Here is a 72,089-nt window from a genome sequence, read left to right as displayed (position 1 = left end):
AATTTCTTAATGAAATTTTTTATATGGTATTTCTATCATGCATTAGACCATAAAATAATAATAAAATAATTTTTTGACTTAATATTTATGATCCCGAAACTACTGTTCTGATTTCACTGAAAACGGGATGTTACAATACAAAATTTTGCTCCAAAACCCAATTTTTTTCAGTTTAAAAATAAGCAATAGTTGAGTTTTTTTTTGTTACCATAAGAGGAGAAGAAAAGACCAGAACGACAGAGAAGAAGAAGTAGAAGAAGAGGAGGAGAATGTACCAACCTCTATGCCTGCTTACTATTGTGGTTGCCCACAATATACAAATAAACAAAGATGAAGCATGTCTTTTTTTTCTGTTACATATACAAAAAAAACATAAAAAGATGGACTACCTTTTTGCAAAAAAAAAAACCATAATATCTGAACCCAAAACTCAAGTAAAGAACAAAAAACCCACTACTTAGTGTAATTTATGCTTGGACCCTCCATTAAATCAATCTTTTGTTCTTCTATTTTGAAAAAAATCCAATCGATTAATGGAGCACTCAATTTGATTTTTATTGTTTCGATTCAACAAAGATGACTATAACAATGAATGGTTTTTTAGTCAAAATGGAAACAAAAACTAAAAGAAAAAGGAGACTAAGGGTCCTTTTTTTCCAATTCAAGGATTAATCTAATGCATTGATTTTGACTATTTCGAGAAACCAAATTAGCATTTTCCTTTAATTAATTTAGAAAATTCAACTAATTAAATTTATTTAATTAAAAAATCAATTAATTTACTTGGTTGGGCATCCACATTGACATTTAAAACTCATTTTAATTGTCGCATCGGACTACTGCTTGGGAGGTAACAGATCTTAACGAAAGAGTACCATTTCGTAACAAAACAATAACGTAAGTGACTAAAACATAACATTTCAAACATAAGTGACTAAAATGTAACCTGAGACAAACAAAAGTGACTATTTTAATATATTTTACATCACTTTGTATGTTAAAAGCAAATGATTATATAATAACGTAACTCATTTCCTCTAAACCCTAAACCCTAAATTCAACAAAGTTTACTTTAAAAAAATCATCAGAGTTGATTATATTTATTTTTTATTTTTTTGAAAGAAAAGTTTCACTTGCATTTCTGCGGAGTAGTTTTTATTAGTTCCTTGCTTCAATAAATCCTCCATGCGTACTTCCATATGTTTCTTGGTCTTGGCAACAAACAAAAAGCATCAACACAATTTTTGTTGCATTAAGATAGTTCATGCCACCAATATATTTCCTTACCTCAAATTGAGTAGCTTTTGTTGATCTTCGTAAGAAATAAAAGCATAGACAATATTTCTCATATTGTAAACAAACTCTAATTCATTTCCCTAAACCAATCAAACCCATAAAAAATCTTGCATGTATCATTGAGATATCCTAATCAATCTCCCTAAGCCCTAAATCTCATATTTCATGCGATAAGTAAGTCGCAGACCATTGGATGATTCTTCTTGAACTGTGCAACTCTTTCAAGGTACCAAAAAACTTAGTTGATTTGTAAAAATACCCTAAATCATTCCCCTAACCCTTATAGACCAACCTTAAATCCTAAATGAATTATTTGTTAAATGATTGTCAAAATATTTTCCTCAATCATATTCAAGCTTCAATTCATTTTCGGGTTAAAGGTTTTGACCAAACTCTACCTTCAACTGAAGGTAACCTAAAATCCTCTAATTCAAATTTCTTTCGTGAGAATGGACTTCCTTAAGTGTTGAAGCATCAATTGGGTACAAAGACATCTTCTAAACTAATCTTAAATAGGACTAAAGGTTTACGATAGACTCTACTTATGGTTAGTCTAAAAAATTTCTTCATAGCTAAAAAATGTTTCAGCACATTCGGAAGATCATAGACACAAAAATCATTTGAATCATGAGAGTCAAAGTTTCCTTCAATTGAAGTTAGAGTACAAATGATTGTAGCGAGAAAAGGTTGGAGGAAAATAATTTGATGAAAGCTTATCAAATGTTTTGATTTAGGTTTAGGTTTCAAGGAAATGAGTTAAGACTTGCAATTTGAAAAGTTTCAACTTAGTTAGAACTAAATGATTGAGGTTCAAATCAAGTTAAAGTTCAACCTAGGTCGATGTTTTACCAACCATGTGCACTTCACCTGGAATACTTTGAAATGAAACTTTTTCTCCAGAATGCATCCAAGGATTGGTAAAGTAATCAAAACAAGTCAATTACATTGTTTCTAGGGCCAAAGGCTCATTGGAATAGTCTCATTTAAAATTAGTGAACCTAGTTTTTCAAAAAGATTACATCTTTTTTTCCTAAAGGCCTACATCTGATCTTCAAAGAGGTTGGCCTGTTTTGAGGGTTTTGCTTTTGTGGTTAATATGAGAGGTTGACTGTTGGGCCTCTCTACTTGTGAAGAGACAACTAATTTATTTCTTCATGTTAGTCGTCTTGTTAGGGCGCCTAAGATTAGGGATTTTAGTTATCTCATAACTATTCAATAATTTTGTTGCGAGTATTAACTTCTTGCTACTGTTGATAAAGTCATTGCTACATGGATAGTTGCTCTTCTAAGATTTCATTTTTTTTCTTGCATTTACGTAAACTATTGTGAACTTGCATTAAAATTTTGAGAGGTTTGCTCTCTTGGGGTAGAGTAGAGGTAATTTGGGGAAGATGGTGGGTACTAAGTTTAGTATCTCATTGGTGCATGTTGGGTGTAACTCGCATAATGCAAGTAGTGTGGATCATAAGGATTATATGGGATATAATGATAACTTGGTTGCAGCTATTCTTGGGGTTGAGGTTGCTAAGGGAAAAGTTGTTGGGCACCAGCTTGCGGTTTATCCTAAGTTGCTAAAGGTTATAGTCAGGTTTTTGGATTTTGTTCTTGTTCATCTTTATTAGCGAGAATACTTAAGTTGGAATGAGCCATGTCTAACCATGCTAACCTTACCAATTATTAAGGGGTGAATGTGGATGGAGATGATGTTGATGATTCACTTAGTAGGTGAAAAGCCGTGTATGAAGTAGAGGCAAACGAGGCATAGAGAGTGAATGAGTTGAGAGAGAGGTTGGAAAGTGCGAAAAATGATCCCTCCCACCATAGGGTTTGGAGAAATATATAAAGTTGACTTACATAAGCCATATGCCCTTTAATTAGTGGGCTTTTCATTCAATAGTGCCCTTGTTAAGTCAGTTACATAACTTGACGTGATTGGGTTGCAGGATATGTTGATGACTTGACAGCCATATTATCATAATGATTAAGTTATGTATCCTTGGACCCAAGCGAGGCGTGTGCTAAGCAAGGTAGTTTCCTTAATAAGGTGACCCTTTAGTTGGGTGAGGTATGTGTAGCATTATCTATATATTATTGTACACATTATATACAACACCTAAGGTCCATTAAAGTGGAACCAATGTAGGATTTAAGATCCAAAAAAAAAATCTTTTAATTATTTCAAGAATAATGCAATGTTTGATTCTTGTCATAGAGAACAAGGAAAATATTTTTTTTACAAGCTAAAAAAAAAATTCTCTATTAAACTCTAACATTCATGTTGGTTTATTACTTAAAAATTTTGCCTAATATTTTCATTATTGGTCATTCACAAACCAAGTAAAAGATGTAAATAATTTTCATTTCTATCACATGACCAAGAGTACATTGTAAATATATGCTCAAAAGCATACAAGATGATTATACAAGAAGTTCTACAAAGAAAAGAAAAAAAAGACTAAGATATGGAAGATCACCTTTCTAAGTTTAGATAAGTTTTCAAGATTCAAATGAATGAAATTTTGTATTATTTGACTAATTGTTTTGGTAAAATAGAAAATTTATCAATATAAGATAAGCATTTATAGTTTAGTTCTAGAGTGATATGGGGTCTTTTATGTTCTCCAATTATTCTCTATTAGAAATTGGATTTAAAACATGTCTAATAATATTGCTTAAGCCTCAAAAAATAGATGTTAATTTTATGCTTAAGCCGTTACCGATTTTGTATTTCAATAAGAGTGTTAATGTATCAACATGCTTAAAAAAACCAATTATAGGTGAATGAGGTATTGTTTTTAAAGAATATTGTATCGTGACTTGAGCCTCGGCATACTTCAACTAGGTCTTTTGGTTTCCTTCCAAATGGTATGTTATAAGTTTAAAACAGAAATCTGTAACTCAAGTTATGGTTAAAATACTAAAATAATGTTGTGTTAAAAATTTAATTCACAAAAACTTTACCAAAAATGATATTTTCACCTAAATACATGATAAGTCTAAATCATATAATTAATGACTCAGATAACATAATTCAAGAGGAGTATGGTGACCAAAAGAATTAAATATTTGAGAAAAAGCTGAAATCAGAACATGTTTTTTTATCGCAATGTTTAAAATGAAAGTTTTTACTTTTTTGGTACTCAGAATGAAAACTTATGAAAGTATGGTGACTAATTGTGTAGTTTCCCCATACCAAATGATTCCTTAACCAGTCGAAACGGCAAAACTCGTCCTCCCATTCTCCTCTCTGGCTCTCCTGTACTGTTAATGGTGGTTTCATTTGAAGCTTAGCCCTTATTCTTTCATTTTGCTGGTTTTCTAGATATGGGTAAGTTCAATTCTTCATTATTTCTTCGTTCATTTGTTACTGATGGAAGGAATCTTTCTAGTTTACACTCTTCTTTTTCTTGCTCTTTTAACACCATTGGTACCCACATCGAAGCTTTAAGTAAGAATTCAATGTCTGTAAGGGGAAACCCGAAAAAGTATGACCGCTTCAATAATGTTGATGACGCTTGGACTTTGTTTAATAAGATGATTGAGAAGTACCCAAAGCCTTCAATTTTGGAGTTCACTAAACTATTAGCAGCCATTGTTAGAATGAAACATTATGCCATTGTTGTTTCTATGTTTAGCCGAATGGAATTATTAGGAGTTTCCCATAACGTCTATTCTTTGAACATCTTGATTAATACCTTTTGTCAGTTAAATCAAATTGATTTAGGGTTTTCTGTTTTGGGGAAGATGTTGAAGTTAGGGATTGAACCTGATGTTGTAACTTTGTCTACTTTGATTAATGGATTTTGTAAGCAAAGTAAGATTTCTCAAGCTGTGTGTTTGTTTGATGAAATGGTTGAAAAAGGGTATCAACCTAATTTAATTGTTTACAATACAATACTTAATGGATTGTGTAAGACTGGAAATACTTATAGAGCTATTACGTTTCTAAGGATGATGGAAGAAAGAGGTTTTGGACCGAATATTGTAGCATATAGTAGTGTCGTTGACTGTCTCTGTAAAAACGGGTTGTTAAACGAGGCTCTCGAGCTCTTTTCTAAAGTGAAGGCTAAGGGCATTAGACCGGATATTGTTATTTACAATTGCTTAATTCATGGTATGTGTAATTCAGGTCAGCATAAGGAGGCAACAAGGCTTTTGAATGAAATGGTGGATAACAATATTTCACTTAGTATTTTCACCTATACTATATTGGTTGATGCATATTGCAAAGAAGGAACGATTTCTGAAGCTGAAGCTATTGTTGACACGATGAGAAAGCAAGGCATTGAACCTAAAGTTGTTACCTATAATGCATTGATAAACGGCTATTGCTTGCAAAACAAAATGGATAAAACTAGAAGAGTGTTTCAGTTGATGATCAAGAAGGGTTGTGCACCTAATATACTTAGTTACAACATCATGATCAATGGACATTGTAAAGCTAAAAGGTTAGACAAAGCAATGGAACTCTTTCATGAAATATCTCAAACAGGACTAATCCCGGATACTGTCACATACAGCACTCTTATGCAAGGTATGTGTCAATTAGGGAGAGTTTCTACGGCATGTGAACTTTTGAAAAAGATGGTTGCTTCTGGACAAGTTCCAGACCTGGTGACCTGTTCGATTTTGCTAGATGGTTTTTGCAAAAGTGGTAAACTCGAAGAGGCATTGAAATTTTTTCAAGCAATGCGGAACAGTGGGGTGGAACTCAATATTGTTTCTTACAGTATCCTAATTGATGGCTTGTGCAAAACTGGGCATATCAAAGTTGCAAAGGAATTATTTTGTGAACTCTCAATCAATGGTTTAAAACCAAATGTTTACGCGTATGCTATAATGATTAATGGGTTCTGTAAAGAGGGATTGCCAGATGAAGCATACCAGTTGTTTAGGAGCATGGAAGATAATGATTGTTTGCCTAATAGCTGCTGTTATAATGTAATGATCCAAGGGTTTTTTCGAAACGGCTATACCTCAGAGGCAACACAACTTCTTACAGAAATGGTCAGTAAGGGCTTTTCTGCAAATTTATGGACTGCCACCTTATTTGTGGATCTCATCATACGATCTAATAAATCAATTTTGATCTGAAATGTTGTACAACATGTTTCACTTTTCACCCGTGATCTTTTTGAGAAGATTTTCTTCTCAGACATTTGAAGTGAGAATCTTGTTGACGGTACTGTTTAAAACCCAAAAACTTGGGGAGGGGGGGAGGGAAATTGTGGAAACTATATCCCCTTTGCAGCTGTAATCGGAGCCTCCGCCTTTATTCATTAAGATGGCTGTTTCCTGCCAAGCAGAGCTTGTATTTGCACTGATGAACATACAGGGGTGAATCCTCAACAGTTCACTGGCAAAAGGCTCGAAGAAAACTCAACACTTCACTGCAAAGTGCTGAGGCAAGTGGCTGGTCCCAATCGGCACCTCCAGCTGGTACTACTTTGAGTCTCTTTCCTTAACATGATGACTTGGCACAGTATTGCTTAGGGAGGTAAACATTACTTCTAATGTTTAGTGGGTTTTTGAGACAATAGTTAGCATTAACTTGTTTGGTGCTACATCTATGCAAGTTTTGCTTTCCGGATTAAGCTCGTTTGGTTGCCAATGTTGTGCTCTTCTGCCAAGCCTCTGTCTGCTGCTAACAGCATAAAATAAGGTAATTCCTATTTAAAGCTAAGTGAATTGGATTCATATTTGTGATATCTAGATCTTTGATTTGACAAAAGGAAATGTTTTGCGTCGATTCTATTGCCTGCCTTCATGTACAACATTGAGCTCTAAATTATGGTAAAGAAGGAATGTGTCTCTGTTTCTCCTAGTTGTGTAATGTACCCAGTTCGTGGTTAAAAAAAAAGGCTGGTGCATCAGATTTCGGTTCCTTATTAGCAATTCACGAATTTGGTTCAGTTCCCAACTATTAATATGTTTCCAAGTCCTTTGTATTACTATTTTCTTTTGCTTCGATAATCGGCAGTGAGGGAGGGAATCGGAGTTATGCTTCTAATATTCTTCCTTGAATCATGCAGCTGGCTATGAACCCAATTCTCGCCGTCCTCCTATCGCCCTTCACCGGATTTGGTATTGCAATTAGTACAAGTTCTCTTCTTGTGGAATACCTCAGATAGAGAATAAGAAGACAAACACAACCACAACCACGATGACGGAACCGTGCTTGCAGAACTGACCAGCAAAGGCAACCACAAGACCGACGGCCAAGGCAGTAAGAAACCATTACAATTCATTTTTGTCTTAATTTTCAGTTTGCATAGTATTTCTTTTAGGCTCCGTTTGTTTCACTGAAAATGGCTTCCGAAAAATGATTTCAGAAAAATGACTTACTTTTCTGTAAAAGCTAATATTTTCTGGTGTTTGGATGAATCTGTGTAAAATATTTTCTTTTGTTTGGCAGGTTCTTTAAAAATATTTCATAAAAATCGTTTTCAATTAAACAAACATACATTTGAGATTTTTTATTATTTTTCATTGTTTAATTGAGTTTATTTTATATCTATAATTTTATATTTTACATTGTTTTTACATATATTAAAAATATTTTGTTAAATTTAAGTTCATTGCAACGATTATTTTTAGTTATATGATTACCAACTGAGTATTTTTTTATTTAAAATATGACATTAACAAAATTGACAAAAAAATCAACAATGTCAACAATTGGACTTGATTTTCAAATTTGGAAAGTAGAGGACTAAATTCTTGAAAATAAAAGTATAGAAACTAAATTGCAAATTTGTGAATAGTATATAGACTTATGACATATTTTAACATTTATACTACAAAATATTTATTATTAATATATTTATAATTGTAATAAATATTTAGTATTAAAATATTAATATTGATATTTTCAATAATATGTGAATAATATTATTTAAAATTATTATTTTAAAATTTACTATTAAAATAAAATTTAAATGTTAAATAATTTATTAAAATAATAAATTATATTAATATTTTAAATATTTTAAAAATAAAAATAAAATTTATTATCAATATAATAATATTAAACTTAATTTAAGTTAATTTTTATATAAAAATAAAATTATTTATTGATGAGCTCTTTTCTGGAAAATGACTTATGTTTTTCAAAAGGGTAAGTCATTTTACAAAGAAAAAGGCTTATTTTCCGTTGATCTGTAAATTATTTTCCGTTGATCAAGCTGTTTTCTGTGAAACAAACACAGGAAAATGCATAAAACATTTTTCGTAAAACTTTTTACATGAAAACAAACGGACCCTTAATTTCTAAAACAAATCAAACTCAAATATTTCAAGATAAAGCTAAAATCGAATCCCAAAAATCATATGCAAGTTTTAGCTCAAATTTTATTCTAATAAACTATTTAAAATTGAATTATTTTTAAATTACTTTCCAATTCCATGCAAATAAATTGCAAATTGTAATATTCATCTCATATTTATTCTAATTTAATTATCCAATTCCATGCTTGTATTAATAATTTGTGATAAGCTCTACTTTTGCACCCTAATAACATAAAACTACAATGTTATGAATTTGGGAGCTTAATTTTTGAAAAGTTGGACCAATAGATAACTTTTTTTTTTGGTTGTAATTAAGGTAGCAAATAGTTGATCATGAAATATACAACCCCATGCCATAAGCACTACATCTCATAATTACCAATTGATAATTGAGTTTTACCTCTTAAAACCATGAAGGTATAAGCATTCTATTATGTACTTACCATATGCCCGCTCATGATGCTTTTCAAAGAAGTAAATGATTAATTATGAAATGTGTTTCATCACCATGGATGGGGATCAAATCCTTAACCACATGGTTGAGGAATGAAATGAACAACCACTACACGTAAGCCACAATAATCAACCAAAAGTGTAGAAATGAAATAACAAGACCGGCCCAACTGGTTGGCCAATAGTCATATGGTCACAAAAGGAGAAGGCCACATGTGATGAAACAAAACAAAGAACCACCAACTTATTATTCAACCTAGGTTACCGTAAACAAGCAAAAGTGTACGTTGCAATGCTCACCTCCATGACATGCAAAATAAATGAAGGCAAGGGCAATAAAGGGTGAAGTCATGACAACAATGTCCTCGATAAAAAAGTGAAGCAAAAACGCGATGCTCAAAGGGCTGCAACGATCACCTTTTCAATATGCAAAGACAAAGCAACAACACCTGCCACACTAGCCATCGAGCCAAACTCAATTGGCATTTGGACATGCTTATCCCAACCTAATGGCTGGAATAAGAGCCGAAACCTATGCCAAATGTTGTAAGCAAGGAAACCATTATGTGGCAAGATTACAAGTCCCAACGCATCAAAAGAATTTGGAGACACAAAACAAGGATCACTTCTGCACCCAACATTCAAACATCAATCGACTCATGGATTATCCCTTTCTGGTGAAACTCTAATGTTACCTTAGCAACAATCCTCTACTAGGTAAATCTAAAAAAAAAGCAATGAAAATTGCACACTTTGATGATTCGATTTTTATCCATTAACGAAACCCTAATACGCAAGGCCCTTGTCACAATAAAACAAAACAAAACAATGATGAAATGACCCTGCCATCTCAAGCTATAGGTACAAGCTCCAATTGTTCAATCAGAATAGGGCTGAAATGTCATCAAGTATATGTTACAAGCTCTTCCATACTAATCTGATCCACTAAAACTTTCAAGGCATTACCAGAGAAAACAAAAACTGAAGGAAGAGATGGTTAGCATTAGGAATATATATAGAAAATTAGTTGGCACAGGGCAATCTTGTCAAAATGTTTGTAATTCACAACTTATGCTACCAAGTTCATTTCAAGTTGAAAGCAAAAAGTGCTATAGTTAGAGAGGACAACAGAGAGGTAGAGTTCCTAGCTGTGTTTACTTACATCATGCTTACCTTAAAGAATTTGTAAGGGTCTTTGTCTAGTGAATCGATCATCATCAACATTAGAGCCCATCGAGCTGCCAAAAGACTAGATTGAGAATCACCATGGCTCCTACTAATTCAATTTGAACAATTGTCACCAAAACGACCAGAAAAGCTCCCAAAGCCACTGTCAGTCTGACCAGAACGACTCTCACCGAACCTACCTAGATTGCCTGAACCAAAGTCTCCAAAACTACGTCTTGCACCAAAGCTCCCAGAATGATCTGATTTACCCAGCTCCCCAAATCCACCAAAGTTTCCAGACTGATGATTAGAACCAAAGCAACTAGAGGTAGATCCTGCATAGCCACCCATCTCATCAGAAAACCAGTCACCACTACGACTAGACCCAGGACCCCTGTTGCCTCCAGGACGGCCAAATCCATATTCTCCCTGCCTGCCAGAAAGGAAAAAGCCCATATATACTATCTCGTGTACCTCCATTTGACCCAAATCGACCACCAGCTCCCATCTCATTGAACATGCCAGAGCTTCAGCCTTCAACCTCGACCCTAGGAAGCTACAACAAATTAACAAGTGATCAGCTTAAAAGTTCAATCCATAAGAACATGCAGTAACATAGCAATCAATGTCTAATTCACTATATATTTCAGGTACAATTCTCGTACAGTCTTGGGAGTTTGTTATTGTGTATATCCCATCAATGAGCCATAAGAAACAGATTATCCTTGGCAGGGTACGACAACTAAGATACCAACAAACCAGACATGTGTCTGGCATCATGAGCCAAAAACATTGAGTTATCATCTATAATCAACAGAGATAACTACAGTTTCTAACAGAACACTTAAAAAATGGGTAAGAACTTTGAAAGAGAATAACCAGGTGAACACTAGGTATATCAAGCCCTCGAGCAGCAACATCAGTAGCAACCAAAATATTAAAACGCCCATCTCGGAAGCCTGAGAGAGTTGTCTCCCTCTGGGTTTGTGAAATATCACCATGCAAAGCTTCACATTTAAAGTTTCTTGCCATAGCATAAGCTAGTCGATCAGCATCACGCTTTGTTTGAGTGAAAACAATACACTTTCCTCCTTTTGCATGCTCCTGGGGAGAAAGGACTTGATGATGACAGAAACCTCGACACTTATTGAGCATGAACCATAATGTGTATTGATCCAAAACTAAAATAAAACCAACAAAAAAACCATAATGTCATGACCCTTAAGTTATTAGAGGACCACTAATTGATGCTTTTCCTCGCATATCAGCTACAATAGAACACACGGAAATTCCTTCTGCCAACTTTTGATCAGAATCTCCAACCTGCAGGTGCACGTAAGTCATTAAAAATAAGTAGCGCTATGTATACGTGTCTTTCCCTCTACAACAACCTTGATTAGATATTCTAATATTCCAGCTGCAGCACAAGGATTCAAATTTCATAACTTCCAATAGGGCATGCATTGGTTTTTAGATCCCTAAATTTCCATAATACAATCACCACCAATACCTAGAAGCAAGAATCTAAAGATGGGTGAAAAGTATATATCACACAAGCCAGATCAAATGCTTTTGGGTAAGGCTTTTGATCCAATTAGGCATTGTTGCAGAAAACATCATGCTTTGACGTTTTGCAGGCAGCTTCTCCAGTATGGTTTCAACATCCTCAGCAAATCCTACTTGAAGCATCTGATCAGCTTCATCAAGAACAAGAAACGGAACCCCTCTGTTAAGTTCAGAGCACCTCTCTTGATAATGCGACCATAGTCAAGTTGCTTCATTTGTCTGGAAATTGGTGTATCCAAGTTGGGGGGCAGACTCATGAAATTCCTTTTTGTATTTTAGTGAAGTATATGTAGCATTTTTTTGGAGAGTTGTTTATAGTTGTTGCTACCTCATCATGACATCGAACTAAGTCGTTGAAGAAAAATCTGGGGCCTTTGCTATGTTTAACCTCATCATCGTATCCTGACAACAAAGTGGTGTTACTAGAGAATAGATGAAAAAGAGGTTGAAGTGATTGACTTTTACAAGTATTGAAGAAGAAGAAGATTTGTAGAGCTTACTTACTACTTTTTCTTCAATCACTTAAAAATAATATTAAAATTGAGTTTTGGTTACACAAGTGGGCTTACACCCAAAACCAAGACTTTAAAGTTTAATTATCCAATGAGTGGACTATGCTCAAAATGGATGACATTGATTCCATATACAAAATTATGATTTTTAATTATATTAAAAAAATTCTATCTTTAAAATTAACATACAATAAATAGTTTTATAGATATATAATTGACGAAAAATTAAAATAAAGTTTTGGTTGAATGGTAAACTTTAAATTTTATTAATGTAATAGTTATGGGTTCAAATCTCATTTTATATATATATATATATATATCTGAAAATAGGTCGTTTTTTTTAAGAAAGTGTGTGAAAGTGAGTCCAGTTGAGCGTGCTTTTTGCACAGCTGGTAGGAAAGCACGCCCAACTGGACGTACTTTCCCTTTAAGTTGCAATTTTTGACTTTTTTAATACAATTAGTTCTTTTAGTCAAATGGTTAAATACTAGTAATTTTTTCCTTAAGTCCCAAGTTTAATTCTCTCCCACTCAAATTAGTATTTTTTTATTTCATGTTGTTTTAAACTTTTATTATTATTTTTAATTAATATTTTAGAATTCAACTTCAATAGTTAAGCGGTCAAATATAATAATTTCATCCTTTTCATTTCCCTTTTCTAAATATATTTGTAATTTTTATTTTATATTGTTTCAAGTTTTTATTTTTAATTAATAAATATATTATTTTCAAAAAATATTTTAATTTATATTTTTAATTAATAACTCATTATTCATAAAATCAAATAATAAATATGTAATTATATAATAAAAATATATTTTACATATCATTATGTTAAAAATATTTGAAATTAATAACTCCTTTATATATAATATAAACATCAACTAATTTGAAAATAATATATTTATTAATTAATAATAATAAATGCTTGAAATAACATGAAATAAAAATTACAAATGCGTTTAGAAAAGGGAATTGAACTCAGGTCTCAAGGATAAAATTATTATTTATCCATTTAACTAAGGAAGCTGATATATTAAAAAATATTAATTAAAAAAAAACTTAAAACAACATAAAATAAAAAAAATACAAATGTGAGTAGAAGAGAAATTGAAACTGGGACTCATCCAATGAGCGAAATAATTGGAATTCTTGTATCCAATGTCTTCGTAGCATTATCTATTAGAAATGAATTTTTGACTCCATACCACTGAAGGATTTAATCGCACACTTAAAAAATAGCCTAGAAAGTTGAGAGAATATTTAGAAAATTGATTTATACGGACCCTTTCTGATTGAGGCCACAGGTAAAAATAATATTTCCATAAATCGACAAAGTAATATTTCCACTTATTGATCAGAAGAGGCGTATCCTTTGAGGCCAGAATTAACTTTCCTTGGTACCTAATAAAATATATGAAAGGGTCTTTGAACAACTATAGGTTGTTTTGAAAATCATTATAAAAGACTTCGACAAGATACTTTATTTTTCCATAGAAAAAAATTCGTTCAAGAAAGACTTCGGAAGATGTTGATCGTAAATGAGAAGTTGATTACAGAGAAAAACGTAAAAGGACAAAACTATTAGCATTTAACCATCTAACTACAGAAACTAATTATATTAAAAAAGTAAAAAATTACAAGTTAAAAAGAAAGCGCGGCCAACTAGGTGCACTTTCCTGCCAACTATGTAGAAAGCGAGTCCAACTGCGTGCTTTCACACTCTCTTCCCAAAAACAACATATTTCTTTAAGTTTTCAAAAAATCGACCTATTTAGACAATAAACTATTTTTTAGGCTGTTGACACCATTTTTTGGATGAAAACGGGGTCAACTTGGGTTTTGAAAAATGAAAACGAAAGTGGGAGTCGCCACCAATCTTTTTTGATAAGCTGTGATCAGGTCACCTTTAAAAGCGGTTATTTTTAATAAACAATTTAATTTTATTAAAACAACGAGTTTGGTCTACGAAATTCAGAAAACGGGTTCGGGAGTCGATTACGTACGAGGAAGGATTAGCACCCTCGTAACGCCCAAAATTGGTACCTAGTTGATTAGTTAATGTCTTAATGTCGAAAATTGAAAACTTTGAAGAATTTTAAAAATACGATCCTTGTATTAAAACGTTGAAAATTTTGGAAAAAGGGGCATATTTCATGTGAGAAAGAGAATCATATCCAGTAAGTTAGGATACAATGTCTCGAATTCCCGATACGCGAACGAATGTCAAAAATTTACTTATTTAAAAGATATTTTAGCTATCTCGGATTTAAAAAGGATATCACGACCAGTAAGTTAGGACACGATTTTTAAATCTCGAGATTACTAAGAACTTGAGTTTGAAAAGAATCGTGCATTTAGATGTGTTGTGAAAATCGAAACCCAGTAAATTAGGGTACGATTTTCTCGAATCTAAACACGAGATATTATTTATTCAAAACAAATTTGTTATATCAAATAAAATGAAATACGAAAATCGTAGGAAAAAAACGAAAGCCAATAAAATCATAATGCACGCAGAAGTGTAAAAATAATACAAACAATAGGGACAATATAATAAAAATCATACTTATAATCATATAAAATAACAATATATAAACAAATAAATTAAAACATTCATTCAAAATAATAAAGAAAATGAAATAAACAAACAAACAAATCAGATAAATAAAATTAGAAAAAAAATGTAAAAAGTTGTACATATGTATGCGGAAAATATGAATCATATATAAATGAGTATATAAATATATATATATGTATATTAAGATTATAAAATGAATAATAATAAAATATATATATATATATATACAGTATATATGTATATAAACTAAAATATATAAAGTAATATATATGTATATGAATTTAAAAGTATATAAAAGGTATATTTTAAATTAAAGATTGTATGTAAGTATGTATATATATTTATAAAATGAAAATATGTATATAGATATATGGATATGAATATAAGTTGTAAAATATATATAAAGAAAAATATGTAAGCGTATATATAAGTCATAAAAATATGTATATCATAAAATATATGCACATATATATATGTATATATCGAAATTTGAATTAAAAAGATAAGTATAGATAAGTAGATAATAATAATAATGATAATAATAACAATAATAATAATAATAACTAAATAATAAAATTGCCAAGATATGGACTAAATCGAAATAAAAACGAAAGTATTGGGTGAAATCGAGATAAAAAACAAAAAGGATTAAATTGTGACGCGCCAAAAGAGAGGGGGACCAAAATGGTAAATACTCCAAAGCCTCAAAACGCTGTGCTTCGATGGGGACTAAAATGAACCAAAAATAAAATTTTGTGGCCAAATCGCAAATATGCAGAAAACTTCCATGAAAGCGCTATAAAATCAAAAGGACTAATTGCGCAAATATTCCATTTGAAGAAAACACGCGGATCCTCCCCCTGGGTCGGGTCACCACGCGGGTCAGAGACCAAAACGACGCCGTTTTTAGTCTCTAAACCTTAAGCCCAAACGGCGCCGTTTTATGGGGTTATTTAAACCCATTTTTCTTCCAAAAATTCACTTCAGCCGCTCTTCCTAAAAAAAACAAAAAAAAGGGGACCCTTTTTCTCTCGAAGAAATCCGACCATCGGGTCACTTGGCTTCCGCCGCGCCACTCGCCGCACCGCCACCACCCCGACGGCCGACGAGGTGTCATAGAGGCGCCCGAAGCCTTCTCTCCGGTGAGTTCCCTTTTTCCTTTTCTCTTTTATTTTCGTTTAAGAAATAAGAAATAAAAAATAAAAACAACAAAAAAAGGAAAAAAAAAAGAGATTGAAATCGGATCTAAAAAATCACCTTAAAGCTTGATTTTTATTTCTTGCTGATGATATATGTTTTTTGATACAAAGATGAAAAGAAGAAAAGAAAAAGCCGCCCAAAAAATACATTTTCTTCAGCTTTTTATAGCCGAATCTACTGCTTGTGCTCTTTTTGCTTGTTCTCTTCGTTTTGTTTCTTCTTTGCAGGTGACGGCGCAAGTGGTGGTGGTGACGTGACCGTGGCGGTGGCGACGTGATGTTGGCGGCGGTGGCAGAAGGCCAAAGGTCAAAAAGGCTAAAGGTGGCACCTAGGGTTAGGGGGGATTAGGTTTTTCTGAAATGTTTTAGTTTTTGGGCTAGTTGGAAATGGGTTTGGGTTTAGTTATTTTTGGGTCTGAATGGTTTGTTTATTTTGTAAATGGGCCTGGGCTAAATTTGGGCTGTACAACTGCCCCTCTTTGCTCGTTGTCGTGTAACGAGAATAGAGCAAAGACTAAGAAAAACCAAATTTGCCCGGTCTCGCCGAGTCTTGACCTCTTGGTGCATTTCTTCTTCAGATAGCCTCCTTCCCCTCCACTGGGTCTTGTTGCTTTGATCCACCCTACTGCATCCTCTGAAAGATTCGACTTGTAGCTTCAATCTTCTTCGCAGCAACTTCTAGGGGACGAGATTCGTGATTTTAGTCTACTCCACTGCAACTTTAGGGAGATAAGACTCGCTATCTTCTGCCTACTCTACTGCAACCTCAGGGAGATAAGGTTTGTATCTTCAACCTGCTCCACTACTGCAACTTCAGAGGTATAGGATTCATCGTTTTAATCCGCTCCACTACAACTTCAGGGAGATAGGATTAGTAGCTTCAATTTGCTCCTCTGCAACTTCAAGGAAATGAGACTCATCTTCAGTCTACTCCACTGCAACTTCATGGAAATAAGACTTATATCTTTTACCTGCTCCACCACAACCTTAGGGAGATAAGGTTTTCTATTTTCAGTCTATTCTACTGCAACCTCAGTAAGATAAGACTTATAGCTTCAACCTGCCCCACTACAACCTTAGGGGGATGAGATTTGTTTTCGATCTGCTTCACTACCAGTACAGAAAGACCAGATCTACAATCTTCGACCCATTCCACTGCTGCTCCGGGAGATAAGGCTTGTGGCTTGAATCTGCTTCACTGCCAGATACAGGAAGACAAGATCTGCTATCTTCGATCTCCTTCGCTGCCAAATACAGGAAGACAAGATCTGCTATCTTCGATCTACTCCGCTGCCAAATACAGGAAGACAAGATCTGCTATTTTCGATCTCCTTCGCTGCCAAATACAGGAATACAAGATCTGCTATCTTCGATCTCCTCTACTGCCAAATACAGGAAGACAAGATCTGCTATCTTTGATCTCCTCCACTGCCAAATACAGGAAGACAAGATCTGCTATCTGCTATCTTTGATCTCCTCCGCTGCCAAATACAGGAAGACAAGATCTGCTATCTTCGATCTCCTCTGCTGCCAAATACAGGAAGACAAGATCTTCTATCTTCGATCCCTCCGCTACCAAATACAAGAAGACAAGATCTGCTATCTTCGATCCCCTCCGCTGCCAAATACAGGAAGACAAGATCTGCTATCTTCGATCTCCTTCGTTGCCAAATACAGGAAGACAAGATCTGCTATCTTCGATCCCCTCCGCGCCAAATACAGGAAGACAAGATCTGCTATCTTCGATCTCCTCCGCTGCCAAATACAGGAAGACAAGATCTGCTATCTTCGATCTCCTCCGCTGCCAAATACATGAAGACAAGATCTGCTATCTTCGATCTCCTCCGCTTTCAAATACAGGAAGACAAGATCTGCTATCTTCGATCTCTTCCGCTGCTAAATATAGGAAGACAAGATCTGTTATCTTCGATCTCCTTCGCTGCTAAATACAGGAAGACAAGATCTACTATCTTCGATCTCCTCCGCTGCCAAATACAGAAAGACAAGATCTGCTGCTTCTAGTCCATTCCTCTATAATTTCTGAGAGATAGGACTTGGTATGACGACTTCAATTCATCCCACTGCAACTTCAGGGGTATGGGTAACTTCATTGATTTGTTCTCTGGGAACAAGACTTGTAAAATCCATTTCATGAACCTATTATGCCTAGTGATTAGGATGTTATGATCAGAACGAATCAAATGCTCCTAACTAGGTGTGTAGGAATGATATTTGCATTGAATGATATTTGCATGAATGCAGAATGTCATTTTTCGAGAATGATCCCCTTTTTAATGCTTAGGCTATCATTACTCGTTATTCACTGAGGTTTTATTGCCAACACGTCAAAATGCCATCTTGTTTGGCTGGTAACACTCATCTCTTACTTAGCCAGATTGCCCCCTACTGTAATCTTCAGAGTTCAATCCGTTGTAATCTTCAAGGTTAAGTCCACGGTAATTTTGGGACATAAAATTCGAGCCATCTTCCTCCCAATGAGTACAAGATCTGGCTCTCTCTCAATTCTCTCCCACTGTAATTCAGGTATACAGGATCTGAATCTCTTTGGTCTTCAACACCATTCCTAGGGTGTCATACCAAATATTTATGCACAATTGTAGAACTTTCTCTTCCAAGAAACCTCTTTTTATTACTTGGTGATCATTGCTTATTTGTTCATTGAAGCTTTGTCACCAACACGACATTTTGTCATTTTGCTCAATCAATGTTTTGACAACAAAATTCGAAAGGATAATCTTAATTTAGACTTTTCCTTCTTAAACATTTCACCCTTTAAACTTGGTATGCTCTAAACAATAGTCATGTTTCAGGTTCCTGTATTATTTAGAAATTTTCAGAGTAATATGCAAAACTCCTTTTGCTTGAACATTATCAGCCCATTAATCATTATTTCAATGAAAAATGCTTGAAAAAGATTATCAAAATGGACAAAATGAAATTTTGTTGAGAGGAAAGCTCTAAACAAATAAACCAATCAAGATAGCAAATTTTGCTAAGATAAGATGAAAACGATTATCACAATGGATAAGATGAAATTTTATTCAGAGCACAGCTCAAAATGAATAAATTAATCAAGATAGCAAATTCTGCTAAGATAAGATGAAAAAGATTATCACAATAGATAAGATGAAATTTTATTGAAAGCACAGCTCGAAATGAATAAATTAATCAAGATAGCAAATTCTGCTAAGATAAGATGAAAAAGATTATCACAATGAATAAGATGAAATTTTATTGAGAGCACAGCTCGAAATGAATAAATTAATCAAGTTAGCAAATTTTGCTAAGATACGAAATGAATAAGATGAAAACAGGTGCCCCAGATATCGCAGTATGAGCTTCTCTATACGAGCTTCTTGAGGACCCTTTTGAACTTGATATGTTTTTAGAAGTCTTAGAAGACTTTGTTGATGCCCCAAGATGTAGCATCTCTCCTTCTTATTAATTCAGAGAGGACAAGGCTACTGCATGCCCCACTTTTGATCAAAATTTGAACTGCCCATTCCTGGGTTTTCAATTCAAAACCCCTTTGGTCTCAAGGTACCCTTCGTGGGTTTTCACCATGGCCTCTCCTTTTTTCATTTTCTTTTCTTTTTCCTTTTTTCTTTTCTTTTTTTTCTTTTTCTTCTTCTTCTTTTTTTTTGAAAATTCTTTGATTGAATTCGAACTCGTAGGATCAGGTAAGTCCTTGATATCCTTTCTGGTCAAAATTAACGCTTTTCTAGATAAAACCTTCCACATAAGGTTCTTTTCAATTTGATATCCTCTTTCTTCTAAAGTCTCTTTCGTAGGGAGAGGGTCTTCTTCGATTCTAGGTCCCTCTCATAGAACTCTCTAGGGCAAACCTTATTTCGTGAGCTCGCATCTTTTGTTTTTGGTGCATTTGACCAAGACTGATAACTTTGAACATTTCTTTTCAAACAAGATCTGATCTGACACTCGGAGAGAAAGAATCTTGTCCTCAATAAAAAAATACGATAAGGCAATATGTTACCCCGGTAACAGTTTTTCCTCTTTCTTTTTATTTTATTTTTGCTTCCACTGCGCCGTGCATTTTGAGGCGAAATGTGTTAACCTTGAACAGACTGCAAACTTCTAACATCGTGCCGTTGTTCAATTTTAGTGCATTGTCAGGTGTGCTCCTTTTTGGCATTTCATACTGACATATGGCTTTTCAAGAATTCACAGACTGTTGACTTTGCGATATTGGCATATGAAGCAGCTTCTGCCTACTTAGTGAGGTAATTGATGACCATAAAGATAACCGTTGAAAACCTTAGGTGAGATCAGCCCTAATGACATCCGTGCCCCATATAGAGAAAGGCCATGGCTTCCATTGATTCTTTGTAACGTAGGACCTTGTTCTCCCGTCCTTAACAAACTAAGAGATAAGCTACAGTCTCAGTTATCTCCAAAGTCTTGAAGTTTAATCTGGACACATACCTTGCTCAAAATGAGGTTTTGAGTCAGTAGCAGTGTCGCTTATATCATTGATATCTGAAGACCTGCTATAGGGACGAAAGTAGATCCAAAGAATAAAATAATCAGTATAGTATGAGAATGAAATGGAAAGAATAAAAGAATATTTGCTCGAAGTGAGAAATAAAGATGTATTTTATTGAAATAAAGATGTTGGACATAAGCCTATCTCACAAAAGGATTCTTATTGCCCCTAGTCTTAAAGCAATAAGCGTGTTTTGAACATTACTCCGAATTAGCTCTACAAAATACAGGGATCTCTTCCACAGTCCTATTGCTCAAAACACCCCTAAGTATGTAAGAGTAAATATCTAACAAGGTCTTTTCTTCAGTCATTTTCTTCGCACGACGTTGATGTGAACGTTTCCCAATAGCTCCTCATTCATCGCATTTACCCCGATTATCAATATGATTGGGCAGCAGATTTTCTGTATCGAACTTGACAATGCCTATACTGATGAGCCTTTCAACCACCTTTTTAAAGGCGACGCAATCTTCTATTGAATGCCCCGTAATTCCCGCATGATAGTTACATTGCGCATTCGTGTCGTACCATTTGGGGTATGGAGGTTGTAGAGTCTTCAAGTAGAAAGGGGAGACGACGTGTGCATTAAATAAATTCTGATACAGTTCCTGGTATGACATTGGGATTGGTACAAAATTTAGACTTCTCAATATTTTGCTTTGTGTCGGATTCTTGCTTCTGGGAGATCTGATGGCCAGAAGCAACTGGCCTTGACTGGCTTGCTGTAATCGGCTTTGAATAACCCTCGTTATACCTACTCGTATCATTCACGTCATTTTTTCGCTTCCTCGGGGCCTTCGAAGTATTGATTTGAGGGTTCCACTCTTGCCCTTTCTGTTTGTAATGATCTCCAAATGGTTTTGAGAGCTGTACTCTCACCTGTTTTGTTCCTGCTAGATCATCAAGGACACCAGGACTAGTTAGATTGCCCATAAGATTAGAACCTGAGCCTGCCCCGAAATTCACCGGTGTCGAGGTACTGGTTTGGTGTTGTGTACGGATGTTAACAGTTACCCTTTGTGGATATGCATTCGGTTGTGCTTGGATGTTTGTTGGGGTAAAGCCTAGAAAATGAGCAGGGTCTTCATCATCATCTCCAAAGTGGACCACTGGGTTTTTTTCCTTTTTCTAACCTTCTATCCAATAACTGGGTTAACTGAGTCATCAGATTTCTCTGATCCTTCCTATCTTGCTGCAATTTAGTTAATTGCTCTTGCATCTGTATTTGCATTTGCTCTAATCGTTCCAACCTCTGATCCATTCTTTTAGCTTCTGTTCGGGTACCGTGAGGGTGTTGGTTTGGTAGGTTGGTTTCCAAGGCAACTGAAATAATTTTACCTAATTAGGGTCATTTTGTGAAAATTTAATGCATATGATGCAATGCAATGCACATGCATGAAATGAATGCCTAAAGAGATATTGACTCTGATTCAATCACATTTAGAAAACTTTACTAGAAGACAAACTCCTTTACATAAAACGGATGCATGTACGGCCTCGCTCTCTTATTCCAAGAGACAACATCGGTCCTTTCTTTTATCCGTATGTTTAAAATAAATCTCGTAAATTTCCAATGGATGTCACTACTAGCTCCTTCTTGCTTGATCCTGGTTGCGATCCATTGTCTGTTCATCCTCGTAATTCTCATCAGCTTCTTTAAGGAAGTCGGAATGTCGGTGACTCTCAAATAATTAGCTTGAATCCTCGGGCCACGAAGGAAAGTCACGAACTCTTCCATCGCCCTTCTTGTGTTTCTCGGAATATATTCAGGCAGCCGTATATTTTTCCACTTTATCAAGAAATCCGTATTCCACGACAAACTTTCTAATTTAGTAATCAAACTTGAATTAACATCTCTTTTTCTAAGATGTAAATGCAATGCAATCAAAACAAAACGAAACGAGTTAGTACAAAGAAAAAGCAAACAAGAAGAATAGAGTACCTATTCGGGTAACTACTAGAGATTTGAAGGAGTTCTACCTAGGGTGGGCTCCTAAAGTGCTCTACATGTGGTTTGGTTCTAAAACAAAGGTACCCGAACCAGCAGATTCCTCGATTCTCACCCATTATAGGCTCATGCGGACCGAGTTCGGTTCAGGGGGATACATTTCCCTATGGCCATGCGGAGATGAAAATCTCATGAAGACATAGGTACGGATGTATCCCGGAAGCGATTCACTATCCCATACGGAGGTGAAAACCTCACGAAGGCGTAGTTTCTCACTCCCACTTAAAAGGTGTGACCAACGGTCATGCAATGCAATGTGTAGAGATATAAAAATTTAGAATACAAAACATGATGAAAACCATAACTCAAAACAAATAAAATGCAATGAGAGGATCGTAAATTTAAATCAGATTTTCAACTTTCGACAAAAAGACAAGAAATAATCAACTCGTGGCTTGACTCTCTTATTTAAATTCCCTAGTGGAGTCGCCAAGCTGTTGACACCATTTTTTGGATGAAAACGGGGTCAACTTGGGTTTTGAAAAATGAAAACAAAAGTAGGAGTCGCCACCAATATTTTTTGATGAGGTGTGATCAAGTCACCTTTAAAAGCGGTTGTTTTGAATAAACAATTTAATTTTATTAAAACAACGAGTTTGGTCTACGAAATTCAGAAAACGGGTTCGGGAGTCGGTTACGTACGAGGAAGGATTAGCACCCTCGTAACGCCCAAAATTGGTACCTAGTTGATTAGTTAATGTTTTAATGTCGAAAATTGAAAACTTTGAAGAATTTTAAAAATACGATCCTTATATTAAAACGTTGAAAATTTTAGAAAAAGGGGCATATTTCATGTGAGAAAGAGAATCATATCCTGTAAGTTAGGATACAATGTCTCGAATTCCCGACACGCGAACGAATGTAAAAAATTTACTTATTTAAAAGATATTTTAGCTATCTCGGATTTAAAAAGGATATCACGACCAATAAGTTAGGACGCGATTTTTTAAATCTCGAGATTACTAAGAACTTGAGTTTGAAAAGAATCGTGCATTTAGATGTGTTGTGAAAATCGAAACCCAGTAAGTTAGGGTACGATTTTCTCGAATCTAAACACGAAATATTATTTATTCAAAACAAATTTGTTTTATCAAATAAAATGAAATACGAAAATCGTAGGAAAAAAACGAAAGCCAATAAAATCATAATGCACGCAGAAGTGTAAAAATAATACGAACAATAGGGACAATATAATAAAAATCATACTTATAATCATATAAAATAACAATATATAAACAAATAAATTAAAACATTCATTCAAAATAATAAAGGAAATGAAATAAACAAACAAACAAATAAGATAAATAAAATTAGAAAAAATGTAAAAAGTTGTACATATGTATGCGGAAAATATGAATCATATATAAATGAGTATATAAATATATATATATGTATATTAAGATTATAAAATGAATAATAATAAAATATATATATATATACAGGTATATATGTATATAAACTAAAATATATAAAGTAATATATATGTATATGAATTTAAAAGTATATAAAAGGTATATTTTAAATTAAAGATTGTATGTAAGTATGTATATATATTTATAAAAATGAAAATATGTATATAGATATATGGATATGAATATAAGTTGTAAAATATATATAAAGAAAAATATGTAAGCGTATATATAAGTCATAAAAATATGTATATCATAAAATATATGCACATATATATATGTATATATCAAAATTTGAATTAAAAAGATAAGTATAGATAAGTAGATGATAATAATAATAATAATAATAATAATAATAATAATAATAATAATAATAACTAAATAATAAAATTGCCAAGATATGGACTAAATCGAAGTAAAAACGAAAGTATTGGGCGAAATCGAGATAAAAAAACAAAAAGGATTAAATTGTGACGCGCCGAAAGAGAGGGGGACCAAAATGGTAAATACTCCAAAGCCTCAAAACGCTGTGCTTCGATGGGGACTAAAATGAACCAAAAATAAAATTTTGTGGCCAAATCGCAAATATGCGGAAAACTTCCATGAAAGCGCTATAAAATCAAAAGGACTAATTGCGCAAATATTCCATTTGAAGAAAACACGCGGATCCTCCCCCTGGGTCGGGTCACCACGCGGGTCAGAGACCAAAACGACGCCGTTTTTGGTCTCTAAACCCTAAGCCCAAACGACGCCGTTTTATGGGGTTATTTAAACCCATTTTTCTTCCAAAAATTCACTTCAGCCACTCTTCCTAAAAAAAAGGGGACCCCTTTTCTCTCAAAGAAATCAGGCCTTCCGGTCACTTGGCTTCCGCCGTGCCACTCGCCGTACCGCCACCACCCCGACGGCCGACGAGGTGTCATAGAGGCGCCCGAAGCCCTCTCTCCGGTGAGTTCCCTTTTTTCTTTTCTCTTTTATTTTCGTTTAAGAAATAAAAAATAAAAACAACAAAAAAAAGGAAAAAAAAAAAAGAGAGATTGAAATTGGATCTAAAAAATTCACCTTAAAGCTTGATTTTTATTTCTTGCTAATGATATATGTTTTTTGATTCAAAGATGAAAAGAAGAGAAGAAAAAGCCCCCCCCAAAAAAAATACATTTTTATAGCCGAATCTACTACTTGTGCTCTTTTTGCTTGTTCTCTTCGTTTTGTTTCTTCTTTGCAGGTGACGGCGCAAGTGGTGGTGGTGACGTGACCGTGGCGGTGGCGACGTGACGTTGGCGGCGGTGGCAGAAGGCCAAAGGTCAAAAAGGCTAGAGGCGGCACCTAGGGTTAGGGGGATTAGGTTTTTCTGAAATGTTTTAGTTTTTGGGCTAGTTGGAAATGGGTTTGGGTTTAGTTATTTTTGGGTCTAAATAGTTTGTTTATTTTGTAAATGGGCCCGGGCTAAATTTGGGCTGTACATAGGCATATATGGAGTATTTAGCCCAATAAAATATATAACAATAATCAAATAATTTTTAGTACAAAAGCACTTGACAAGTAACTAGAGGTGTTCATGGGCCGGGCGGCCCAACGGCCCGCCCGAAATATGGGAGGGTTTTGGGTAAAAATATAGGCCCGAAATATGGGCTTGGGCAAAAAAATGAGGCCCGTTTAGAAAACGGGCCGAGCCTAGGGCACCACTTTTTTGGCCCGGGCTCGGCCCGAATATAATAAATATATATTTTTTATTTTTAGAAATATTTTAAAATACTTTTTTTATTTTTAAAATACTTTTTTTAATTTTCTAATTTTTTTTTGTGTTTATTTAAAAAAATGGGCCGGGCCGGGCTTAGGAATTTTTCCCTGGGCCGGGCCTGGACAAAATTCCAGGCTCATTTTTCGGGCCGGGCCCAGGCCTAGGACTCTGGCCAAATTTTTTATGGGCCCGGTCTGAACCCGGCCCGGCCCATGAACACCTCTACAAGTAACAAACCACCCCATACTTAGAAGAATTTCACACAGCATCCCACTTTTTTTTATATAAAAAAGCTTTCGATAAATTTTAAAAAAATTAATTAAATCCCGCTCAAGTTTTTGCATTCATTTGAGTCACTGGATTAGTTTTTTGACTGATATTGACCGTTAATTTCTAGTGAATTTTCTCACATGGCCGTTAACGGCTTCCACATCAACACAACAAAAAATTCAAAGTTCAAGTTCAGAATAAACCTAAACAAATGGTTGTCTAGGTTTATCTGAATATGAATACACTTTCATCTAGATTCATTTTGAAATTATAAAAAATAAAAAAAATCACTAAAAATATTTAAAAATTACAAAAAAAAATTTAAAATTATATGTTTCAAAATTTTTAATGATTCTTTTATAATTTCAGAATGAATCTAGACAATGTGAAGTCCAGATTCATTGACTGATGTAGCAATGGTTAGCAACCACGTCAACGATTTCAATAATAACCAACGTTAAGAACCCAGAAAAAGAAAACAAAGGGGTTAAGTTTGAATGATTATAACAAGTTGAAGACTTTTTCAAATATAGAGAGAAGTAGACCTCATTGTTTTTCTATTGGTATAAGTTTGAAAATCTCAACTATACCTTTCACATTAATACTTATATTGAAGGCTTAAGGCATATACCTTTTCCAAACCTCTGCTTTCTTTGAATTTTCCTTTTTGTCTCTTCAATTCAGAAAATAGATAAATTAATCCATGTACAACATATCAATAAGCAAATTAATCATTTTGTTAAAAATTTAATTCCATTTTTACCACTAAAAACTGCTCCTTCTATACCAACATAAGGTACACATAACATGTCACATGTAACTTTCTGATTATTTTGTTAGCCACACTAATCTTTAGCAGTAAAAATGGATCAATTTGCTATTTATTTTGACATACATAAATTAATTTAAAAAAGAAAACAAAGGCTTTTTGTAATGTGAAAATTGGGAATGTATGGAGCAGCATCCGTACTTTGAAAATCTAACAAGCAACCTGCTCTCCTTTGACTAATAATGGCAGCAAGAATGATGGTTCTTTTTCTTTATTTATACGAGTGAAGTCAGCAATCTCAAGCACAAGCTCTTAACTCTTACCTTCTGGGATTTTATAATATTATATCATTCGGGAACTTCAGATTCAGTCCTTCTCAATATTAATATTCAGCAAATTGGTCCGTTTTAAGAAAACTAGAGTAATTTAATCCGTCAATTTCGAAAATGAGCAACTAAGAGTGTTAATATCTTCTGCAATTGTATATAATTTTGATTAGTATAATAATAATTTTAGCCCTCGATATTTACATAATTTACTAATTTGGTCTTGATTTAAAAATATTAATAAACATAGCCTTAACATTTACACTTTTGTACAAATGATGGGGCTAAATTTGTTAAATCAGGACCAAATTGATAGAATGTATAAATTTTGAGGGTTAAATTTGTTATTATACCAATAAAAATTATGCACCGTGGACGTAAAACATTAATGTCATGATTAATTGTCCCTACATGTTCACTTTCAAAATTGACAATGATTAAAATGCTCCAATTTTGTTGAGAAGGCTCAATTTCTTTAATATCGAAATTGAGAAGGACCTAAAAGATCTTTTATTAATATTTGGTCAAATTTTGTTATTATTATTATTATTTTTAGAACACTATTAGTTACTACACTATGTAAGTGGTGGGCGTAATCTTTATATTTTAATTAGGGCAATTTTAATGCTTATCCTTTTAATTTCGAATATTAATTTTTTGTTTTAATTCAGATGGGACTAGTTAAATGCATTTGGTTAATGTTTACTATTCGACTTTTACTATGCTTAAAATTATAGATTTAGATTTTATTTGGTTCGCTGGAAATAATATGAAATTTTCCGTGTTTAATTGAATCTGTAAATTCTTAAACTTATGTTCGAAAATTATATTTTAAACAAACTTAACATAAATATTTTTGCATTTAAAAAGTATTTATTTATATTAATTAATTTATAAAACTAAATTTGAGCATTAATCATAAATCAATAAAATAACATTGATGAAGAAAAACAATTTAAGATCTGTAATTTAAGACTTCATCCTAAAATTTCATATTTTAAATCCTAAACCCTATTTATTTGTTAATCCTAAAATTACGGAGTTCACAAAAAGTAAGAAATAAAACTTACCTTTCTGGCCGAAGAAGTAAAAAAAAGTCACCAATTGAATTTGTTAAAAGATAAACTGAAGAAAGGATTTCAAAATATAGAAATGAAAATGTTGAGTATGATAAAAGGAAGAAAAACGATGAGGGAAAATTTCAGGAAAATAAAATGTGCCGATCAAATGACGCTTAGTTCATATTCTCTAATTTAATATTTCTTAATACTTATACTTTTTTAATTTTAAATTTTCAATATTGATGGAAACGGTAATGGATGAATCTATCAACTGGTTTTTCTTTTTAAAAGTAGTTTACAAAAATGTCAAGCTAATATGGCATTACATATGTGATTAATAAGTTTGCTACATAAGATTTTGAAAATATAAAAAATTAAATGTATTTAACAACTACCGTTTAGTCGGGATTGAAATTTCAAAATTCAAAATGTGGATGAACTAAGAAGGTGTAACGACCCAGTTTCTAGTGATATCAGAAAATACGGTTTCGAGACCTTATTTCTGTAAATCAAGTTCGTAAATATTAAATAAAGATATTTACGGAGTTAGTTTGTAGATGAATGGATAAGTTGTAGATGAATGGATAAGCAATTCAGTCGAAAATGTGGTTAATTAAGGCCCGATGATTAAATTGTAAGAGTTTAATCACTATAGATTTTTAATTGAGAATGGTTTGAGCACTTAAATTACCATTATCTAAAGGGTCAAAATAGCTAATAAATCATCTTTAAACATTCTCTAGTGGACTGTAATGATGATTGTAAATTTATTAAGTAAATTAAGATGAATTAAAACTAATTAATTAAAGTTAATTAAGTTATAATTTAAGTATAAAAATGAAAATTGGTCTTCTCCAACCGGCCATTAGAGAAAAGAGGAAGCTTAATGTCATTGCTAAAGTTTTTAAGCTTTTGGTCTTTAATTCAAGTAAGTCTTTAGCGATTTTTCTTCTATTTTTATAGATTTTTTTTATCATGAGAGTTTGATTAAGTTAACCCAAGGATCAATTTGATCAATTATTGAAGTTTTGATAAGATGCCATTATTGAGAATTGAATGATTTAGGTGTTAAATCGATAGAAATTAAACTTTGTTTAAGAAAATGACTTAATTGTAAAACCTAATTATTAGTTTCATATATTACGGACCAAATCGAATAAAATATAAAACTATTATGAAATTTCTATAGGAATAGAAAGTAGAAGGTCCCTAATGAATATATGTGAATTTGAATTTCGATCCGAAGGTCTAGATTGAAAGTTGTGCTTGTCCCGGGTTTAGGGACTAAATTGAATAAATTAAAAAATATGCGTGACTTTATAATTGAATATGATTTAATATGAAATTTGATATTGTATATTGTTGGATCATTATTCGTACTGAATTGATATTTGATTAACCCGTGACACCAAATTAAATCAAACATTTTATTTATAGTATATAAAACAAAATAGTCCATTTGTTATATAATTTAATTTCCAATTTTAAATTTAAAAAAATGATAACACAATCAATGGAGGTACAGTGAAGACAGTTTAGGCTTGGGATGAAGATGAGTTGGATGATATATTTGACTGCTATTGTTGAAGATGAGTGTAAGGCCCAATTTTTGCCCGGCCTATTAGATAAATAAAAACTAAACAGAAACAAAGGCTAATGTTTCAGTCCAATTTTGTTACAAGCCCAATAACGGGCCCAATAGCTAATTCCTAACCCAGGCCCAAAATTAATGGAAAAGGAAGGGTTAGGAAACCCTAAGCAGCCTCATTGCCTCGGTGCTGCCAACAGCCCCAGCACGTCTCGCCCAACGGCTGATCGCCGCACGCCTCGGGGCCGCTCCTCCACGTGCGCACCACGATACTTGCAAACACGGACTCAAAGAGTCCGGAGGAGAAAAACAAACAAATAATAAATTATTGATTTATTTTATTTTTTCTTTTCGACCTATAAAAGGCCTCTTAATCTGTAAAATAAAGGGGGATTTGGAAGAATCAAAAAGAGATTCAATATCAACAGACAAAATTTTTCCGAATTCAAAAGGTGGCTTTCCATTTCTCAGCGTTTTGAGTTTCGTTTTGTTATTTTTTTTCTTTAGCCTTTTTTATTTTATTTTTCATTTAAAATAAAAAGAAAGGAGGAAGAAACTTACCTGGTCGCTGGAGTCGACGGGCCGACGTCTTCTCCGTCGACGGAGGCCGTGGGCATCAGCTGAGCGGCGGCACAAAGATGGGTTAAAAACCCTAGTAGACCACTGTTTGCTAACAAAAAAGGAAGCAGAATAGTTTTTTAGGTTTTGATTAAATTAAAGATGAAACGAAAACGGCGCTGTTTTGATGGCCAGACCCGCGCGGTGACCCGACCCGGAGGGGAGGATCCGCGCGCTCTGGCCGAATGGGATATTTCGCAATTAGTCCTTCCTATTTTATTTTGATTTTAATGCAGTACTTCATGCTTTTGCAATTTTACCTCCAGATTTCGAGCCTGTTTCAATTCAGTCCATGGACCAGGTTCGCAGATTTCGTTGAAACGGCGCCGTTGGATCCGAATGGGCATATTTCCCTTTGGGTCCTCCTTTTGTGACGTGCATTTCGATTTAATCCTTTCTCGTGTTTTCTATTTTTAAATGCAGCCCTTAAGTTCTGTGTAGTTTTCAATTTGATCCTTAATCAGGTTTTTTTTTAAATTTCTTTTATATTATTTAACATTGTATTATTATTACTTATTTTTATTTTTATTTTTATTTTCATTTTATTATTTTTATATCCATATGCATGCCTCAGTTCTTATGTAATATATATATATATATATATATATATATTGTTTTGTATATAGTTCACGTATGTTGGTACATATTTTATACATAGTATATTTTATTTCCTCACTTTTATATACATATATATATATACTTCTATACTTTGGTTTCAATTTTTTTTACTTTTATAAATATATATATATACATATGTTTTATATCATTTTCATTTTCTTTACAAATATATGTACATATATAAATATAAATATACATACACATTTTATATTTTATAACTCAAAACATACACTTATACCTTTTCTATAATATACATACATTTTTTAATTATTATAAATATTTTTTTGTTATTTCTGTATCCCATTACTCTATATACATATTGTACATATAGATATGTATTTGAATATATACGTATGCAAATTTTCACGATTTACCTATGTATATATACTTATACATTTTATTTTTCTATTTTGTAAATATATATACATATGATTTAAATTAAAATAATGATTTCATGTTATGCATTAACATTTATCACACTTTCAAAAACACATATTTTGGTTTTGTCAAAATTTTTGTTTTAAACCATCATATTTTATAATTTTAAATATTTGGCATTCATGATTCTCGAGAAATATCGTATCCTAACTTATTGGATTGCGATTAATTTTTCGGTGAATTTAGAAAGCCAAGTATTCATTTTGCAATAAATTCACAAATTTCAAATAAAAGCTTATTCTCGGGAATTCAAAAATGTCGGGTCCGAACTTACTGGTCATGACATTTTATTAACTCAAAATAAGAATTTCTAAAGCAAAAGGCAATATTCGGTATTTTGAAGATTTAAAAATATTGTGCCCTAACTCACTGGGTGTGGTATTTTATTTCTTTGAAATAAGAATGTCTTATTATTTTGATTCATTCATGAAATAAAAAGTCTCCTTTTAAAATCTTTTCAAATTTTCGACACCAAGGCATTAAAGAATCAATTTGGTACCGATTTTGGGCGTTGCGAGGGTGCTAATCCTTCCTCGTGCGTAACTGACTCCCAGACTCATTTTCTCAAATTTCGTAGACCAAAATCATTTTAAGGTGAGCCGATCACACCTTAATAAAGGACTGGTGGCGACTCCAGTTTTTGTTTTTAAGTCGACAACTAAAATTTTTGTTTTCAAAAAATGGTTTCGACAACTTGGCTACTCCACTGGGGATGTTAGAGAGTCGAGCCATGACTTGGTTATATTTTGTCTTTGTGTCGAAAATTAAAATTTTTTTAAAATCACGATTTTTCCTTTATCATTTATTGGTTTCATCGTGGTTCATTACCATGGTTGAACCAAGCCGGTTGACCTATATTTGCATTTTGCATTGATGGTCCTTTTTACCCCCTTAAGTGGGAGCGAGAAACTAGTCCTTCGTGAGGTTTTCACCTTCGTGCAGGGTAGTGGACCGCTTTTGGGATACATCCGTACCTATGTCTTCGTGAGATTTTCATCTCTGTGTAGCCATAGGGAAATGTGTCCCCCTGAACTGAATTCGATCGATATGAGCCTATAATGGGTGAGGATTAAGGAATCTGCTGGTTCGGGTACCCTTACTCTAGAAACTAAACCTCATATAGTGAGCTTTAGGAACTTGCCCTAGGTAGAACTATACCGAACCCTAGTAGATTCCTGAATAAGTGTTCTTGTTATTTTATATTGGATTATATCTTTATATGTGATACTGACTTGGGTTTATTTTGTTTTGATTGCATGACATCATGATTGCATTGCATCGGCATCTTAGAAAAGAGATGTTGATTTGAGTTCGATTACTAGATTAGAAATCTTGTTATGGAATACGGGTTTCTTGATAAGGTGGAAGATAATACGGTGGTCTGAAGAAAACATGGCACGAAAAGCCTAACAAAAGGAATATACGACTTTGCTGCATGACCTGAGGATCCAAATTGTCAAAGTTTATTCAAAAGTCATCAAAGGTCCCAATCTCATAAGAAGCTAATGAACGTGAATGAGCAAGGATTTACGACCTAGATCAAACAAAAAGGAGATCAAATTCATGAGATGTATCTTAATATCTGAAGGGTCGATGTCTTCACTTGGAGTACGAGGGTAAAGCCGTATATATATGTCCGCTTTATGTAAAGAGATTTGTTTTCTAGTAAAGCTTTCTAGTAAAAAAATTGAACATGAATCAACGTCTCTTTTCGAATTCATTTCATGCATTTGCATTTCATTACATCATATGCATTAAACACAGTTAAAGGATCCTAATTAACTAAAATCATTGCTCAGCTAACCTGGAAACCAGCCAACCAACTAAACACCGTTATGACACTCGAGCAAAGATTAAGGACATGGATTAGAGATTGGAAAAACTCGAACAGTGTCAGAAGGAGATGCAGGACCGACTTCAGCTACAGGTGCAGGAGCGGTTAGACAAGATGAAACAAGAAATGTCTGAGAAGATACGAAAATCCCAAGAAGATGTAGTGGCAAAGTTAACCCAACTGATAACTAAGGGAAGTGATAAAGGAAAGGGCCCCATGGCAAATGTCGATGAGGGAAATGATGATGAACCTCTCTATCCTCTAGGTTTCACCCCTCCACATATGCGAGCTCAAGCTGAATACCCGCGCAAATCTACTGACACTATCATGCCTCAGCAGTTCCAGGCCAGTGCTTCAAACTACTGAGCTAGATTGGGCTCTAACCCCGAAAACCACCCTGTTAACTCTGCCATTCCTGACTTCGATGAAATGGCTGAAAAGGAAAGAATAAAGGAGGAGTTACCAAAGCAGCTAGAAGAAAGGTGCAAGTGGCTTGAGGAGAAGTTCAAGGCGATGGAGGTCACTGAAAATTATCGGGGAATCGACGCCAAAGAGTTGAGTTTGGTCCCAGATTTAGTACTTCATTACAAGTTTAAGATGCCAGAATTTGAGAAGTACAATGGGACAAGTTGCCCAGAAGCTCATAACACCATGTTCTGCAGGCGAATGGCCGGATATGTTGACAATGACCAATTACTGATACATTATTTCCAAGATAGCCTAGCAGGGGCAGTATCTAAGTGGTACAATCAGCTGAGCCGTACCACGATTGGTTCATGGAGGGACTTGGCACAAGCATTCATGAAACAGTATAGTCATGTGACAGACATGGCTCCTGATAGAATTACCCTTCAAAACATGGAGAAGAAGCCGAGCGAAAGCTTTAGGCAGTACGCACAAAGGTGGAGGGAAGTCGCAGTCCAAGTTCAACCACCGCTCTTAGAGAAAGAAATGATGATGCTTTTTATAAATACATTGAAAGCCCTGTTCATCACACATATGTTAGGAAGTGCCACAAAAAGCTTTTCTGACATAGTCATGAATGGTGAAATGATTGACAGAGCCATAAGGAGCGGGAAAATTGATGCAGAGGAGAGTAACAAGAGGTTAGTCTCAAGGAGAAGAGAAAATGAGGTGAACAACACGGGTTACTCTAAATCAGTTACTGTGACTACTAACCAACAAGGTTCATTAAGACAAGAATCTAGAGTGAAACCAGGTACCGAGAAGCTCCAGTTCACACCAATTCCGATGTCATATAAGAATCTGTATCAAAGCTTGTTTGATACGCATATTGTTGCTCCTCATTACTTAAAACATCCACAACCTCCGTATCCTAAGTGGTATGATGCAAACGCGCACTGTGACTACCACGCGGGAATTACGGGGCACTCAATAGAGAATTGTATTACCTTCAAAAAGCTAGTTGAAAAATTTATCAACATGGGTATTGTCAAGTTGGGTGACTCATCAAGTGCAGAAAATCCGTTACCCAATCATGATTGATGATGAAGGGAATGCAATGAATGAAGAAGTAGAGACACAATTAAAATGATCATTGTTAGATATTCGCCTTAAAGGTGTTGTAAATAATGGGACTGTAGAGGAAACCCTTGAAGTATTTAGAGTCTGTTAGAGTAATGTTCAGAACACACTTGTTGCTTTTAGCTTAGAAGCAATAAGAACTTATTTGTGAAATAGGCTCATGTCTGAGCATTGTTATTTTAATAAAATACATCATTGCAATCATCTGTGAGCAAATGTTCTTTCATTCTTTACGATTTTTTTCATTCTTTTGGATTTTTTCTGCCAAACCGTTCATTCATTTATTCATATTATTCTTTGTATATCCTTTAGCACCTACAATAGGTCATTGGATATCAATGACATGAGTGACGCTGCTACAGACTCAGAATCTCCTTTTGAGTGAGATATGTGTTTAGAGGGATCTCACAACTTTGAAGATGACATAGATTGTAGCTTATCTCAAGACTTGTTGAGGATGGTAGAATAAGAGGATAGACAGATCCTACCTCACAAAGAATCATTAAAAGTTGTGAGCTTGGTGAATATTGGAATTGATATGACCTCAAAGACAAATCAAGACATTGTTGAGTCACTTCAAGAATTCAAAGATGTCTCACGCATGGTCATACCAGATATGCCCAGTGTTAAGACTTGTCATTGCAATCAACAACAAAGACGATATCTGAAATTTGCAGTATGTTCAAGATTAATATCATGAATGATGCAGTGAAAATTCTACCGGAGCAGTGCCTCTCTTTTTAGTTCATCACAGTTTTTTCTATTGAAGTTGAAATTCTTTCTCTCCGGGTATTGGCTGAGCAAGTTAGATGAAGCAGAATAGATCTGATCGTAATGTGATTAATTAAACTTGATAGAAGGAAGAAGATTAAAAGCTATTCATCACGGTCAGATGTACCAGAAATGAATGATGCAAGCCTATAACAAAAGGTTCATCCTAGAGAATTCCACAAGGGTGACCAAATGTTGAAGATCCTCCCTCTACAAAAAATATTATGGAGGGAAACGGATGCCAAATTGGGAGGAACCTTATGATTATAGAGAAGGTTTTTTTTTCCCAAAGGAGCTTTGATTTTGAGAGAGATGGATGATAAACCTGCAAAGTCCTGTAAACTCAGATTCAGTTAGGAAATACTTTGCTTAAAAAATGAGAGGACCAAGGTAAAAACCAGCAAATGGCAGTTTGAGTCCCAAAAAAAAAGAAAAAAAGCGATGTGAAAAAATGAAAAGATGAAAATGAAAAATGAAAAAGTAAAATGGAGAGGCTAAGGTGAAAACCCGCAAAGGGCGCCTTAGACCAAAGGGGATTTGAGTTGAAAACCAAAAAGGGAGGCTCAAATGTTGATCAAAAGGGCGCTTGAAATTTTCAGAGTAGCTCAAATACTGATTAGAATGGGGGCATATAGTGGTCTTGCTATACCGGAATCAACAGGAAAGGGTAGGCGACATCTTGGGGCATCGACAAAGTACTCCTAAACACATGTTAAACTCAGAATGTTCTTAAAAAATCTGTACAGAGAAGTTCAAGCTGCGATATCTGGGGCACCTAATCCTTATATTATTTTTTGTTATTCTTAAAACACTTCATTCATTTCCAAGATATGCATTCCTAAATCAATTTCTTTGTTATCCATCTTTATTATCTTTGACAACTTATTCATTTCGAGCTATGCTCAGAACCAACTCAATTCTTATCCATGATATTTTTTGCAAGTATGTTGCATTAGAATAATGATTAATGGACTAATAAAAGTTTCACAAGGGAAGTTTTGCATATTACTCTAGAAGTTTCTGAATAATATAGGAACCTCAAACAGGACTATTGTTTAGAACGCACCAGGTTGGAAATCTGATAAAGAAGAGTCTAAATTAAAACTATCCCTTTGAATTTTCTTGTCTAAAGTATTAATTGAACAAAATAGCAAGATGTCATGTTGGTGACAAAGCTTCAATGAACAAGCAAGCAATGATCACCGAGTAATAAGAAAAAGTTGTTATTGGAGAAGATTTCTTCATTTGTGCATGACCATTTGGTACAACACCTTGGGAATGGTGTAAAAGACCAAAAAGTTTCACATCCTGTATCCTTGAATTGTGATAACAGAGGATTGAGAAAAGGCCAAATCTTTTACTCTTGGGTTACAACGGGAAAAGATGGTACAAATTTTGCATCCCAGTGGATCAAACTTAGAGGTTTACAGTGTGGGGCAATCTGGTCAAGTGCTTATTGGGTTCGCCAACTGAGCATAAATGCGCTATAGTACATTAAGCGATATGACCTTAATAAACTTGGAGTAATGATAACTCAAGCGTTAAAATATCATTTTCATGACATTCTACATTCATTCAAATGCCATTCATACATGTCTAGTTAGGAGCATTTGATTCATTCTGTTCATGACATCCTAATCATTAGGCATAATTAGGTTCATTATACAGGTCATGTTCTCCAGAGAACAGATCAGTGAAAATAGCAGATCTTGCCTTCTTGCATCGACAGCGAAGTAGATCGAAAATAAAGCCTTGCCTCCCTCAGTCGCAGTGGAGCAAGTTAAAGATAGCAAATCTTTCCTTCCTACATTGACAACGAAGCAGATTGAAGATACCAGCCTTACCTCCCTCGGTTACAGTGGAGCAGGTTGATGGCGGTTTACCTCCCTGAGGTTACAGTGGAGTACATTGAAGCCAGTAATTCTATCTCCATGGGTAGCAATGGAATAGATTGAAGATTACAGATCTTATCTCCCTAAGCAGTAGTGGAGCAGATCGAAGATGGCGGATTTTACCTCCATGAGGTTACAGTGGAGTACATTGAAGCCAGTAATTCTATCTCCCAGGGCAGCAGTGGAATAAATTGAATATTACAGATCTTATCTCCCTAAGCAGTAGTGGAGCAGATCAAAGATGGTGGATTTTACCTCCCTGAGGTTACAGTGGAGTATATTGAAGCCAGTAATTCTATCTCCCTGGGCAGCAGTGCAATAGATTGAAGATTATAGATCTTATCTCCCTAAGCAGTAGTGGAGCAGATCAAGGATGGCGGATTTTACCTCCCTGAGGTTACAGTGGAATACATTGAAGCCAGTAATTTTATCTCCCTGGGCAGCAGTGGAATAGATTGAAGATTACAGATCTTATCTCCCTAAGCAGTAGTAGAGCAGATCAAGGATGGCGGATTTTACCTCCCTGAGGTTACAGTGGAGTACATTGAAGCCAGTAATTTTATCTCCCTGGGCGACAGTGGAATAGATTGAAGATTACAGATATTATCTCCCTAAGCAGTAGTGGAGCAGATCGGAGATGGCGGATTTTACCTCCCTGAGGTTACAGTGGAGTACATTGAAGCCAATAATTCTATCTCCTCAGGCAGCAATGGAATAGATTGAAGATTACGATCTTATCTCCTAGCGGTAGAGGGAGCAGATCAAGATGGCGGATTTTACCTCCCTGAGGTTACAGTGGAGTACATTGAAGCCAGTAATTCTATCTCCATAGGCAACAGTGGAATAGATTGAAGATTACAGATCTTATCTCCCTAAACAGTAGTGGAGCAGATCGAAGATGACGGATTTTACCTCCCTGAGGTTACAGTAGAGTACATTGAAGCCAGTAATTCTATCTCCTTGGGCAGTAGTGGAATAGATTGAAGATTACAGGTCTTATCTCCCTAGGCAGTAGTGGAGTAGATCGAAGATGACAGATTTTACCTCCTTGAGGTTACAGTGGAGTATATTGAAGCCAGTAATTCTATCTCCCTGGTCGGCAGTGGAATAGATCGAAGATAGCAGATCTTGTCTTCATGTATTGGCGTGAAGTAAATTAAAGATACCAATCATATCTCCTTGAAGCTGCAATGGAGTGGATTAAAACCACAGATCTTATCTCTCTGAAGTTGCAGTAGAGCAGATCACATCCAGTCTTATCTCCCTAAAGTTACAGTGGAGCGGACAGAAGAAAGCAGATCCTATCTCCCTGAAGTTGCAGTGGAGTGGATTAAAACCGCAGATCTCATCTCTCTGAAGTTGCAGTAGAGCGGATCGCATCAGATGTATTTTTAAATTGTAGCAGAACAAGTTGAAGCTATAAGTCCTATCTCCCTGAAGTTACAGTAGAGCAGATTAAAGATAGCAAATTTTGTTCTTCTTAGAAGCTACAACGTATGAATCCTATCTCCCCGACATTCCAGTGGAGTAGATTGGAGCACCAGTTCCTATACCTCTGAAAAAGCAGTAGGAAGGAATGAGGCTACTTGAATCACTGAAGAAGAGGAGACATAATAAGACCAGACACAATTGGGCTTTTAGTCTTTGCTCTGTTCCCGTTACGCGACAATGAGCAAAGAGGGGCAGCTGTAAGGCCCAATTTTTGCCCGGCCTATTAGATAAATAAAAACCAAACAGAAACAAAGGCTAATGTTTCAGTCCAATTTTGTTACAAGCCTAATAACGGGCCAAATAGCTAATTCCTAACCCAGGCCCAAAATTAATGGAAAAGGAAAGGTTAGGAAACCCTAAGCAGCCTCATTGCCTCAGTGCCGCTAACAGCTCCAGCACGTCGCGCCCAACGGCTGATCGCCGCACGCCTCGGGGCCGCTCTTCCACGTGCGCACCACGATACCTGCAAACATGGACTCAAAGAGTCCGGAGGAGAAAAACAAGCAAATAATATATTATTGATTTATTTTATTTTTTTCTTTTCGACCTATAAAAGGCCTCTTAATCTGTAAAATAAAGGGGGGATTTGGAAGAATCAAAAAGAGATTCAATATCAACAGACAAAATTTTTCCGAATTTAAAAGGTGGCTTTCCATTTCTCAGCGTTTTGAGTTTCGTTTTGTTTTTTTTTTTCTTTAGCCTTTTTTATTTTATTTTTCATTTAAAATTAAAAGAAAAGAGGAAGAAACTTACCTGGTCGCCGGAGTCGACGGGCCGACGTCTTCTCCGTCGACGGAGGCCGTGGGCATCAGCTGAGCGGCGACGCAAAGATGGGTTAAAAACCCTAGCAGACCACTGTTTGCTAACAAAAAAGAAAGCAGAATAGTTTTTTAGGTTTTGATTAAATTAAAGATGAAACAAAAACGGCGCCGTTTTGATGGCCAGACCCGCGCGGTGACCCGACCTGGAGGGGAGGATCCGCGCGCTCTGGCCGAATGGAATATTTCGCAATTAGTCCTTCCTATTTTATTTTGATTTTAATGCAGTACTTCATGCTTTTTCAATTTTACCACCAGATTTCGAGCCTGTTTCAATTCGGTCCATGGACCAGGTTCGCAGATTTCGTTGAAACGGCGCTGTTGGATCCGAATGGGCATATTTCCCTTTAGGTCCTCCTTTTGTGACGTGCATTTCGATTTAATCCTTTCTCGTGTTTTCTATTTTTAAATGCAGCCCTTAAGTTCTGTGTAGTTTTCAATTTGATCCTTAATCGGTTTTTTTTTTTAAATTTCTTTTATATTATTTAACATTGTATTATTATTACTTATTTTTATTTTCATTTTATTATTTTTATATCCATATGCATGCCTCGGTTCTTATGTAATATATATATATATTGTTTTGTATATAGTTCACGCATGTTGGTACATATTTTATACATAGTATATTTTATTTCCTCACTTTTATATACATATATATATACTTCTATACTTTGGTTTCAAATTTTTTTTACTTTTATAAATATATATACATATGTTTTATATCATTTTTCATTTTCTTTACAAATATATGTACATATATAAATATAAATATACATACACATTTTATATTTTATAACTCAAAACATACACTTATACCTTTTCTATAATATACATACATTTTTTAATTATTATAAATATTTTTTTTGTTATTTCTTGTATCCCATTACTCTATATACATATTGTACATATATATATGTATTTGAATATATACGTATGCTAATTTTCACGATTTACCTATGTATATATACTTATACATTTTATTTTTCTATTTTGTAAATATATATACATATGATTTAAATTAAAATAATGATTTCATGTTATGCATTAACATTTATCACACTTTCAAAAACACATATTTTGGTTTTGTCAAAATTTTTGTTTTAAACCATCATATTTTATAATTTTAAATATTTGGCATTCATGATTCTCGAGAAATATCGTATCCTAACTTACTGGATTGCGATTAATTTTTCGGGGAATTTAGAAAGCCAAGTATTCATTTTGCAATAAATTCACAAATTTCAAATAAAAGCTTATTCTCGGGAATTCAAAAATGTTGGGTCCGAACTTACTGGTCATGACATTTTATTAACTCGAAATAAGAATTTCTAAAGCAAAAGGCAATATTCGGTATTTTAAAGATTTAAAAATATTGTGCCCTAACTCACTGGGTGTGGTATTTTATTTCTTTGAAATAAGAATGTCTTATTATTTTGATTCATTCATGAAATAAAAAGTCTCCTTTTAAAATCTTTTCAAATTTTCGACACCAAGGCATTAAAGAATCAATTTGGTACCGATTTTGGGCGTTGCGAGGGTGCTAATCCTTCCTCGTGCTTAACTGACTCCCGGACTCATTTTCTCAAATTTCGTAGACCAAAATCATTTTAAGGTGAGCCGATCACACCTTAATAAAGGATCGGTGGCGACTCCAGTTTTTGTTTTTAAGTCGACAACTAAAATTTTTGTTTTCAAAAAACGGTTTCAACAATGAGTTTGTGTTGATTTCTTGTGATTTGAGTAGGAATTTTATAACATTTTTAATAAATTTAATAACTTTTGAATTTTTATATGTTTTCTATTTTTTATTTTTAAATATTTAGTTATAAATTTTAAAATTTTTAGAATCGGGATTGAATTGATAAAATATATAAATATTGATGATTAAATTTGTTGAATCATGACTAAATAAATAAAATATGTAAATGTTAAGGGTTAAATTTGTTATTATACTAATAAAAGGCTCACATCAACATTTCATTAGGTGACCGAATACATTTTAAGGTGAAATGACTAGAATTTGAAATTAATCGACAAAAGTTAACAAAATAATTTTGACAATCTCCTAATACTTGAGTGATTATTTGAGCAGGTTTAAATATCGTGAACGATAAATTAGATATAATTTCTATTTTGATATATATTTTTATTTTAGTGTATAAAGATAATACCCAATATAAAATTACAATAAAATTATGCATCAAACAAAAATTATTTTAATTACAAGAAAATTATTTTAAAATATATAATAATTTATGCATCAAACAAAAATCCCAATATATAATTAATATTGAGAAGATATATGCTTAATGAAGTTTATTCATTTGATAGATTTGACAAAAAGTAAAATGATTCAATTACATCCCCTCTTACTATAATCATCCATGAAAAGATGGATAGAAGACTTAAATAAGAGTGGAGAATAGCCAAACCTAACCTACTCTCCATGAAAAAGCAAAGTAAATAAATAGGTTTAATTCTACTCTAGTCCTGTACTCTTTAGACTTTTGAAATCTAGTCATTTTCTTTTAATTCCAAGAATTAGTTTCACTGTTTATTTAATTTAAAATTAAAATCCAATTAATAATCCACTTCTATTAAATCTAAATATGTATTATCAATTGGAGTTTAGTTTTAAATTAGACTTTGAATACTAAAATGTCATAAAGAAAATTCATTGCCAGAATTATTGATTGGACTTCAATTTTCGAATAAGAAAAATAGAGAGACAAAATTCATAGAAATAAAAGTAAGCTAAATTTCAACTATTCTAAAAGTACAAGGATGAGAGCATAATTAAACCAAATAAATAATCCGGTAAAAGTATAATGGAACCCCTATACTAGGAGTCAGATTGCATTTTACGTCTTCTACGCAAAAATGGCCAAACTAGCCCCTATAAATTAGATCAAAGAGCAATTAGTCATTTTTATTAAAATTTCCATCCATTTGTATGGTAAAAAATTGGCATATGATTGACAGAATAAACAAACAGGGACATGTGGCATGCCACATGTATCCTATGCTAACGTACAGGTACATGGATAAGTTTTTATTAGTAGAATTGGATGAAATTTTTAACAAAAGGACTAATTTATCCATTTTTTAAATATAAGGAACAAAGTAGAATCCAACTCTTAATACAAGGGCCTCATGATATTTTACCAACGAAAAACACTTATTTTCTTATAAAAAAATAAAAAAGTTTCTTAATCAAACTCCGTCTCTTCTTCATTTTCATCTTCTTCTTCCCTAATTTCTTCATTCTTGTTTATATGTCGTCTTCAAATGAAAAGAATGACCCACTGTATAATTATGATCCTTTCCAAGGATTCAACTCATCAACCTTCCCGTTCTTTGACTACAATAATCTTCTTGTTTACAGCCAAGCTGCTCCAACACCACCATTTCAGGGTTTGGATTCTTCTTACATGAACTTCACCGACTGTTTACACGACCAAAACTCCTTTTCAAGACCCTTCTTCGACTTGTCTGGTTCTTCATCTGATGTTGTTGGTCCGGTCCACGACAACATTAGTAACTCCAAACAAACTGTAGACGATTCAGTAAGGATTAATATTGATAATACTGAAAACCCATCTACACCAAATTCCTCAGTGTCATCTCCCTCTAATGGCGGAACAGCTGTTGAAGATTCAAGCAAGACCAACAAAGGGTCCGAACATGAAAAATCAAAGAAAGTGTAGGTTATGATTTTTCTTTGTTTTTTCATATGCTAGCTAGCTACTGTCTGGTTTTTTTTTTCTCTGACTATCACATGGTTTGCTTTAATACCATATTATTAGACTATTCCCAATATAAAATTTTCTGCCTTTCTATGGAAGGAATTTGAAGTCAAATTTCACTTCTATGTTCTTAGTTTTTAAATGTTATTTATATATACTAGACAATAAAATACCAAAAAAAAAAAAAGTGAGAAGGCTAAAGAAACCCTAATACTTGATATCAATATGTAAGGGTGTGTATTTGTTTTTGACTGAGTTATTGTTCTTGGGGTGTTTATGCTCGATTTTAGCTTGGGGTTTATATTCTAAAGAGAGTTCAGGGTTCATGGAGATGATAAAATATTTTCTTAGTGGACCTAGTCACTTTTGTTGAAACTCCATAAAAGTCTTTAGACATTTTTTGAAGTAGAAAAACAAAAATCCAAAACTAAAATCGAGTATAGACATCAAAGAGTGAAACACTCCCTCAACAACATATATTTTACGGAGAAACTAAATTAGTAGTAATCAATTATTGCATGCAATTTTGATGTTGAAATTAGCAAGGTTTTTTTTCTATATAAAATATTTAGGAACAAACCAAAAAAGGAGAGGCAACAAAGAGAGCCAAGGTTTGCCTTCCTCACCAAGACTGAGATTGATGTTCTTGAAGATGGATATAGATGGAGGAAATATGGACAAAAGGCAGTCAAGAATAGCCCTTATCCAAGGTGGTCCTCTTAATTGTTTTCTTCAAATTTATGCAGTTTATAGTTTAGTCCAAATCATTTATTTCTTTGATTAATTTCTTAATTACTTTCCCTAGCTGCATCTTCCTTGTACTAGCTAGTTAGAAACCCATTTCATAGATCTAATCATTTGTGAATTATCTTAATTGTACTTAGAAAGGCAAATCATTTTTAGTTTAAACTTGGTGATTGTTTTTATATTCAGGTTTGAAAATTTTTTTATCCAAGTTAAGCCCTAAATTTGGTAATTATTTCCACATTGGGATTTGAATTTTTTTTATCCAAGTTAGTCTTTGATATATTCTTTAAAAGTCTTAAAGTTTAGGTTCCAATGTGGAAACAATTATCAAGCTCAAACCCCAATACGAGAACAATTGTCAAGTTTAGGGATTAATTTGGACAAATAAAAGTTCAAGCCCGGGTATAAAAATGATTTTTAAGTTTAGAGATTAACTTGGATAAAAAAATTTTAGACCCTAATATGAGAATTATTACTAAGTTTAATCCCCAAATGGTGATTTAATCCTATTTAAAATATTGTATATTTATATAAGAATTAGGAGTTAGATTGCATTTTACTTTTTTTTATTTAAAAAATAGATAAATTAGTCCATACACATTAGATTAAAAAGCAAACTGGTCATTTTGTTAAAAACTTTATCTATTTCTCCTGTTTAAAATTGGTCACTCTATGAGGTACATGTGGTACATCACATGTTACTGTCTGGTTATTACATCAATCGTACTAGCTTTTAATGGTATAAATAGATAAAATTTTAACAGAAAAGACCAATTTGCTTGTTAGTTTAATGTACAGAGACTAATTTACTTGTAGAAAGAGCTAAATGTAATTCGACTCTTAGTACAAAAGCCTTGATGGTATTTTTATAGTTAAAAATCCATCAACATTGGCAGACAGTTGGGTAATGTTGAATTATTATATGAGATGCAGAAGCTATTACAGATGCACAGCCCAAAAATGTGGTGTGAAGAAGCGTGTGGAGAGATCATTTCAAGATCCATCGGTTGTGATCACTACGTACGAAGGCCGTCATAACCATCAAATTCCGATCTCTCTTCGAGGCAATAACATCACATCATCGGCCGGTTTCCCTCATGAATTCCTCGCTCATTATTTCTTTCCATCAACAAGCAATCATCAAGAAGAGAACTCTATACAACATCAAAGCGTCGCCCTTCATCAACATCAGCAGCAACAGCAGCTTCAAGTTTCTGACTATGGTTTGTTACATAATTTAGTATCCCCCTCCACCCGCAAGCAGGCGCCATGAAAATCTGTAGTGAACCATCTCTATGAATGAAATAATTAAAAGTATGAGACTAACTCACTTAGTGCAGTATTTCTATATATTATAACCATGGCGGCGAAATCAGAATTTTTTTTTAAGAAGGATCGAAATTAAATTGTAATTTTTACGATTGTAAAAATATAATTTTATCATTTTAATAACCTATATCTTTTATCATTTTTAAAAAAATTTTTATCATTTTTAAGGGGGTCAAAGTGTAATTTTACCCCTAACTAGTCACGCCCTTGGTTCTAATTAGATGGAGTTCCTGCTTGCAATATTCTCTTCTCTTTACTTAAAAAATTCATATATATATATATAACATGTCAAAATCGTTAGTCTTTCCATCCAAACTGACAATAATTGAGTTTTCCTACGAAGACGAAGTTAAAAAATTATTTTTGGAGAGATCAAAGTTGAATTATAAATGATTGAGTGGTCAAAATATAAAATTTTTTTAAACTAAGATGTAATTTCATAAAAAATTAAGGGACTAAATGGAAAATTTACCAATTTTGGGAGTAAAGTCCACTGATCCTTCGTCCCTGACAAGAAAAATGGATGCATACACATGTAATTTCGCCACTGAATAAAAGTATATCGTACTTATTCGTTGAAAACTCAAATTCCAGTGAATTATATAGGTAATCTTTACCTGCCAAACAAAAGACTAATTTTCCAACTCATGGGTTAGATATTTTATTTTCCATGCAAAAAACTCAATAGTATTTTATTTATATATGGTAAACTACATTAATTAATTATCTATTTTTTAATTTTTATTTTGATCACTGAAAATAAAAAGAAATATCAAATATAGAAGTTTTTCATTTTGTTCATTAATTTGGCTAACAACGTATCTTTCTCAGACGCTCATTTTAATCACTCAATTTTAGTATATTTTTATCTTAGTCATTCATTTCCTTTTTCTTATAATTAATTTTAACGAAAAAAACATTTAATAAGAATTAATTCACAAACGACGATGCTATATTTTAAAATTTTCTTTTATTGTCAATGATTTGAATAAAAATTACTAAAATTCGGTGACTTGATGTAGTTTACCATTTAAGATTATCGAATGATATCAATAAAATTTTTTAAAACATTTAATAAGGTTTAATTCAATAACATTATATATATAATAATTATAAACTCCTGTTTATATTTATTAAAAAATAAAAAAAGTTGATTGAGTCTTAGCTCGATTAGTGCGCTAAAACATATTATCCTCCTATTTATGAGTTGAGAAGGGCTATGAATAATTCTAGACATTGTGTCAAAAAGAACAAATATAATTACAACCTATAAAAAATATTATTAATTAATATTATTATAGATATAAGAAATAATATTCTTCTAAGAAACCTACGGAAACACAATTAAAACAGTTGGTTTGACAAGCAATATACAGAGACCAATCCTTTGTCTCTTAGTATATTGATTCATTCAATTCAAGATAAAAGAAGAATAATTGATGGGGTGGACTCTTTTTTGCACTTCCATCTTACTCTATTTACACATTTAATATATATATATATATGAGAGAGAGATTTGGTCAAGTCAAAGAGTTAGTGACATCCACCTAACTCTACATTATTTTATAATATAAAGCAATCATGAAGCAAAAAAGAAGGGTAAATTGCCATTAATAGCCCTTTTTTTAAATAATTATCAAAATGGGCTCAATAAATAATTATTTACCGGAATGGGCTTTTACAGTAAAAGCGCGTCCACGTCAACACGCTTTCTACTGAAGTGGCAACAAAACGCGTCCTCAAGGGCGCGCTTTGTCCACGTGGATGAAAGCGCGCTACGTGGGCGCGCTTTCACACGTCGCCGCGCCCTGGGACGATTTTCCCCGCGCGTGAACAGTACCAACGGTCATTTTTTTGACCGTTGCTCCCCCAACGGTAAAAAAACACTATAAATACTCCCCACCCCTTCATTTTTTTCACAAATTAATCATTTCTCAATTATTCTCTCAATTTCCTCTCAATTTGCTCTCAATTTCCTTCCAAATTTCTCTCAAATTCATATTTAATCTCATTTTGCTCTCAAATTTCTCTTAAATCCCTATTTTTAATTATTTTTAAAAAAATTTAATTTTTTTAATTTTTTTTAAATTATAAAAATTTGTACGAATTTGGCAATGGCCGGAGAATTGATTCGTCTTGATAACAAGCACATATCCGTCGAACAAATGAAAATGGTAAGTGTTAAAATTATTTTTCAAATATTATTTAAGATTTTTTTATTTATGCAATTTTAAATAATTATTAATTTATTATTTGTTATAAAAGTCTGTAGATCGGATATTGGAATGCTATATCCGTAATATGCATGGTCCTCCATCACCGTTGGTAGAGAATTACCTGCGGGAAGCGGGTTTTTGGCACGTGGCGACGGTAGGTTGGGGATGCAAGTTGGACCCGAAACTTATCAGTGCGTTGATTGAGAGGTGGAGACCCGAGACGCACACATTCCATCTTTCATGTGGAGAGTGCATTATCACTTTGGAAGATGTCAATCTGCAATTGGGATTGCCCGTGGATGGGTACCCAGTCACCGGGTCTGTTCAATCTAGCGATTGGGGAGCGGTGTGCTACGAGCTTTAAGGCACTATTCTGGATAAAATTAACGGAGGTCGGATCGAGATGGGCTGGTTAAGAGACACATTCCCAGATTCGGATGATAATTCAACCAAAGTAGAAAGAATTCGATATGCTCGGGCATACATTCTTCAGATAATTAGAGGTTATTTGATGCCGGACTTGTCACGGAACCTTTTACATCTAAGATGGCTGCTGAAACTCGTTGATTTTAGAGCAGTTGGTGAATTGAGTTGGGGGTCTGTCGTGTTAGCAACATTATATCGGGAGATGTGTCGGGCGACGCGACCGAGTAAAGCGAAAATCGGAGGTTGCTTGTCACTACTGCAGTCATGGGCACGATTTCTCTTTCCATTTTTACGTCCTCGAGTGGACCACCCATATATATTCCCACTCATAACTAGGTAAATTTTATATTAGATTTTACAATTATTATGTATATTTTTAAAAATAATAGTATGCTAAAAATTTGTTTAATTAGGTGGAACCATTCAGCAAGTTATACTCGATTACCTACCTCTCTTGAAGATATACGACTTCTATTAGACCAACAGTCGGAAGCACAAGTAAGTATTAAATAAAATTGATATTTCCATCATGAGCTAGTCGATTGGTATTTAGTATTTAGTATTATATATATAGCTAATATTTCCATCATGTTCATATAGTTTCAATGGACATCTTACGAGGATCCGGCAATTCGGGCAGTAATTCCGGATGAGTACTTCCAAAATTAAAACGCTTGGCAGGTGAAAGTCGCATTGATCAACCATGCGACCGTGGAGATGCACCAGTCAGATAGAGTGTTACGACAATTTGGATGTAGACAACCGATTCCCGTGGCACTTGAGGTGTTTGATGATCACCACAAAATCGACCTACGGTAATTGCATACGGATTGGCAGAGATTCTGGTCGTACTACATCTAAATGAGGGAAGATCGGTATGATTATATACCTGCTCGACAACCGATCATCGTTCCAGAGTTAACGTGCGTGCCAAAATACATACCGATCATCGGTATGATTATATGAGGCGTCCCACCCACTATGTATCTTCTCCAACGCCTTCTGCTTAGCTATCCAAGCCTTACGGTAAGAGGGCGTGTACCCCATTTGGTTACGAATATTGGCAATTAACACCAGCACTGAAGTCCTGGGATCTACCTTCAACGTGGGCAGTATCAAGCTAGCTAACATAGCTGAATCCATCTTGGGGCGATATTGTGAAATTCCTATAAACGGAGTACATTAAATAATGCAACATTACATAATAACAATATTATTCAGAAACCCTAAATACTGTACCTGCAGCACATGTATGTGGACCTTTGTACTTTTTAATCTCCCACAACCCTGTCATTTTCCTTAACGAGGCGTAGATTTTCCAAGAACAAGTACCATCTTGCACTGCACACTTCGCATCAAACTTATCATTTTTGGACTTAACGACGTGGTAGTTTACGTCGTTATTGATGTTATGTTGTTTTAAAGCACCAATAAAACTATCCTTGTTGGAAAATTAATTACCAACTTCAAATTCACCTGAATCCAGTACCGAACTTGTATGATCATGCAACCGGTGTGGTAGGTTTGGAAACTCCAACGCATCATCTGCAGACAGATCGACATTATGCATGTGGCATGAAGGTGAGTATGCCCTGAATCGTGGATCTTCTTCTTCATCTGAACCCCCTTCAACATCTTCAGGTTCGGTTGGAATAGGCTCCGATTCAGAAAATAATCCAACTTCATCACCATCAGTCATGGGCTCTCGAGGTGGATCCACATTAGAGTCATATTCTAAGTCACCATCATCTGTAACGTACAAGGTCTCCTCACCGGTGGACATCGTAGGGAGTACATTATCCCTTCTTTTGGGCATTTCATAATGTCCCCAATTGGATGTAGATTGCCAACTAGTAAAAGTTGATGCTGTTCCCCAGTACGTATTTCCAGCATCAAACATCGACCCACCGACGTGCATATCCCATCCACCGACAGAGTGTCGTGCAAGGGTTGTGTATTCGACACCGCTACCAAACATGGGTTGCTTCGTGTTTTGTAACCCACTAACCGAGAGTCGAGCAGGGGTCGCGTATTCCTCTCGAACACCAGTCGCAACTGCATCATTTAGTGATGTAAATTGTACGTATAACTCAATATACGGTGCTCCACTAGTGAGATGAGTCTGCACCATTGCCTCCAAGCTACGAGCACCTCTTATGTCGAACGAGTCATATGTCACCGGATCAACAGAAGAACAAAATCGATACGTAATAGACAGAACTTTCATTGGCGTCGTTCCGAATATTTTAAGCCTAATTCTTTCACGAAGTTCTGTCAAATCTATGTTCTGGTTAAAAACCAGTCGCACTGTATTCTCCGATAAAAAAACAACACCGTTCTCGGTGTGGCAAACCTCACCATCATAGTGAATAACAGCACTAATACGTTCACTCATCTTCAATTTCTATCCTTTTTAGCCTCTCTAAATTTTTTTTTTGCTTTAACTTATACAATCTGAGGGAAAATTTTGCCTTATTTATAGTCAATCGGTAAACTCAATTGATGGACCAATTAGATAATTTAATTGACAAGAAAATAACAAAATTTACTTTGAAAGCAAAGAATTATTCTTGTAGAAATGCTTTACTTTGCTCAGAATTTTTTATGACATATAAACCTTACTTTTAATTTAATTTACCTTTTCTTTTTTTAAAAAATAATGTTTTCGGTAGATGGTTCTTTGAGTATAACATATGCATAAGTTAAAGCATCCTGCTTTACTTTGTTCAGAAATGCTTTACTTTTTTCAGTACTTCTGCTAACAAAGCATCCTACTTAAAAATATCAAAACCCTAATTTAATTGAATTTTTCTTAAAAAATAATAAACACGAAAACTAATCCAATTTTGAAAAATTTAAAAATAATTTAATTGACAAACCCTAAACTAGAGGTGTTCATGGGCCGAGCAAAAAATATGGGAGGGTTCGGGTAAAAATATAGGCCCAAATTATGGGTTTGAGCAAAAAAGCGAGGCCCGTTTAGAAAACGGGCCGGGCCTCGAGCACCACTTTTTTGGCTCGAGCCCGGCACGCCCCGGCCCGAATATATAATAAATAAATATTTTTTATTATTTAATTTTAAAATATTTTTAAAATACTTTTTTATTCTTTTTATTTTTAAAATAATTTTTTTGGTGTTTATTAAAAAATGGGTCCGGCCGGGCCGAGCTTATAAAATTTTTCCCCCGCTGGGCCTAGACAAAATTTCAGTCCCATATTTCACGCCGGGCCAGCCCCGAGCCTAGTAAGCGGGCCAAAAATTTTTTTGGGCCCTACCCGGCCCATGAACACCCCTACCCTAAACTCTAATGCCTTATTTATTTAATTTTTAACCCTAAACCCTAAAAGCAGTGAATTAGGCAAAACGCTCCCTCAGGGACGCGTTTTCCTGTCACGTATCCTGACATCGAGCTGACGTGGACGCGCTTTCTGGGAAATGGGCCCATTCCAGTAAATAATTATTTACCGGGCCCATTTCGGTAATTATTTAAAAAAAGGGCTTTTAATGGTAATTTGCCCAAAAAAGAAATTATTTTTATATATTTAAAATTATTAAAAATTCATAAAATATTTAAAATAAATGAAATTAGATCAACTGGTTCAACAATTTTTTTTGGCTCGGTTTAATTGATTTGTATTGGTTTACTAGTCAATAGATTCAACCCTTATCTATGAACTGATTCTCAATCCAATTAACTACTTTGATCTGATTCTGAAAAAAATTGATTTTGATCAATGAAAGAACATTTTCGATCTTGTCAGGTCAAGCAAGTAGATGGGGAAGTTCAAAAACAAAATTAATCGCTAGCATTTTGACTTAGGTGAGCCAATTTAGAACATTACTTGTATTGCCAAACATTATAAAGGAATAAGAAAGAAAAATAGAAAAAGAAATAATATAAAAAAATAAAAGAATTAAAATTAGTTTTTAGAGTTTATATGACATGACAATCTATTATTGGTTGGAATTTGTTTAATGATATAACATTTTGATGTAAAATGGGTAACGACAGAAAATTTTGGATATCACTTTGGACAGAAAAAAGTGTAAGTATCAATTTAGAAAAAGAATATTGTTCAAGTACTAATTTGTGAATTAAACTTTTTAAATAAATTTAATGTTTTGACTAATGAAAGTACCAATTTAAAAAAATTAAGTATTAAAATGAGAAAAAAACATAATTTAAATATAAATTTGTAAGTTAAAAGATAAACAAATTAGTAAAAAGGAAATCCTTAGAAGAAAAATAAAATTACAAGATTGGATTGGATTAATTATATGCATGAGAATCCAAATGTGGTAGTAATTGACAAAAGAACGTAAATTCTGGAAGTGTTTCTGACTATTTTTTAGCCTGAAGTTAAACAGGATGTCGTTGACTTTTCGTACAAATCAAAACACTTCTCTTTTTAGAGTTAAAAAAACAGCTTGTTTTTTTTTTTTATTAAACAAGACACTTTTCTTTTTCCTTAATGTTTCGGCCATAAGGGTGTCGCATTAACTGAAAAGCAACATTATGGAGTTCAATGGGGGGATTTTAGCCAACTGCTGGGTATAATTAAGAATTAATAGAGTCTTAATTTGATTGATATTATTATTGTTGTCAATGTAGGAGAACGGGAGTTCGAGTGTGTCGAAACGCATTTTTCCTCTTATTTAACAGTTGGGGAAGTGTGTTATGGGCAGTTCTAGGTATTGTATATATATATTAACTAACAAATGGTCTGCATCATACTCAAGAAGGAAATAAATAGGAGAGGTGATTATTTTTCATCATAATGCGTGAAAACTAATCCTTCTAAATTGGAATGATAAGAGGAGAGAAATGAGAGAGATGCGTATGTTAGCTCAAAATGATGTACTTTTCAAATGTTTTATTTTATTTTCTTTCATTTTTCAAGTGTACTTGGTTGGGTGAAAAAATAGAGGAGTAGAAGGAAGGAATGAAAAAGTGGAAAAAAATAAATTTTGAGCGTGCTTCCTAAGGAAGAAAAGTGAGAAGAAAGAAAATAGGAGAAGTAGTCATTTTTCATCCTAAAACATAAAAATTGATCATTTCCCAATTGGAATGATGAGAGGGGAGAAAATGAGAGAGAGATGTTTGTTAGTTCAAGATTTTGCATTTTCAAATGTTTTATTTTATTTCATTTTTTTAACTCTATCAAGTAACGGATGGAAAGAACATTACATTTTCTTACCATATTATATATTATCCCAAAACATAAATTTTAATAGAATAAACATTGAGTGTACATAACAAAAAATAACACCCATCATTATTACATTATTATAGTGAATCGCAACTATGAGTTAGGTGTCATGGGTTGCGCATGGGAGCCCGCAACCATGGCGCACTTGTGTGAGCCAACATGTTTAAAAAATGTCATTTGGCCCAACCGGACTGACCCGTTGCTTGGAGAGATTGAAGGCCCATCTACAAAGCTTGGCAAATATGGAATGTGATCTTCAAAGATATGTGATCCTAGATATGATATGTAATCTTTAGAAGATACGATTCTGTAAATAGCTTTTAATCTTAACTGTTGATGTACTTTGATCTGTACTGTTGATTTTGGAGAGACTCAACTATAAATAGATACCTCTCCCTAGAGGTGATCATGGGCCGGGCCTAGACAAAATTTTAAGCCCGTTTTTCTAGGCCCAGGCCGAAATATGGGCCTAAAAATTTATCCAAGCCAGCCCGAAAGAAAATTGCTAAGCCCGAGCCTGGCCTGACCCAGCCCATATTAAATATATATTAAATATATAATATTTATATTTGATTAAAAATAATATATAATTCGGGCCGAGCCCGGGCAAAAAAAGTTTTACCCGAGGCATGGCCCATTTTTAAACGGGCCTCATTTTTTTACCCAAACCCATATTTCGGGCCTATATTTTTACCCGGACCCTTCCATTTTTCAGGCGGGCTATCGGGTCGGGCCAAGTAGCCCAACCCATGATCACCTCTACCTCTCCCCTTCATTGTAATTTATTCAGTGAGTAATAGAATTTTGAGAGCATTCACTCAAAACTTTCTCTCTAGTGTTCTTGCTTTTCTGTGGCTTTGTTCATCTTTTCATTTTTCGTTCTTCCGCTTGTTCTTCGTGGGTGCCTTAGAGAAATTCTGTTGAATCCTCAATTGTTGGGAGTTAGGCTAACTTAGGCATTTTTTGGGTGAAGAAACTGCCTAAGGCCGTAAAGATTGCATGGGAAAAATCTAAGTCCGTGACATTAGGAAGGTTGTGTATAGTTTAAGTCACATACTTCCTTTCATATACTATAACATTACAACTCAATATAATAGGTTTTAAGTAACATACATGATCACAAAATATCTTATAACTATTTTCTTGTTTCAAATAATTTCAAATTTTATGTCGAGCTCAGAGTGTCACATTATCATAAAATATCATTCATCAATACAACCAAGACAAACTTTATGTATATGTTCTTTAAATGTCTTTGGTTGTAAGACTTTAGTTAACGAATCTGCAATCATGAGATCAATTTTAATGTCATTTATAGAAGTTTTGTTTCGAACTTCTTTTTAATGATAAGAAATTTTAATTCCATATGTTTTGCACATTAGAATATGTTTCTCTTGGAGAAAATACTACTATGAAATTATCACAATAAAATTTCAGCAGCTTAGTAATGGTATCGAATATCACAAGTCTTGAAATAAAGTTCCACAACTATAATGGATGAATTGTAGCCTTAGAACATGCCATAAATTCTATTTCCATCATAAATGATGCAATAACAGATTGTTTTACACTTTTCCATGATACGACGCCATCAATTAATGAATAAATAGTCAAAAGTGCACTTCCTACCATCAAGACATTTAGCAAAATCTGAATTTGAATATCCAACCACTTTCAACTAATTAGATTTCTTATACATGAGCATGTAATTCCTTGTTCCTTGTAGGTATCCTCAACTTTCTTTGAAGCCTTCCAGTAATCATTTCCAAGATTATTTTGATATCTGCCAAGAATCTCAACTGCAAAGTTAATATCGAGTCTTATGTAGATCTTGACATACATTAAACTACTCACAACAAAAGCGTAAAGAATATATTTTATTCTCTTTTGTTCCGCATCATTCTTTGGACATTGCATGAGATTAAATTTGTCCCCTTCCTATATTGAAACAATTTATGTGAAACAATTATACTTTTAAATCTCTCTAGAACTTTTTCAATATAGTTTTATTGAGACAATCCTAACAAACTTTGTGATCTATCTTGGAATATTTCAATTCCTATCACATTCATTTCGAAGTTATTTAAGAGAAAAGCTTTCGTCTCATGCAATATACCAAAAGCCATTTGCAGCAAGTAAAATATTTTCAACAATAGAGAAATAAATTTTTTAAAATTTTTAAGAAATAAAATTAAATTGATAGAAAAATAAAGTGATGGCTACATTTATTAATTTTTTTAAAGATTAAGACTAAATTAATAGAATATATAAATATTGAAAGAATAAAATTAAATGAAGTTGAATGTTAAATTTATTGATTTTTTTGAACTCCGTGAGTTGGCTAGATAATTAAGGTCTTCATCATCCTAGATGTGCCTGGGTTTAAATCGAGTTGATATTAGGGTTTTGTTGTAAATCACCAACAAAAATTTGTAGAAGTAACTAAAAAAAATGTGACTATTTTTATAAATTTCAAAAAATTTAAATTCACGGCTAATTTACCAAAAAAAGCCCATTTTTTAAAAAATTACCGAAATGGGCCGGTTTTTTAATTATTTACCGGAATGAGCCATTTTCCGCGAAATCGCATCCACGTCAACGCGATGTCAGGGTACGTGACAGGACATTGCGTCCACGTCAGAGCGACCTGCTGACGTGGACGCAATGTCCTGCCACGTAGCGCGGTACCGGGGACGCGATTTTGATGCTGATTTTACGTTTGGGTTTTCTGGCTTTTAGGGTTTAGGGTGCAGGCTTTTTAGGGGTTAGGGGTCCCGGAAAAATTTTTTTCGAGTTGATGTATCTGGTCAAATAGTGGGAGATCGCTTCTACCAGGATGCTATTTGAGAAGAAATTGTGAAATCGCGCCCTCGTGGATGCGATTTCGCTACAGTTGGTCATGTAGGAAATAATTTTTTTTGACGTTTCTGAGCAAATAGTATCAAATCGCTACTGTGGACGCGATTTTGCTACAATAAGCAAGTTTAATGAGGCTATAAATTAGACAGAAAATGTTCTTAGAATGCATAACTCACAGCAGAAATATTTTAGAGAGGCTAAGAAACTTAGAGTTTCAAAATGAGTAAACGTATTAGTGCTGTTATTTACTACGATGGTGAGGTTTGCCACACCGAGAATGGTGTTGTTTTTTTGTCGGAGAATAAGGTGCGACTGTCATTTAGCCAAAACATAGATTTGACAGAACTCCGTAAAAGAATTAAGCGTAAAATCTTCGGAACGACACCAATGAAAGTTCTGTCAATGACGTATCGATTTTGTTCTTCTGTTGATCCGGTGACATATGACTCGTTCGACATAAAAGGTGCTCGTAGCTTGGAGGCAATGGTGCAGACTCATCTTGCTAGCGGAGCAACTTATATTGAGTTATATGTACAATTTACGTTGCCAACTGATGTACTTCCGTCTGGTGTTCGAGATGTATACACGACCCCTAGCCGACACTCGGTTAGCGTGTTACAAAATACGGAACAGCCCATATTCTGTAGCGGTGTCAAATGCACATCCCCTCTAGACACTCTGTCGGTAGATGAGACATGTACGTCGGTGGCTCGACGTTTGACGCTGGAAATACGAGCTGGGGAACTGCATCAAGTTCTACTGGATGGCAATCTACATCCAATTGGGGACGTTATCAAATGCCCAGAAGAAGGGATGACGTACTACCTACGACATCAACCGGTGAGGGGACGTCGTACGCTGTAGATGATTGTGGGTTAGAAGGTGACTCCAATGTGGATCCACCTCGAGAGCCTGGGCCGGATGGTGCAGAGGTGGGATTATTTTCTGAACCGGAGCCTATTCCAACAGAAGGTGAAGATGGTGATAGGAGTGCAGATGATGAAGAAAATCCACGATTCAGAGCATACTCACCTCCAGCCCACATGCATAATGTGGATCTGTCAAATGATGATGCGTTAGAGTTTCCAGATCTACCACACCGGGTGCGCGATCGTACAAGTTCGGGGGTAGATCTCGGTGAACTTGAAGTTGGTAACCAGTTTACCAATAAAGATAGTTTTATTGGTGCTTTGAAACAGCATAGCATCAAAAACGGCGTTAATTACCACGTCGTTAAATCAAAATCTGATAAGTTTGAGGCGAAGTGTGCGGTGCAAGACGGCACATGTTCATGGAAAATCGTCGCCTCGTTAAGGAAGAGGACAGGGTTGTGGGAGATCAAAAAGTACAAAGGTCCATATACATGTGCTGTAGGTACAGTATTGAATATGTCTGAATAATATTTTTATTTTCCAATGTTGCATTATTTAATGTACTCCCTCCCCCTGTAGGTGTTTCAGAAGATCATCCGAAAATGGATTCAGCTATGTTGGCTAGCTTGATACTGCCCACGATAAAAGCAAATCCTCGGACTTCAGTGCCGGTGATAATTGCCAATATCCGTAGCCAAATGGGGTACACGCCCTCTTACCGCAAGGCTTAGATAGCTAAGCAAAAGGCATTGGAGAAGATGCATAGTGGGTGGGACGCCTCATATAATGAAATATGGCAATGGTGTCAGGTGGTACAGAGATACGTCCCAGGTGCCATCACAGACCTTGAAACGGAACATGCGTACTACAACAGCCGATTGCTACGTGGATGCCAAGTGTTCAAACGCCTATTTTGGACCTTTAAGCAATGCCGAGACGCATTTCCCTACTGCAAGCCGTTGGTACAAATTGACGGTACCTTCATGTTCGGTAGGTACACTCATCGGCTATTGGTTGCAGTGGCACAGGACGGCGGTGGGAGAATTCTTCCAATTGCATATGCAATAACACCGGGAGAGTCGTCTGATGACTGGGATTTCTTTCTCTCTAGGTTAAGGAGGCATGTGTGCCCCCAACCTGATATCTGTGTTATTTCAAATCGGGGCGCCGGTATACTAGCTGCATTTGATCGAGAGGGAAGCTTGTGGCAGCGTACACACCATAGGTATTGCCTGAGGCACGTTGCTTCGAACTACTACAGGCAATATCCATCTAAGACAGAACGACGACAAGTGACCAACATGGGTATTTACTGTATAACTGTATTATTTCGTTTGTCAAATTGAATTAGTTTTATTGGTAGAAGCGGTATAAATATTCACTATGTTCTTATATTGGTAGGGTATGAAATGAATAAAGATCGTTTTCACGAGATGTTGGCAATCTTGAAATCCCAAAACGAAGAAGGAGCAGACTACTTTTGCAATATACGTTTCGAACAGTGGGCACAAGCATACGACGGAGGCCTACGATATGGCCATATGACGTCGAACCTGGCAGAATGCATAAATTCTGTTCTTAAAGGAACACGCCATCTACCGATAGCAGTGGTTGTGCGAGAGACATATTTTCGCTTACGCGCTTATTTCCAAAGCGAGCAAAGAACTTATGCGAGCGATGCGTGGGTGGGCATGTATGGTGCAGTAAGGTAGTTCAAGAAATTAACAAGGCGAAGGCGAGGGCAAACATCATGCATGCTGTGTGTCACGATCGAGACAATTTATGGTTTCGCGTGACGGAGTTCGACATACCGCACCAAGGTGTTGTTGGCGGGCAATATCGTGTACACTTGCGAAACAGGACTTGTGACTGTGGGAAGTTCGATGCACTTCGTTACCCATGCGCTCATGTTATTGCAGCCTGTCAGAAACTCCGTCTGGATCCACTGAGTTATGTGGACGAAGTATACAAATTAGAAAACATGTACAACGTATGAAGACACGTTTTCCCACCGGTCTCAGATGAACGTAAGTGGCCGCCCGTATCTCTTGCTCCTTTTAAGCTGTTACCGGATAGAGAATTGCGTCGCAAGCCGAAGGTCGACCTTTCTCCACTAGAATACGGAACAATATGGATATCCGAGAAACAGCCAGTCAACAGAAGTTGTGCGGATGGTGTAGGAACCCAGGCCATACAAGTCGATCATGCCCTAATCGCAATAGTTGAATGTAATTATAGAAAAAATTACCTTTTATTCAATTTTTAATTGATAATTGTATTAATTGTTAGTAAAATTATCAAATTACTACAATTTCTTAAATGTTAGTACCAGTCAAAACATTTTACGAAATCCAACATTATGTAAAACTACAATTTCTTAAATGGTTAGTAAGATTATCAAATCCGCTGAGTTATGTTAGGGTTTTTACATTAATTAAATTAGGGTCGGGTTAGAATTTTAACTAAATTAGGTTAGGGTTTTAATTAAATTAAATTAGGTTAGGTTTTTAATTAAATTAGGTTAGGTAAGGGTTTTAATTAAATTAAATTAGGTTAGGTTTTTAATTAAATTAAATTAGGTTAGGTTTTTAATTAAATTAAATTAGGTTAGGTTTTTAATTAAATTAGGTTAGGTTAAGGTTTTCATGTAAAATAGGTTAGGTTAGGTTTTTAACTAAATTATGTTAGGTTTTTAATTAAATTAGGTTAGGGTAAGGGTTTTAATTAAATTAAATTAGGTTAGGTTTTTAATTAAATTAGGTTAGGTAAGGGTTTTAAGTAAATTAAGTTAGGTTAGGTTTTTAATTAAATTAAATTAGGTTAGGTTTTAATTAAATTAAATTAGGTTAGGTTTTTAATTAAATTAGGTTAGGTTTTAATTAAATTAAATTAGGTTAGAGTTTTTAATTAAATTAAATTAGGTTAGGTTTTTAATTAAATTAGGTTAGGGTTAGGGTTTTCATGTAAAATAGGTTAGGTTAGGGTTTTTAACTAAATTATGTTAGGTTTTTAATTAAATTAAATTAGGTTAGAGTTTTTAATTAAATTATGTTAGGTAAGGGTTTTAATTAAATTAAATTAGGTTAGGTTTTTAATTAAATTAAATTATGTTAGGTTTTTAATTAAATTAAATTAGTTTAGGTTTTTAATTAAATTAGGTTAGGTTTTTAATTAAATTAAATTAGGTTAGGGTTTTAATTAATTTAGGTTAGGTTAGGTTTTTAATTAAATTAAATTAGGTTAGGGTTTTTAATTAAGTTAAGTTAGAGTTTTTAATTAAATTAGGTTAGGGTAAGGGTTTTTAATTAAATTAAGTTAGGTTAGGGTTTTTAATCAAATAATGTCAAAATAACTCGGAAAAATTTCTATGTGTATTACATCGTCATAAACTTCTATTTCATTACATCAAATGATAAATTTTAATACGGTAATCAATGTCTATGACCGGGGGATTCGGTTCCACATGGTGGCCGTCGACGGTTACGCACTGGATTCCTCTTTCCTCTAGCTTCCGGCGGCGGTTGTTCTTCCTCGGGTTGTTATTGTTGTTCTTCCGGTTCGACATCTGCTTGTCGGACTTGGGACGATGATCCACCTTCAAAGAATACTGTATGTGGAGGTGTTTGTATCATGAACGGCGACGGAGTTTGAAAGCCATGCGTTGCTGGCGATTGGTAAAAAGGAGAGCTCCCCGACGGCCCCCCTTGCGACCCCTCCTGCGACGATGGCCTAGTTATCGGTGGTTCGCTCGGCATTACAGGAAATGGAGCTGATCCGGGCATTTGGCTCCAAGCTGCCATAGGATTCGGAAAAGGATACATGTACGTGTTAGGGTACATATAAGGGCTAGGAAACATACCTGGCATCATAGGGAAAGGCGATTGCGTGGGTATCATCTGTTGAATTGCTGCATCAGGTGACTGCGCCGGTGCTCTCATTGGGGACGGTGATTGCATGGCCGCTGATGATGGGCCGGGTGAATGTCTGGGCCTTGTTGATGGGCTGCCCTCGTAGTCTTGTCCCCTTGGATTTAGAGGCCCGCGCCTTTCCCTTCCGACACGTATTTGCCGCTGCCTCTCCTCTGGCGTAAGTAAATACGACTTCCTATGGATCCTAAACCATGGCATGTATTCTAGAACGCACGCTAACTCGGGAACAATGATTTGTTCCCGAGTAGGTAGATATTCATGCTGATTTTCCCACATTTCCGTGTACTCGACCAAAGATTCAGGCCAATCCGCACCTAATAGCCGAAGGTCGATTTTGTGGTGCTCGTCAAACACTTCAGGGTCCGCAGGGATCGGTTGTCTACATCTAAACTGTCGTAGGACTCTGTCTGTCTGGTGGGGCTCTACAGTTGCATAGTTGATCAACACCACTTTCACGTGTCAAGCGACCGGATTTTGTAAAACTCTTCCGGATTATCGCCGGATTGCGGATCCTCGTATGGTGTCCATTGAAACTACATGAACATGATAGAAATATTACTTATATACATAATACTAAATAGTAAATACTAAATATCAATCCACTAGCGAATGTATGGAAATATCTATTTGCAATAATACTTATACGCTTCAATCGCTGGTCCAATAGAAGCCGATATCTTCAAGTTCGACGGTAATCCACGATAACTCACGGATGGTTCCACCTAATTAAATAATTTTTAGCATACTTTTATTCTTACAAAATCTACATAACAATTTCAAAATGTAATATAAAATTTACCTCGTTACGAGTGGTAATGTATATGGGTGGTTCACTCGAGGACGTAGAAATGGAAAGTGAAACCGTGCCCATGATTGCAGTAGTGACAGGCATCCTCCGATTTTTGCTCTCCTCGGTTTGGTCGCCCCGCACATCTCCCGATATAATGTTGCCAAGACGGCAGACCCCCAACTAAATTCACCGGTTGCTCTAAAATCAACGAGTTTTAGCAGCCACCTTAGATGTACACAGCTCCGTGACGTGTCGACCATGAGATAGCCTCCAATTATTTGAAGAATGCATGATCGAGCATATCGGATTCTTTCAATTTCGGTTGAATTTTCATTCAGACCGGGGAAGGTGGCACGTAACCAACCCATCTCCACATTACCTCCATCCATTTTATCCGGAACGGCGCCCAAAAGCTCGTAGCACACCGCCTCCCAATTGCTAGATTGGGCAGATCCAGTGACTGGGTGCCCGTCCACCGGCAATCCCAAATGCAGATGGACATCTTCTAGAGTGATAGTGCACTCTCCACATGGAAGATGAAATGTGTGTCTCGTGTCTCCACCTCTCGATCAACGACCGATCGGTTGGCCCAACTTGCATCCCGGCCTACCGTCACCACGTGCCAAAATCCCGCTTCCATGCAGTAGTTCTCTACTAACGGTGATGGAGGAGCATGCATATTCAATATTGCATTCCAATACCCGATCTTCACCTTTTATAACAAAAAATAAATTAATAAATATCTAAAATACATAAATAAAAATATCTTAAATAAAATTTAAAATTTAAATTTAATACTTACCATGTTCATTTGCTCCACCGATATGTGATTCCTATCAAGACGAATCAATGATCTCGCCATTGTTGAAAATATTAAAATTTTAAAATTATTTAAAAAATAAAAAATTTTAAAATTTTCTTAAAATAATGAAATTTAATGGAGAAAGAAATTTAATATGGATTTGGAGATTTTTTGAAGGAAATTGAGAGAATTTTGGAAGGAATTTGAGAGTTTGAGAGAATTTTGAAAGGAATTTGAGAGAATTTTTGAACGGAATTGAGAGAATTTTTGAAGGAAATTGATATTGAATTTGTTTGTGAAAATAAAAGGGGTGGGGAGTTTATATAGTAAAAAAAAATATTTTACCGACCGTTGGGCACTATTCACGCGCGCGGCCACATCGCGTCCACGTCAGCGCGACCTGCTGACGTGGACGCGATGTCCTGTCACGTACCCTGACATCGCGCTGACGTGGACGCGATTTCAACGAAAATGGTCCATTCCGGTAAATAATTAAAAAACCGGCCCATTTCAGTAATTTTTTAAAAAAATGGTTTTTTTTGGTAAATTAGCCTAAATTCACTTTACTATTTCATAAATTGTTTTTCACCTAATAACAATAATAATTTATTTCCATTTTTTCTCAACCTTTTTAACGATCCTCCCAGACGGGAATCCTTACTGCATTCCCCCTTATACGTAAAATTTATGGATTGGTTTTGTGTTAATTTGGTGTTGATGGTAACCCACTAACTCATTTGGTGGTTTGATTTGGTTCACTTTCGTCTTTGCCGACGACTCTGAATTATCAGTGCCGTATTAGCCGCGAATTCCGCGGGCGAATCCCTCACTTGTCTCATAATGCTCTAAAATGCCACTTTCTTCATCATTTGAGGTCAGTAATTTGGACATATCTCTCCTTTAATCTTCTCTTTTTCCAAATTTAAATGGCTGGAAATTTGTGTGTTTATGTCTTCTAATTCTTAAGGATTTTGATTCTTCTATATAGATTATGTGATGATCAATGAAAGTTGGTGCTCTCGTACTTCTGTAATGAATTTCAAAGACATGAATTTAAGTTGATCCTTGGCTTCCTTTGATTTCTGATATCCTTCAGGTGGAATAAATTGGTTTTGTTTCCATATGTTAGGGTTTCTTGTTTCCCAAATGTTATTTTGGATCCAATTCTTGAAGTGTATATATGAATATATGAATGAATGGATGTATGTATGTATATCATGTTGGGGTTTCTTGTTTCCCTAATGCTGTTCTAAAGTGTTTATGGTTGAATTGTAGTTCTTAAATGCCGAAGTCAAAGAAAATTGAAGGGCAGAGACTAGTGATGAAGGAAAGAATTGTAGGTGACAATGAAAGTGATGCCATTGGGGGCAAAGAGATTAGAAATCTTGATCATGCGCTTTCCCAATTTGTATACGAGGGCGATCATGGTGAGGAAAAGGTCTTGAAGGAACCTGAGATTGTGCGCAAAAGGAATGGAAAGAGGAAGAAAGGATATGTGCAAGTACGAAAGGTTTCACCGTATTTTCAAGGCAACTGTGAAAGGCAGCTCAAGTCAATTACGCAAGTTGTGTACAAAGGTTGTAGTAATGAAAAGCTTTTGAAGGAAGGGGAAAACTTTAGCAAACAGAATAGAAAGCAGAGGAGAATGGATGCGGAAGTTGTAAAGGTCTCTCCTTATTTCCAGTCAAGTGAAGAAAAGCAAAAGAAGACGAGTGAGAATCAGAAAATAAAACCCAGAGTGTTGAAACAGTCCCCCTATTTTCAGAAGAACAATGAAAGCTTGAGAAAACCAAGGAAGACGGATGAAGTTAAACCTTTACTTTCTGCTTCTCAGAAGAGAGATGAGGCTTACCAAAGAAAAACTGTCGATAATACATGGATCCCTCCTCGTTCTGATGCTCCACTTCTCCAAGAGGATCATACACATGACCCCTGGAGGGTCTTGGTTATATGTATGCTTCTCAATAGAACAACTGGGAACCAGGTTTCTTTCTTTCAGTCAAATATCTTATTCAAATATTGCGTTTCTTTACTTAATAATGCTTGTTGCGGAACCTTTTCATATGCTGTTGCTTTACTTTCTTTTCTCTCGGGGTTATGGTTTCCCTTCATTTGTTTATTTATTTGAATAAAAAGTTAAATCATATGAATCCACTTGTGAATTGCACCTCGACAATTATCAATGGCTGTTGACCACAATATATTTCCATGTCTTCCATCGTAGCTGCAAAGTAGGTAAAAGTATCTTAGAGTCCCTTGTAGTCGGAGTCAGATTGCATTTTGCCCTCTCTACTAAAAAAAGGGAAAATTAGTCCTTTTACATTAGATTATAGAACAAACTACCTTTTTGTTAAAAATTTCATCTATTTGAACTATTAAAAACTGGTGTGCCGGACAGAATAACCAGATTGTGGCACATGGTATGCTACGTGTATGTCATGCTAATGTACAAAGACCAGTTTTTAACAGTAGAAATGATGAAAATTTTAAAAGAATGATCAATTTGTTCTTTGATCTAACATATAAGGTCTAACTTACCCATTTTTTGAGTAGATGGGGCAAAATGCAGCCTGACTCCTACTTCAGGGGCCTCTATGGTACTTTTACCCGAAGTGGCTTGCCACTTTGAGCCTAAGAACTAGGTAGGTGTCTTGCCCTTAGGACTTATAGTGTTCCCTATGCAAGCATCAATGTTGCTTTCGCATATCATGTCATAACAACAATTATGTAAGTCCATTGCAGTCAATGTTTTCGTGTTTTATTTTTTGCCGAGATGAGTGGATCAATTATATATGCCTTTGTTAGGGGGATAATTAGCCTTGAATGCATCTATTCATTTTTAAAATATACATAAGTGACCCTATAGAGAAGTTACTTTTATTTTGCAGTTCAAGGGGTAGCACTTTCCTGAGGTATTCTGTAACAAGGCTGGTTTTTACATAAAGAAACTATACTTGTTATGGCCCCTAATCAAAATGGATCTCCATTGTGAAGTTATGTTTTTGTTTGTAATTGAAGGCTTGAAGCTGGGGTTTGAGAACAAAAGAAATAATGACCGAAAAAAGTGCAGTGTTTTTGTGTGGTTTGTGAGAGGGCTATGTTTCAATAAGCCTGCCTTAGGCTAAAAGGTCTCTCTGGTAGTCATTGATCCTAGCCTTAGGCCTAAGCATTTATGAGATTGTTCTACCATCCTTGTGGAAATCATTTTGTTTGACAAAATGGAGAACAAAACTAAGAATAAAATGTAGAAAACAATATAGAAGGCGATTATCCTTGTGTAGGAAGTTTTGTTCTCTCTCCAAAGGTGCCATCACCATCTCTTCCAATTGGTATTCCTCCCTGCTGTTCATAGTTTAAGTGTGCAGCCCCTTGATTGAAATTCTAGTTCTTCCTTACTTTTGGATGTTGCGTAGCTAAGAAACTCTCATGCTTGATTTTCTGTCATCTGAGCAGTTTCATGCTGGAAATATATTAGGTGGGGCTATATGATATAACCACATTTAATGAAGCCTGTATTTGCTAATAGTATTGCGGATAGATTGTATCAGTTGGAAGGTGGAAACAAATTGAAATATGATTTTCATGAGATTCTCAATTAGTTATTATGGATAGCAGATCTTGATCATTTTATCAGTCTCATCGCTGGCTGCAGAACTTTGTCGTGTTAATATGCAACAAGACGTCAAATTTTGATATTTCTAGCATGGATGGTAAAAACAGTCAAAGTAACAATTGTTACATTGATTGCAGACTAGAAAAGTATTATCTGATTTCTTCACTGTGTGCCCTGATGCAAAAACGGCCACTGAGGTTGCCACTGAGGAGATAGAAAAGGCTATAAAAACTCTTGGTCTTCAAAGAAAGCGGGCAGAGATGATACAACGAATGTCTCAGGAATATTTATGGAAGGAATGGACTCATGTGACTGAGCTGCACGGTGTCGGAAAGTAAGTTATCTATCCAATCTTGTTGATCCCATTCTTTCCACGCCAAAGCAGTTTAGATTGTAACCTTTCCAGTGACCCTTTTCGGTGACCAGGTATGCTGCAGATGCATATGCGATATTCTGTACTGGAAAAGGGGATAGAGTAACGCCCACCGATCATATGCTTAACCATTATTGGAACTTTCTCTATGGACCCAAGAATACTTCAATATAGATAAGATTAGATGTTCTTTTCAATGAAAATATTTATATGTGATTAGGGTTTGATAAATTACTGAAGTTATTGAAGCAAGAAAGGTGTTTCAAGCTAGCATTACCAGCTTGGAGCTTTGCCAAGTACTTCATGAAGTGCTTATTTAGACTTTTTGTTTTTAGCTCATCTCATCGAAATTTGACATTTGATTATTTGTTTTCTCAACTGAATTAGGGGGGTGTAATGGCTCGAGCTCGACTCAAAACTCTGGGCGCGATTCTTAACTTGAGGTCAATCAAACATCAATTTTTAAGCTCAAAGTTGACTCGAGATACAATAGACTGCGTGAGCACAAGCTCATTTATCCTTTCCTATACTAGAGCTCAAATTTGAGTTTGATTAAACTCATTTATAGATTTCCATGATCTAGGATGAGCTCGAGCTGGAATTACGTGTCTTATGTTAAAATTTCCTTTATATCATAACTCCATAGTTTTTAGTCCACACACAAACTTCACACTTGAAATACTCATATTTTCAGCATTAAACCTATAAAAAGAAGAAGAAATAATTTGTTCTCATGATCATCATGATTAAAACTATGTATTATCGTAAATTTAAAACAAAAAAATATAACTTTTCAATTCAAGGACTAGAAGATGAATAAATGTTTCTAATATCGAAATATTCAAGATGGTCTTTATCAAGGTTCTGCCCAATTAACTACAAAGAAATATAATACAACATCTGGTAACCATCTTTTGTTCGGATTAGCCTTATTTTATAGTGATTTTATTATATGCTATAACTAAATTAATATTAGAAAAAAGAAAAAAGAAATAAAAATAGGGTTAATGTCTTTTTTGACCCTTGAACTTGACAATTAAATCCACTTTTGTACTTATACCCTAAACTTGACACTTAAATACATTTTGGTTTTTAAATTTGAAAAATGTAGAAGTGTAATCACATAGAACTCTAAAAATATGTCATGTGACGTGACACATTATCAAAATATCATGTAATGTTTTTTACTTGACCCGACGATCAATGCGAGTAAACGATGTCACATTGACATAATCTTTGCTTTAACATTTTTTATATGAAATCATATTTTAATCAATCTAATAAAATCTCTTACAAACCATTTGTGACATTTTCAGAACTTTAAATATATTTTAAAATTATTTTAAATAATATTCTGGATGGTAATACATAAAATAAATTTTAATAAGTCAAAGCTTCCAAAAAGCGAATTGCAAGCAAAGGAAATGTCACGATTCATGTATAACTAAAACCTTTTGTTTCTCGTTTACGTGTTACAAGATTTGCTAAATAAGTGTAGTGGTAAGCATGTGTTATATATATATATATATATATGAAAGACTATACCATTAAGAATTAAGTACTGATAAAAATACTGCCTTCTCAATTTGGTAGAATAGTTTGCTATGGTTGGCAAGTTAATAGAGATTAAATTGCAATCCTTGGAATGATGATATAATATGACGCCTTTTTGACACAACACATAGGTGTATTCTTAAGGCCTTTTATATGTATATGTGTGGTGTTAAGGATAGATGCACATTTAATACCATAAGTGAGGAATTTGGATGAGAGTTCCAAATGTCCAAATTTTATTTTACTAACATTATCAAAGGTTATATATTAAATGAAATTATAAATTGGTTTGATAACGTAGCGTAAAATTAATAAGTTTTTTGATTATTGTGTCGTTTTGAATAAATTAAAATATGAAACTAATACTCTTTACAATACAATTATGTTTATGATGAATGAACTTTCAATGTTCAAAGTATAACTTTTATTCCTACTTGTGCATACTTCTTTGCTTTTGGAGCAAAGTAAATGAGTACTAAGCTTTATGTTATGTTTAACGTATCGTTTTTTTTGCGCATAGATTTTCAAGTTGAGTTCATGAAACTAAATAGCCTTCTCGGATCACATCATCCATGACAAGACTTGAAGAGTATGAAATATGTGTATATGTGTTCAATTATGTCCTAGTGAACATATGCTTATGAGTCAATGGCCATGTATGTACTTAAGCTCCATATTGCTTTTATGGTCTTGAAAGTAAGAATGTTATTCTTTTGAACCTCATGATTTTTGTACATGCTTTGCTAGTGGACCCTTGCATGAAATAGTTATTAAACTTAAATTGGGTATCTATCTATTGATGAAGTTTGAAAATGATTTGATGATTTTATTGTATCTATTCATATGGTTTCAGTAGTTCTTGAAGTGTTGATATGAGTTGGTGGTGTTTGAAGATGATTTTTGAGCATTTTAAACTTGTATTTTTGCTCCTTGCCCCAAGGTTTCAGTACCATGCATTTAAGTATTAAACATTGAAGTAAGTAGCTTAATTTTTGCTTTAAGGGCTCAAGGTATTAGAGCAAAGGTTAGTAATATTAGTTCAAATGAGAAAGTGAGCAAATTGTTACAGTACTTAGCAGAAGTATCAATCTTTCTTCAGAGGTATTGATACCTCTGCTTAAGTCCAGGCCAACTACTTTGTTTTGGCTTATTTTGACCCTCAACAATTCATTTTGGTCTCAATCACCCTTGAACCACTTCCAAAAGATTTTAAAGTGATTCTAAAATTCCCAATTTATTCTAAACTTGATTTAGTGAATTTATAAAAATGTTTCAAAATTTAAAGTTTTAAACTTTTCCGAAATGCTTGGCGTTTACATGACCCAATGATACCTCCTATTCATACTAGGCATCGAGATGAGTGTGGAGTGTTACATGTGAGTGGTTTGCTAGAGTTTAGGGTTTATAAAGTGTCTTTAGTGTAGAGTTAATGAAGTGCTTTACAATCGTATCAATAATTTCGAATTCAACTAGATCAGTAGTTTAGCTTACCAGTGTTTAAGTATTTAATTGAGCAGAGACTTGTGCATATTTATCTCAGAGGTACAATCCTTAGAATACTTATTATCGAGTATTCCATTTTACAAAATATACTGTAAGGCCCAATTTTTGCCCGGGCCCGATAACAATAAAAAACCAAATAAAAAAATAAAAGTCCAACATTAAACAGTCCATAGCCCAAAAATAAAATCCAAAATTATAAGGCCCAATTACATTGAAGCCCGAAGCAGTTTTCAGAAATCCCTAGGGTTTCTAGAGCAGCATCCAGCTCCCAATGCCGCATCAGCCAAGGCCTCCCTCGTGCGTGCTGCACCACTGAGCGCGTGTGCTACCTCCAAGCCTGTACCTGCACAGTAAAGATGGCAACAAACAGTATAGGCAGAATAGCAAGAAAATCGAAAAAATCAGTGAGCAAATGATGCGTTTTAAATTAGATGTTTCTTACCTTTTTCTTTTTCCATAGTTTGCTATAAAAAGCAGACTCAATACTGTAACAGGGGACGAAAATCAGAAATTGAAAAAAAAGCAGTAAAAAATCATAATTTTCGAAGGTGATTTGATTCTTCTTTTCATTTAGTTTCTTTCCTATTTCCTTAGTTTTTTTTTTCATTGATGCTTGCTTATTGTTTGAGAAAAGAGATAGGCGAAGGCTTACCTTTATTTTAGCACCGTGAAATCCTTGTCACTCCGTCGCAATCGGAGTTTGAAGGGGAAGACTTGAGAACGATGAGGGGGGAAGCTAGGGTTTGCAAATCTATTGTAAAATGACTTAATACCTTTGTTTTATTTTTAGCTTTATGCAGACCATAAAATGGCACCGTTTGAAGCTCATTCCAATGGCTCTAAAATGGTGCCGTATTGAGCCATACCCGATGACCCGATCCAGATGTGGCTAGATCCGCACGTTTTGGTATGGAGAGGGATATTTTCTCTCTAAGTCCTTCTTCTTTTGTGACGTGGTTCAATATAGTCCTTTTTTACTTTAATTTTGGCCATATAATTTTTCGCTGGTTTCATTTCGATCCATAATGGAACGCATCGTTTTGAAAGCCTGGGATTAATTTCCCTTTTGGTCCCTCCTTGTTATTCACGCATTCAATGTGGTCCTTATCTTTTTATTTATTTCAAAATTCCCCTTAAATTATTGTTTTAGCTTCAATTTTGTCCTGTTTATTACTTTTAATATTAATTAATTTATTATTATATTATTATTGATATTGTTATATTTGGTTATATTTTCATTACTTTTTTCTTTTATATATATATTTATTATCTTATTATATACTATTATTTTGATTTCTTTTATATTATTATTATATAATTTTATTATGTATTATTTTATTAATCCAATATAATATATATTTTTATGGTCTTATTTTTATAATACACTTTTAAAATCCACTTTTATGTATTTCATATTTAAATATTTATATGATAATATTCCTATACAATACTATTTTTTTGTATATATACATGCACAATATATGATGTAAAATTATCATTCCTACATGTTCTGCATAACTTATCAATATTTATTTTTTTAAAAAAATCATTCTATCACACTTATGTCGTTTAAGAGATTGCATATAACCAAAATATGGAAACCATTTTTATTCAAAGGTTTTCAAAACAATGTAATACTCGTATTCAAAATTCTTGAGAAGATGGTGCCCTAACTTAATGGGCTTCAATTTTCTTCGTTGAGTTTAAGAAACCGAGTATTTCTTTTTCAATTCAAAAGTAAAATTTTCAAATCAAATTTTATTTTGGAAGTTCGAAACGTTATGTCCTAAGGTATTGGATATGACATTTCGAAATTTCAAAACGAGGTTTCTTTCAATGAAGGAAAACTTATATATCGTCTTTGAATAGGTAAATTGTATGAAGTTAGGAGTTATAAAGGTACATGGACTAAATTGCGTAAGGGCTAAAAGTTGCATTATAGATTGAAATAAATTAAAGGGACTAAAGTAGCAATTATACCATTAATTAAATGGTAGGATGGTGATCGGGCATGTTTTAATGAATATGCTTGTGTATATTGTTATATGTTATATATTAAGTTATAATAATATTAATGGATAACGCATAAAAACAAAACAAAAAGCCATTTCTTTCTTATATTTCACATGCAAAACAATTTGGGAGAGGAGAAAAGAAAGAAGAAATGCACGGCTAGGGACTTTAGGAGTTCAAGCTCAAATTAGTTAGTGTAATTTAGTCATTTTCTTGTAATTTTTACGTTTTTGGAATCTCGGTACCTAGGTCTAGCCGACTCATGTTGCAATTTTTAGTATTGTTTAAGATTTTAAATGTTAATATTGTTGAATAGTTTA

At 34.4% G+C, this 72,089-nt stretch overlaps 5 protein-coding genes across 9 annotated transcripts; 3 read left to right on the top strand and 2 right to left on the bottom strand.

The window, feature by feature from the left end:
• Positions 1 to 4,458: 4,458 nt before the first annotated feature.
• Positions 4,459 to 7,723, top strand: LOC105798091 (pentatricopeptide repeat-containing protein At1g62930, chloroplastic). 4 transcript variants are annotated; one of them, XM_012628000.2, is made up of 3 exons: positions 4,459 to 4,624; positions 5,426 to 6,958; positions 7,329 to 7,723. In XM_012628000.2, exons 1-2 carry the CDS (start codon positions 4,621 to 4,623, stop codon positions 6,388 to 6,390), a joined length of 969 nt encoding a protein of 322 aa, XP_012483454.1. In that variant the 5' UTR covers positions 4,459 to 4,620; the 3' UTR covers positions 6,391 to 6,958; positions 7,329 to 7,723. The 4 variants fall into 4 exon arrangements, with proteins under 4 accessions (XP_012483454.1, XP_052476498.1, XP_012483453.1 ...); XM_052620538.1 differs by having other exon boundaries at positions 4,459 to 6,735; positions 6,873 to 6,958; XM_012627999.2 differs by having other exon boundaries at positions 4,459 to 6,793; positions 6,873 to 6,958.
• Positions 7,724 to 10,033: 2,310 nt separating this feature from the next.
• On the bottom strand, positions 10,034 to 11,751 carry LOC105798089 (uncharacterized). Its single transcript, XM_052620716.1, has 2 exons — positions 11,083 to 11,751; positions 10,034 to 10,759 (listed from the first exon to the last, which is right to left on the bottom strand). Exons 1-2 carry the CDS (start codon positions 11,238 to 11,240, stop codon positions 10,318 to 10,320), a joined length of 600 nt encoding a protein of 199 aa, XP_052476676.1. The 5' UTR covers positions 11,241 to 11,751; the 3' UTR covers positions 10,034 to 10,317.
• A 31,269-nt stretch (positions 11,752 to 43,020) lies between these two features.
• Positions 43,021 to 45,605, top strand: LOC105797803 (WRKY transcription factor 28). The gene is made up of 3 exons (XM_012627720.2): positions 43,021 to 43,489; positions 44,105 to 44,242; positions 45,213 to 45,605. Exons 1-3 carry the CDS (start codon positions 43,062 to 43,064, stop codon positions 45,550 to 45,552), a joined length of 906 nt encoding a protein of 301 aa, XP_012483174.1. The 5' UTR covers positions 43,021 to 43,061; the 3' UTR covers positions 45,553 to 45,605.
• A 3,134-nt stretch (positions 45,606 to 48,739) lies between these two features.
• On the bottom strand, positions 48,740 to 50,677 carry LOC128032742 (uncharacterized). The gene is made up of 3 exons (XM_052621457.1): positions 49,727 to 50,677; positions 49,490 to 49,591; positions 48,740 to 49,416 (listed from the first exon to the last, which is right to left on the bottom strand). The coding sequence occupies exons 1-3, from the start codon at positions 50,643 to 50,645 to the stop codon at positions 49,169 to 49,171; spliced, it is 1,269 nt and encodes a 422-aa protein (XP_052477417.1). The 5' UTR covers positions 50,646 to 50,677; the 3' UTR covers positions 48,740 to 49,168.
• A 12,653-nt stretch (positions 50,678 to 63,330) lies between these two features.
• On the top strand, positions 63,331 to 67,064 carry LOC105798088 (methyl-CpG-binding domain protein 4-like protein). Of its 2 annotated transcripts, XM_012627995.2 has the most exons (5): positions 63,331 to 63,587; positions 63,702 to 63,809; positions 63,989 to 64,697; positions 66,464 to 66,660; positions 66,753 to 67,064. In XM_012627995.2, exons 3-5 carry the CDS (start codon positions 63,996 to 63,998, stop codon positions 66,871 to 66,873), a joined length of 1,020 nt encoding a protein of 339 aa, XP_012483449.1. In that variant the 5' UTR covers positions 63,331 to 63,587; positions 63,702 to 63,809; positions 63,989 to 63,995; the 3' UTR covers positions 66,874 to 67,064. The 2 variants fall into 2 exon arrangements, with proteins under 2 accessions (XP_012483449.1, XP_012483448.1); XM_012627994.2 differs by lacking the exon at positions 63,702 to 63,809 and having other exon boundaries at positions 63,332 to 63,587.
• The last annotated feature ends 5,025 nt before the right edge of the window (positions 67,065 to 72,089 follow it).

This window comes from Gossypium raimondii, chromosome 9 (genome assembly GCF_025698545.1).
Source record: "Gossypium raimondii isolate GPD5lz chromosome 9, ASM2569854v1, whole genome shotgun sequence".
NCBI lineage: Eukaryota > Viridiplantae > Streptophyta > Magnoliopsida > Malvales > Malvaceae > Gossypium > Gossypium raimondii.
Note: the sequence above shows the minus strand (reverse complement) of the source record. Positions and strands in the feature narration are given on the sequence as shown.

Coding starts and splice junctions, on each gene's coding strand:
- LOC128032742 (XM_052621457.1), bottom strand. CDS start 50,645: ATGAGTGAACGTATTAGTGCTGTTATTCACTATGATGGTGAGGTTTGC. Junction 49,592..49,726: donor AAGTTCGGTACTGGATTCAG/GTGAATTTGAAG, acceptor CGAAGTGTGCAG/TGCAAGATGGTACTTGTTCT. Junction 49,417..49,489: donor TCCACATACATGTGCTGCAG/GTACAGTATTTA, acceptor CTCCGTTTATAG/GAATTTCACAATATCGCCCC.
- LOC105798088 (XM_012627995.2), top strand. CDS start 63,996: ATGCCGAAGTCAAAGAAAATTGAAGGGCAGAGACTAGTGATGAAGGAA. Junction 64,698..66,463: donor ATAGAACAACTGGGAACCAG/GTTTCTTTCTTT, acceptor CATTGATTGCAG/ACTAGAAAAGTATTATCTGA. Junction 66,661..66,752: donor GAGCTGCACGGTGTCGGAAA/GTAAGTTATCTA, acceptor TTCGGTGACCAG/GTATGCTGCAGATGCATATG.
- LOC105797803 (XM_012627720.2), top strand. CDS start 43,062: ATGTCGTCTTCAAATGAAAAGAATGACCCACTGTATAATTATGATCCT. Junction 43,490..44,104: donor CATGAAAAATCAAAGAAAGT/GTAGGTTATGAT, acceptor TAAAATATTTAG/GAACAAACCAAAAAAGGAGA. Junction 44,243..45,212: donor AAGAATAGCCCTTATCCAAG/GTGGTCCTCTTA, acceptor TATGAGATGCAG/AAGCTATTACAGATGCACAG.
- LOC105798089 (XM_052620716.1), bottom strand. CDS start 11,240: ATGCTATGGCAAGAAACTTTAAATGTGAAGCTTTGCATGGTGATATTT. Junction 10,760..11,082: donor ATATACCTAGTGTTCACCTG/GTTATTCTCTTT, acceptor AATTTGTTGTAG/CTTCCTAGGGTCGAGGTTGA.
- LOC105798091 (XM_052620538.1), top strand. CDS start 4,621: ATGGGTAAGTTCAATTCTTCATTATTTCTTCGTTCATTTGTTACTGAT.